General features: G+C 36.9%; 2 protein-coding genes across 2 annotated transcripts in view; both read left to right on the plus strand.

The window, feature by feature from the left end:
* The window catches only part of LOC134825086 (uncharacterized), a 10,497-nt gene extending 6,443 nt beyond the window's left edge, over window positions 1-4,054 (plus strand). Inside the window, exon 7 of the mRNA XM_063837216.1 lies at window positions 3,174-4,054. Coding sequence (XP_063693286.1) covers window positions 3,174-3,864 — 691 coding nt within the window. The 3' untranslated portion in view covers window positions 3,865-4,054. The remainder of the gene's footprint in view (window positions 1-3,173) is intronic.
* Window positions 4,055-14,644: 10,590 nt separating this feature from the next.
* LOC134825171 (uncharacterized) lies at window positions 14,645-56,073 on the plus strand. Its single transcript, XM_063837321.1, has 65 exons — window positions 14,645-14,706; window positions 15,081-15,207; window positions 15,516-15,563; window positions 15,789-15,862; window positions 16,338-16,493; window positions 16,770-16,892; window positions 17,071-17,156; window positions 17,328-17,403; window positions 17,662-17,861; window positions 18,145-18,285; window positions 18,421-18,517; window positions 18,705-18,830; window positions 19,012-19,151; window positions 19,469-19,542; window positions 19,770-19,899; window positions 20,090-20,266; window positions 20,577-20,712; window positions 20,970-21,115; window positions 24,501-24,693; window positions 24,857-24,913; window positions 25,059-25,198; window positions 25,315-25,510; window positions 30,385-30,489; window positions 30,610-30,729; window positions 31,088-31,205; window positions 31,553-31,669; window positions 31,953-32,098; window positions 32,302-32,448; window positions 32,771-32,880; window positions 33,420-33,557; window positions 33,699-33,825; window positions 34,036-34,144; window positions 34,408-34,537; window positions 34,667-34,856; window positions 35,090-35,213; window positions 40,054-40,147; window positions 40,496-40,643; window positions 40,824-40,953; window positions 41,155-41,290; window positions 41,738-41,884; window positions 42,199-42,347; window positions 44,809-44,935; window positions 45,219-45,323; window positions 45,438-45,530; window positions 45,985-46,050; window positions 46,330-46,452; window positions 46,620-46,783; window positions 46,961-47,080; window positions 49,561-49,710; window positions 49,817-49,932; window positions 50,141-50,222; window positions 50,428-50,539; window positions 50,652-50,728; window positions 51,020-51,104; window positions 51,424-51,572; window positions 51,941-52,083; window positions 52,299-52,443; window positions 52,690-52,796; window positions 53,081-53,226; window positions 53,762-53,920; window positions 54,086-54,204; window positions 54,479-54,582; window positions 54,935-55,035; window positions 55,403-55,514; window positions 55,769-56,073. Exons 1-65 carry the CDS (start codon window positions 14,655-14,657, stop codon window positions 55,882-55,884), a joined length of 8,001 nt encoding a protein of 2,666 aa, XP_063693391.1. The 5' UTR covers window positions 14,645-14,654; the 3' UTR covers window positions 55,885-56,073.
* The last annotated feature ends 16,016 nt before the right edge of the window (window positions 56,074-72,089 follow it).

Here is a 72,089-nt window from a genome sequence, read left to right on the forward strand (position 1 = left end):
TTCAGGAGTATATCGGGAAATTAGTTTTCTGGAACCCCTGTTTTACAACAGATTGTCGTGAAGTATATTAATATCATGTATCTCATGTCAGTGGTGGCAAGCACGACCGCCGCCATTATACTCACTATACTATAATTTACCCCCCTATACTTCTATTATCACAGGAGGGGCAAAGTGCAAAGAAACTGCTGCTCACTGCTAATAACTGCTGCTCACTACTGCTCGCTGCTGCTCACTGCTGCTCAGTGAGCAGTGAGCAGCAGTGAGCAGCAGTTAGCACCAGTGAGCAGCAGTGAGCAGCAGTTAGCAGCAGTGAGCAGCAGTTAGCAGCAGTGAGCAGCAGTTAGCAGCAGTTAGCAGCAGTTTCTTTGCACTTTGCCCCTCCTGTGTTATACCCCCTTAACTGTTTTCCAGGCATTATAAGACTCACCGAAAGTAGTTCAGCAGGCATATTTTAAATTCAAAACATTCTAATTCATTGTCAAAGATGACAGGAATAAAAAATAGTTATGTAAAGGTTTTTAAGAAATTTGCGTTAAATACGCGCCAGCACTGTTATACGAAATTCGATTAAAAAACTACAAAATTGACATATTCACACATTTATTCTGGTGCCTTAAAAACGATGTTAAAATTGAGTTAGAGATCTGAAATCTTGCAGGGCATCTAGACGTTGACCAAATCGACTGTAAAAAAAGTTCATATTTCATACATGATTTTTTACATTCCATTGAATAAAGCTTTCGACTTGCGGGTTTTTAGAAATTAGTAGTCAATATTGGAACCAGGTGGGACAAAAGTAGGACAAAAACGCATGTGCCAAAAACAATTGTAAATGATGGCTATAGTTATAAGTTAGGCATAGGAGCCATCGAAAGTCGTACAGAATGACCCAGGCTCATGGAATAAAAGGAAATGAACGAAAATGAATATTCTCCTGAAAGTGCTCAGAATGGTTCAAAACTGTTCGGAAAGAATTTGTGTTGGTCCTAGGACCACTTGAAACAAGTTTGGGAATCACTGCTTGGCTAGAACCGATGTAAGGGTGATGTCTATTGAATCTTTATTGCCGAATACAGCTGCTTTTGGGCAGTTCTTCTTAATCTACCACAATTGTAAATGAATGGTAAAAGCGAGCGACCGATTTCATTCTCGGTATCATTTTGCATTTGTAGACAGTCATTCAAATTAATATCATTTCCTTTTGTTTGGGAAAGAGAAACACTGGCAGCAGTCAACTCTACCTAATTGTGGGCTTTGGTCAAATTTAGTTTATGTAATAAGCGCCATTAGTGGGCACAGAATATTTTCCTCCGGGTTCGATAAATTGTGTACAAAAATTTGTCTAAAAGATAATTCCATCATGAAGCAATATTAGCTAAAAATGCTAAACGGCGCTTGTAGTTGTTCGATGGATGCTTTTTTCGGTCAAATTTTTAGATTTTGGTCTATAACTTCCACAGTTTCAGTTATTTTGAAATGATTGTTATGAGTCGTAATCATTATCAACTAAGCGATCAGACGAAACTTTTGATACTAACATTTTAAGATTTAAAGGACAGTTATTTTCGAAATATGTTATCCTGAACACAAGGCCGGTTTCCCCTCTTGTATATGAATTTTAAACGGCCCTTATAGCGAACAGGGGGATGGCTGTTCGTTTGAGTACTATGGCTATGAGTATGACGCAGTTATACAAGTCAGGCAAAACAATTTGTGACCTGCCTATTGGCCGGGCGCCGCCATGGACTCAACACATGGTCCAAGCAAAGTCCAGTATAAAGGAAGGTAGTATTGATCAAGCTAATTATGATCCTGTAAAAATTGTTTTAAAATATTTGATATTATAGGATTTAAAGGCATTTTAAATTTAAGCAAGAAATTACCCATTTTTCTTTATTTTTACACATTTGTATTTGTAACCTGACCTTATCGTGCTGCACGGTGAATTTGCATTATTCAATATTCATACTTAAAGGCAACTATTGGTATCAAATTTATCAAACTCGGAGACAATAAATTCTGTGCTAGCGATCATGGCGCTTATTACATACTTACTATAGCGTTGAAAGTATTTATACTACTAGTGTAAACCGGCCTTCGGCCGGGATTTCATTGCCGTAGTTAAAAAGGGTAGGAGTAATTACCCGCTGAGTCAAAACCTGCATTAGGTGAGCAATTCTATTCGAAGTGGCCTCACGTATCCAATAGTATCTTAAACAATAATTTCATAATCAGTTCTTTCTCGTGGATAATTAAGTCATTATTAGGCACCACATTCCATGATCATAAGGTCCGAACACCGAATATTACACCTCATCACTCTCGTCTTGAACCGCTTTCCATTTTTATTTAAATCGTTTAGAAATTAACCCTTATTAACTCCGCACCACGCCCGCCTTATATTTGAAAACATGCATTACATTGTCGTATGAAAGTAAACAAACAGACCGCAATTCAACGAGTGGCTCCCTCCGCCCTCCTCCCCCTCCTAATAAAGTAATAAGCTTATAGTATTACACGCATAAAAATTGTTGTATAAAAATATGAACTCTCTCTCTAGTCTCTACAGTTCAAACAGACCGGAAACAGTGCCTCCTATAATTAGCGGAGCTAATCTAATTACCAACGCTAGGTACATAATATATAGTGATGGAATTATGGAAGAGAGCGAGGAGGGAGAAAAAGTGAGCCATTTTATGTCACATTTTTGGTACAAAACCATCAATTAAGCCACTTACCACCGACCAATTTAAAAAACCTTTATAATTTAACTTCGTCAGAGTTTTGTCGGCACTTTACCGAACAAAATCAGCCCCGTAACTCTTACCGTTTTCTTGATTAAGCTGCTTGGAAATTACACACGCACACACAGAAAACACACACACATCTTGAGAATATTATTATTGATTAATAAAATATATCTATGCATATCACGACAATCTGTCGTAAAACAAGGAATCCCGATGCTCCTTAAACTTTAACATGTTTTTGCCATCGATTTTACCGAAGTCTAGACGCCCTGCAAAATTGAGCTAGGGATCTGAAAAACAGTTTAGATTTTAAAGGGGATTGTTCTTAACTAATACGGTCGTCCACAAAAGGGTTTTTTAGGCTTATTAAAGTATGAATTTTTAAAATCAAAGAAATAACATTAACATTATTAATTTCAGATACTCTACTTTCGCTGCAACACGATTTGAATTCACGGCAACTGGCAGAGCGGTCTTTAGTCGTTTGGCCTTCGGGCAATGTAATGCATGGCCAAAAAACATGGAGATGCAATGCCAAAAAGTTCGAACATGGATACAGCACAGAAGCAAAGCGAACTTTACTGCTGTTACTTTGGCAGGAACAAAAAAAATTAATCCGGAAAATGGAAACTTCTCTAGGGGACTTGGAGTTTTTGGCAACAACAAGCACACTTTCTTACCAGACTGTCTTACTGATAAATACTTTAATTTCTTTCAACCACAAATCCATGGCAACAAGTTCCTTCCATTGAAATCAGTTAGAAAGACGTATATATTAACAGACAATAACGGCCAGAACGTATATCGATATGCTGAATCAAAAAACCAAGAGCGTGCATTCTGCTGCTGTACAAACATGAAGACAGGGAGGGTACTCGATGACGATGAAAGAAAGAACTGCATATCGTTAACTGATTGTTTAGCCAATGATTGGACTTGTAGACAAGCATTCGATCCCGAAATTGGGATGGAAATTGAGGAACAATTGCAAAAGGACAAACAAGAAAAACAAGAAGCATACATGCGAGGACTGCAAAATGGAAATGGCATTATCGTGAAGGGTCTTGCTGGGGTAAAAGCTAAAAGGATAAAGAAGTTGGGCTGGAATTAGGGATATACCGGACAATAAGCTCCTCTTTGGATAGGACAATTTCTAATTTCTAATTTCTAATTTTCTTCTACAATGAAACTGTGATTAGAATTATAAACGTAGCACTTTGATTTAAAATAAGTTGGGAGAGGATTTTTTTGTCATGTTTCAATATTTATGATAGTTTAATCAAGCGTACAATTAGATTTTATGAATTGTTTTCATGCATATTAAATCTATCGTAAATTATAGATCCTCTATAAGTCTATAGTAAACTACAGATCCTCGATAAATACAACGGTGAATGCTAAAAAATAGTTAAATGAACACTGAAAATAAAATCAAATTGTACTAATGCAATATTCACTTGATAAGTTGATATGAGTTTAAATTCAACACATTTGACGATAACAATTCTCGAAACTGAAAGATTATTGATAGCCAACTTCAAAAAATACTTTTAACAACCCGAGTTTATTCAAAGAATCTCCCAGCTGACCAATGAGGCAGTTGAAGCACTGAATAGGCAGATTACAGAATTCATAAATGATTTAGCTAAAGAAAGCTCGATATCTCTAAACAGACCCAGAATCCAAAACCCAAGTTCTACTCAAGGTTTGATCGACAGCAAGTGCACGACAGCACGACGCCTTTAAAAAAAAGAGAAGTTGGGCCTGACTGGCCCACGAGAGGATAGCATGAGGATGCTCTGCCTGCCTCTGGAGCATGGCAGCTCTATAAGGGGAAGTTGCCAATGAAATCGAAGTGTATAGTGTAGGATGTTAGTAATTGTTATGAGAGGGTTGAGCCTGACGTGATATCATGGATCACTTAGGTTCCACAGGGACACGTCCAACTTGATTGGAAATTGCTAAAATCACTGAAAACTGCTATTGATAATATTATTTTCACGATTTTATCAACTTTGGTGTCCCGCTACCTATAACGTAAATTTTTTTGTTCGAGACAATTTGAACAAGAATTGCGCCTGTTTTTTCGTTATACTTATAGCGGACGCTAGATTTTCATTCACTATAACTATAAGTATAAGCTCTAATCAGTTCACTTCATAATAATAATATTGATAGATTATGCTTTATATACGGAAAACACTTGAAATTGCCGTAAGACTTAACTTGTATCTGTCCTTCCATCCGCGACAAACAAATCGAGCTGGTCTCCAGCTATCTTGGAATTATTATCTCATTATATAAGCAGCACAGGGACATTTTGGCAAGCGACTGACTCTCTCTACCGTAAAGGACTTGGAGTTTACTTCAGCCTGAGAGGAACTATGGACTGGAGATTCATCGATGCATCCTGCCTTTACAAATTATTTAACACCCTTGTAAAGCAAATTCTACTTTACGCTGTCAAATACGTCCCCGGCTCAGCGGTGCTACCCACCGTCAACAAGATCGTCTCTTGCTTCAACAAACATCATGCAGTTACTCACATGGCAAAACAGCAACTGGAGCGGGTGCACCTACGTCATTCAAATATCTGCTTGGTATAAATAGAAGAGCAATCAATGACGCAGACTGGCTAGGAACTGGCTCATACCCACAACCCAATCATCATTGATTGGGTATGAGCCATATTGACCTTATTATCAGATTTCGTTGTAACTCTCCTCGCGTCCTAAGATGGCGTTTCTATGTCTCGTATGTACTATAGGAGACATTTAATATGTGTGGCACCCCACTGTATTACCTTATGTCGGCACGTGACAGTGATCAGAGTGATCAGAGTGATCATGCACATGGCTACCTGCTACAGTTATTATACCTGTCAGCATGCAAATGCCTCTTAGTATTTCTAAAATGACACGCTGATTATCCAAGTACCGAATATTTACAAAAAATTCCACTCATGAATTAGTTTCAATCGCATGATATGAGGCTGAAAGTGTTGACAACAGTGAAATCTGAATTGTGTCGGGTCTTCTTAAGACCTGTTTTCGACAGGTCATATGGTACATTCCGTATACTCACGATCTACATTAGTGTCTTTTCCCTATTTTTTCATAAAATGAAAATGCTTTGAGATTATTAAAATTAAATAAAAGCTCTAGACAAGGAATAGTTAAAAAATAATGCGCAAGTCTAATCTTTCCCTAAAACAAATTACTAAATGTCAGAACTTCATTGTAGTTTCTGCCAATATGTTTTATCATAAGCTAAAGTACGGAGATAATATTAATACAATTCAAAAATAATAAAATATTTATATATTTTTTGAGATACGGCTTTCAATTTTTTACACGAATTACGTGAGTTATTAGAATGTTGCGTGTGGGTAGTAAATTTTGGCCCACTCTAGTGAAACTGAGTTAGAAATATCCAAAATACATTTCCTGACGTGATAGCGAAAAGCCAATCAAATCCCAAAATCGCTCGAGCGTGCTAAATCACTCTAAGTCTACATGGTCGATCTTCAAGATTGTTCTAAAAGGCCCCCCGATAGTTGTAACCGACTTCAACGGATGTATTTTCGGACGCTGATTCCGAATCACCCGCCATGACATAGGGTTCGCTGTCACGTATCAAACCAAATTTTATTTATCTTTACACTTACTGGGCCGCGCTCAGCCTGTCATTCCGCCTAATCTCTATTTTATCTCTGTTTATAAACATGATAGCCTGAGGTCCCCAGGTAACCTTACACCAGAATCCACATTCATTTTTATCCAGATTATTATCTGAAAAGTTGAATTTTTGCGCGAGTTTTCATACTTTAATCCCTGTAAGATACGAAAACTATACGAATCCACCAAAAACACAGTGAAACAATTATCAGGAGGAAGCGATCTTTCAATCCCTCTGTAAATCAGCGAGGCTATGATCAAAACCGTTTTTGTTCAACAATGGAACAATTAGAGCGAAAACTGAACAGAGAATTGGGATTCTACATCCTCATTAAGGCAAGCTTCGGTTGCGAAACATATCTGTCGATCAACCTACGGCCACAGCAGACTAAGAGACTTGCGGAACTCAGAACAAGCTCGGATCAATACAACATTGAAACAGGAAGACACGGGTCACAGCATGAACCGCCATAAACTAGGGTATGCAAACACTGTTCTACTACAGATGTGGAGGCACTCGACCTTCTTCTAGCTTTCTAGAGCTTCCTTTCCCTGATCTAATCATCGAAGATGAGCTTCATGTATTGCGCACTTGCCCTCTTTATGAAGATTTCCGTCACTGAAGGTTCCAATTACCGAAGCTCATGAACGAAGATTCCCTAAAAAGCTAAAAGCCTAAAGCATCCTCCTAACAATAACAATATTGCCTAATGTAAGACTCAGAATACTTTTAGAAGAGTCCATTTATTTTATAAAATGATAAATCTCATTCTGAAGATTTGCGGGGATTATTTCTTTGTTTATTATAGTGGTTTCAATTTTATTCTCATTCTCTTGTATATATCTATATAATATACTTTTTGACTTTTGGGTAATATAAAGTTACTTTATATAATACATATTGGGTCAGACATTACCATTGTAATTTGACTTTTGAAGTCCTAATGAGTGTTTATTTAATTGTCCGTTCAAATAAAGTGTTCAGATCTCTTCCCAAAAGCATTTCATTACAAACTTATTATTGTCCAGTTTATGAATAATTATGTTGGACAATTTAAATTTCTATTATCTGATTCAATTATATCAACACTAGTGTAACCCGCCTAGTATATTCGAGAACACATATTACGTTGTCGTAATTTGGTGCAAAAGTATGAACTCAGTTAGTCCAAACTGACCGAAATTTAATTCTGAGTGCCCCCCCCCTCCCCCTATAATAACAGGCAATCTTGCGGATTATCCACTGCCAAATAACCTAATATAATTATACAGCAAAACTGTAATGCTGCAATGGGGGAGGGGGCGATGAGGAGCGGGAGAGAGGGAGAAAGCATTATATTTATAATGTCACATTTGTGGTACAAAATCATCAATTAAATCACTTACCACCGATTTAAAAAATGTACGCTGTAAGAGTTGTGTCTGGAATATACCGAAAAAACCGTTTTACTGCTTACTGCTATTTTTACTTATGGTATGTATTAAAAGTCGATTGAAAAATTATATGCTAAAATTTTTTTTTTATTTTATTGAAAATCTTTTCAAAATAGTACATACATCAATGTAATTGCATGAAAATAACACGGTCAAAAAGTGATTTCTATGTACTATAATGACGGGAAACCAGAACGTAGTTCGTGCAAAAATTACACCTACAAAGTATGGTCCCTGACAAAACATTTCATACAATCAACACATATAAATGTAAGATATATAGTAATAGAGATGATTGTGCAATAATAAAATACAGCGTGCATAAAATATCATAATGTTAATAATTTGTTAACTTTTTAATGAAATAGATTATATCATACAATACTTTTAAAAACCCAACCCACAACCCAACCCACCCCTAACCCCTTAAATAGTTTGGATCGGTTATTTTAGATTAGAGAATTGGCATTGGGAGAAATGAGATGCATCTAATCATTATCAGACAGGTAGAATTCAGCGTGACTATCGTTTGGATCTGTGGGTAGCATTTCCGACCATAGGTGATCCTTAAGTTTGGCCTTGAAGATATCAGGACAGCTATGGTCTCTTATTTCGAGAGGAAGTTTATTCTAGAGCAGATGTGTCCGATAAAAGAATGATTTCTTAAGGAGACTGCTATTACACTGTGTTTGAACAAGAGTCGTTACATAACTTAGGCTGTCATGGTGACATGATCTTAAGCGTGTGCTTCCTTTGTATAGTTGTAAGTAATTAGGAAGCTCTTGTGTGCATACACCATTGACTATTTTGTGAAACAAGGTCAGGTCATTCAATTCAAACCTCTTGCTGAGAGGAAGGATTTTCAATTGATGACATTTGTAAGTATAGTTTTCAAAGGACTGATAGCTTGTGAATTCCTCATCAAAAATCCACTTAATACACCTTTTTTGAAAAGCATCCATCTTATCTAGTTGTGTTTTATTAAATGGACGCCAGATTTGGGAACAGTGTTCAAATTGACTTCTAACAAGTGCAAGGTATAAATTTCTTCTTCGTCTCACATCATGGACAAATGAGCAAGTGCGTTTCAGCAGCCCAAATTTTTGGTTAGCTTTGGAAAATATTTTAGTTATGTGTTCTTCAAAACGAAAGCCCTGATTTATAACGACTCCAAGATCTGTTTCCGTACTGGTGTAATCTAAGGGAGTATTACCGAGCAAATATTGAAATCTGATAAATGGAATAGGTAATATCCTACTGCTGAATTTCTTTCCAGGAATAGAGAGGACTTTACACTTTGATGGATGGAATCGCATCTTATTTTCTATGCTCCAAGAATTAAGTTCATTTATGTTATTCTGAAGTGTGCAATAATCGTTGTATGATTTAATAGGACTCCATATTTTCGTGTCATCAGCATAAAGTACCAAATTTGTGCCTGAACTTAATCTCATGGGAAGATCGTTTATGAATAAGACAAATAGAATGGGACCTAGGACGGAGCCTTGAGGAACTCCAGACAAAACAGGTTTGATCTCTGAATGTCTACCATCAACTAAAACACATTGTTCCCGTTCACTAAGATAGTTGGTTAGGAATTTGAGTAGCCTTCCTTCAATATTAAAGACGAGTTTAAGTTTCTTAAGAATAAGATCATGATTTACAGAATCGAAGGCCTTAGCAAAATCAAAGTAAATGATGTCTACACTCATAGTCGAACAGTCATTGAGGGATAGCGTGACACTGTCAATAAAGTTAATCATATTTGTGGTACAAGATCTGTCTCCAAGAAATCCATGCTGTCTATCATCAAGAAGATGCATTGTTTTATTCAAGAGTTCCTGTTTAATAAGGCGTTCAAATGTTTTCATTATAAGACTAGTTAGGGAAATCGGCCGATAATTCTCAATGTCCTCCTTACTACCCTTCTTGTGAACCGGAACTACGTGAGCCAGCTTCCATTCAGTTGGAATAATACCGGAGTTATATGATATCTCAAATAAAATTGAAAGTGGGCAAGCGAGACTACCAGCACAGTTCTTCAGTATCTTACCATGGATACCGTCAGGGCCGCAAGCTTTGTTAGAATTAATGTTCCTTAAGAGATGTTTTATATTCTCTGCACAGAAAGTTAAGTCGAATTCAGTATCACTTCTCCAATCAATATCAATATCATACTTAGATTCGTCAGAAAATTGTTCTGAGAAATACTGATTGAACATATTTGCTTTGTCTAATGGAGATTCTCTGTATGTTTCTCTAAGGTACATCCTATCCGGTATTCTTGAATTCTTTGAAGAGGATTTTACATGCGACCAGGATTTCTTTGAGATCAATGCAGGGTCATCATCGTTATATAGATTATCGTTCATCTTCTGATCAGATAGATTTTTGAACTGTGTTCTTAGTGAGCAAAACTTAAAATAATCCTTTTGTTGGCCGGTTAGTTTCCACTTTTCATGAGCTCTTTTTTTCTTCAAGTATGCCTCATGGGCCTCTGAATCAAACCAGGGATTTCTATATGCTAACTTTAAAGTAATAGTAGGGATATGCTTTGAGATACTTTTCGATATTACAGACTTTAAGGCAAGCCAACAATATTCAGGATCTCCTAGCTTTAAAAACATAGCATTCCAGTCAATAGAATTCAAGTCTTCGTTAATGGCCGTCCAGTTTGCCTTCTTAAAGTTGAGAATCTTTCTTTTAGGACATTTAGAATAAGTGATTTTTGTAGCAACTTTAAAAGCTATTGGATAATGGTCAGATTTGCAAGCACCGTGACCCTTCAATACCGTAAGATCTCTTACTAAATTTTTACAATTACTCAAAAGAAGGTCTAGTATGTTACCCTTAACATGTGTAGGACTACTTATACATTGATCTAGATCAAAGTTATGGAATGTTGTAATGAAGTCCTCTTCAATTAAACTAGAAGGTGTAACAATTCCGTCCTCAGAAAACCAATCTACTCCATTGAGATTAAAATCACCAACGATGAGAAGTTTTTTAGGGCGTTTGCTTGAGTAGAAAGACTTGATTGTACTGGCAATACTTTCATGGTTTACTGTTCCTAAAGTTCCGACTCTGTAAACCACACAAAAAATGTATTTACTTTCACCTATGTTTATTTCAATAGCGGCCATTTCGGACCCCTTACGTACAGACAGTATTTTGATTTCAGCTTGAATATCAGATCTGATTGCTATCAAGACTCCTCCACCATTTTTCCTATATTTTTTCGGATTGTTATTATCAGGTGGATGTGATACTTTTGAGCGATCATTTCTAAATACTTCATAGTTAGAGCTTTGAATGACCTCTCTATCCATTACAGAGTTTTTAAGCCAAGTCTCTGTAAGCAGAATAACGTCAGGATGTGAATCTTCAATATGTGCATTAAGTTCATATATTTTGGATTTATCAAGATGAGGTTGCTTACTGTTAAGTTGAGAAAACGGTATCAAGCCTTGAACATTCTGATAATAGACTGATATGTGATTAGGGCCGGGATTAAGCATACTAGGGTTTGATATTGCAATAAGCAAGAAGTTTAAGGTCAATAGAAGTAAAATCGACATACTCAGAACTTGCCTAGATGTGCTAGTTACTGCACCAAACATTATATTAGCGGCAGTCAGCCTTTCAACTCGGTATCTCCGACTGAGTCTTTGGTACTGAGTAAAGATGAAGTTCTTAATTGCAAAACCAAAGATATACAGGTATGCACAATTAATATGAGACACAAGTGGGAAGGCCTTACTGGTATTAAAGTAGAATCTACTGGGATGAATAAACCTATCAATCTCATTGGACTCTTTCGAGCTTGTTAAAATCATACCAATTAGACAAAACATGATGAACAAGTGCAGAACATAGATACCAATGTTAGATGGTCTAGAATTGAAGATAAGTGCATCTTCAAATATCCTAGTCCTGATATCCGATCCAAACCTAACCCCCCTACCCCAAGCAGAACTATCCACTTGACAGGAATTCTTTGGTGCTCTAGAATTACAAAAGCAGCCGATTCGCATCCTGTAAAGTGTTAGATCGATCATTGTCAAAAATTTAATTCAAATGTAATTTAAAATATGCATACAGCCTACCAGTGTGAACCATTGGGTTGCACCCTGGCAATTAAAAATCATTTGTGTTAATGAAAACATATTTCAAAATTGTTCAACCCTGAATTGACTCCATTACCGCAGCACAGTAGGTATCAAATTTTTAATTGAATTGCGGTTTAGAAACCAAGAGGATTGAACCATTTTGAATGAATAATAAATATGTAGAATCTTGCAAGAACACCCATGCCTTTATTATTTGGGTGAATATCAAAACGCTGTTTCTTAGTGTCAAAATGCGGGAAAAGTCTCGTGTTGATGCAGCCCCTAGCATCCAAGAAAGCAGGAAAGATATCTAAGAAATAATGCCTATACCGGGAGCACATATTGTAAATCAGATTGTTCATTCGAATAACATTTCTCTCAGTAAATTTACAACCATTAGGATTAATTGGAGGAATAGATTGAAACCATACTTTTGCAGTTGGAAGTATCAACTTTATGGAACTCATTAAACTAGATACCGCACTTTTAAGATGTGCTATTCCATTATCACAGTACCGTATATCATTAGTACCAACAGACACAAATAATTTAACAACTTCTAAATTAGGGTTATCTTTCACGAATTTCTCGATATCTCTCTTGACCTTATCAAGTTTACTGCCTCCAACGGCGATGTTCTTAACTACTTGCTTATTCTTTCCTAACAATTTTTCATCTAATCTAGCAGCAAAAGAGTCCCCAGCAACAAGAACAATCTTCTGCTTTTTCGTGACTTGTTCATTGACTTGGGATAAATCCACTTGATCCTCTTCAGGAGGTTTAATCTTACGGAACGAGAGACTAAAACGTACTTGTTCATTTTCACCGACAACATTACCAGAATAAACTGCATGTCTCATTTTAGATTGAGCACCAGGTTTCATAATGTTCATGGTTTTATCAGTGGCTGGTAGCACATGATCAGGACTATCGCTGTTTTTATTACTATCAAGAACGATTGAAAGTTCTCGTGGTGCACCTAGTGAAACAGTACAAATTGAGCTAGTCTGAGATATGAGTGGCTCGTTATCACGATGGAGTCGGAGAGTAGACTTGCTCGATGCATAACGAGTTATCAGGCAGGAGTCCATATCACCAGATGTTGAAGGGTGATTGTTAACCACTTCCATGAGCTTGCAAAAATTGGGGTAATCGTTTATAGGAATTGGTTTGTTCATAACATGACCATAGTTATAAGAATGAGTGGTCGGACTAAGCCACTGAGTAGTGACTGGACGACCCCTCTGTTTTAAGTTAAGAGAGTCAAGCTCTTTTCGGAGGTCATCACAAAGGGTTTTGTCCAAGTTAAGGTCGTTAACATGTTCAACAAGGGATACAATGTCATCAGACGAGGCAGTAGATTCTGCAGCAGATTCAGAAGCAACGTCGAGGGTTAGGGCTTCCAACATTGCACGTTTTTCAGCTAGAGTGGCTGTTTTGAGAAGATCGACGAACACTTTGGGTAATTCTTGCATTGTTTGTCGAAGTAGGACGCCAGGTGATCAAGGGGCAGATCAGGAGTACAGCAGTGTCGGCAGGACAACTATCAGTGATCAGAGACCTTGTTAAGATTTCAGAGATGTCCCAGCCAAGCTGGGACAGAGAATAAAAGACTGCCGTACACCGCTACACTGCCTCACTACCCCCGTCTCAACCCGGGACACCGGCTGACTTTACTCCAGCGACATTCTGTCCACGAGTGGACCCATCGTCTTAGCCATGCCTAATAAATGTAATAGATTTGTAGTGTTGTAATTAGTTTAAAACTAATAAAAAAAAATTGATAATGGTACTACGTAGGCAGGGAAGCATTACATACTTCGCCTACCCATGGGTTTCTACTGTCTACAATCAAAGGCCCTAGCGTTAATTTTAATGTCCATTCCAATAAACTCCGACAAGGTATAGTTAAATTAAATATATTAAACGAATGCCTTTGAGCGTTCATTTCAATGTCCGTTCAAAATTATGTCAGTTCACGAAATATCCGATCAAATAACGTCCGATACTGTACAATTATTGAGGACGTTACACTTACAGAAGGAATTTATTTAATGTTGTCTGCGAGATCCCTAATACTCCTCGCCTCCTAAGATGGTATACTGCAGCCGGGGAGGGCTATGGTTAGTCCATAGTCGAGCACATCACATGCTGTCTGAACATGCCGTTTGAACGTGCCGTCTGAACATGCCGTCTGAACATGCCGTCTGAACATGCCGTCTGAACATGCCGTCTGAACGTGCCGTCTGAACATGCCGTCTGAACGTGCCGTCTGAACATGCCGTCTGAACGTGCCGTCTGAACGTGCCGTCTGAACATGCCGTCTGAACATGCCGTCTGAACGAGAGACGCAGATTATTATTCACATCACACATAATTAACAATGCGTATTATAATAGCTAATAATATATATTATTAATATTATACATTATTCGTATAAGTAATCATTGGAGAACACAGTGACAGGACCATTATAATACCATGCTTCAAACGTCATTAGGGGCTAGGCTAATGTTTACAGTGAGCACAGTATTATTGCTAATGAAAATAAATTCGAAATAGATTCGGATAGAAAACGGACTACAGACTACAATACAAGACATTTCCCGATGATGTCTACGATTTCTTAGATTTTCTATAAATGTCGTGATTTCTTTTCGAGTGCAAGTTCCACTAGTAAAATGAGATTTTTCGTTGCATTTGCTGTTCTTGGGGCCATCGCCCTCGGACAAGGTTAGCTAATTTGTAACCAATTATTATCCAGATTTCTTTTTGTAATTGTATCTTTGGCTTCTGTAATAAACTGTTTACAATTACATATAATCGGTTGTTCAATAAACCGTAGCCTAATATATACAGACTCTGTAATTGGTAATCTTAAAGAACCCAAGCTAACTATACCAGCGTTCTCATAAAATTATACTTTGAAGAAGTATGGTTTATAGATAATCAGTATTTAATTGTTCCACTGTACTATAGTTCACTGACTTTTAAAATGCTCCGCAACGTTTCCAATCTTAAATGATGTTAAGTTTTATATTTCGTCAAAGAAAAGAATTACTACTCGATTCAGTTAATTTATTAAATTTAATTAATTCAAATTTCAGATTGTACTGAAGAGGGAGATGCTAAAAGTGTCAACTACAGAGGCAAAGTAGCCGTCGGCGCAAATGGATACCGATGCCAGAAATGGGCATCTCAGTCACCTAATGCACATACATACACTCCTGAAAAGTAAGTCTGACTATTATATTTAGAATTTCGACATTTCTTGACCATATATATATATATGGTCAAAAAATGTCGGAATTCTAAACGTGGTCTTTGGGCTAGGGTAATATGATGTTGATTAGTGTAATATTTATGAATAGGGTCGGATTCGAGCTAGAATTATCAAGTTGAGGTTGTGATTCAGATTGTAAATGTTTAGTCACGTTTATCAATCTCTAGTCAGTAAACATGGATTAATAGTATTTCTCACCATGTTGAAATTCAAATGTTTTGCGTCCTAGGTCTAAATTTCAACACATGAATATTTTCAGATACCCTGATGCGGGTCTTGATGAAAACTACTGCCGTAACCCTTCTGAGTAAGTGACTATAGCAGATTATTTTTTCACTCCATTTATCATATTTTGGTCTGTGGCCCTTATGTTCACCTTTTATCTCAATGGGGAACCTTGCCCCTTTCGTATTATTTCCGTATTATATATAAAGCTAAGTTAGAAGGATTAACATTTCCACAAAAAAGGACACCTCATTTTCTCTAAAGAGACGTAATAAACTAAAAAGTAACTAACCGATATTTCCCAAAGTCACACTGGTCTATGGTGCTATAATGATGAGGGTACAAGTCCAAGGTGGGTCAACTGTGACGCACCAAAATGTGGTGAGTTAGCTTAATTTTTGCAGCTTCATATTATTTAATTAATTAATTAATTAATATCAACATGAGTGGTCACCACTTACCATAATGGTAGTTGTATTGTCCACATACACAGCTTAACTTCTCATCTTATCTCATTAAACATAAGATTATACATTGTACTTCCATTAACAATCACACGCGGAAGTAACATCGTGAGTAACATAATATAAACATAACATAAACGATATAGTGACTTTTGTACTTTTAGTTGGACTGACGTATTCACAGAACAAATATAATAATATGATAGATTTTTGCAACTATTTGAAGACTGAGAAGAACATGAGACTAACAGTGGTTATACTTTATAGAATGGAGCAAAACATTTCCTTGTGATTGAATAATACAATAATTAATGAATTAATTAATTAATAACAACCAATACATATAACAGACTCACAATATCGCAACTTAAGTTTAAAACTATAAATTTCAGGACAATACCTCGTGAAGGTTATCTGTGATGACATCGCCAACATCTTCATTGATGGTGTAGAGAAAGTTGTCCCCGGAACCGGAGCCTGGAACCAGCTCTCCAAGTTTTACGTGCCAGCAACTACCACTACCATTGGAATCAAATGCCGCAACACAGGTTTCAATTTCGTGAATTCGTGACGCGGTTAAATCTTAAAATTTTATTTTTCGATTTATAGTTTTCCCTGGCATATTTTCAGTTCTAATCGTTTTAATTTTTGTATTGAATTGATGTATATAAATAGCCAAAACGAGTCCGTTTACAGTGTTCTGCTTGGTAATTTTATGTCCAATGTTTAATTCCTGTTTAATTCCTGTTTAATTCCTGTTCAATTCCTGTTTAATTCCTGTTTAATTCCTGTTTAATTCCTATTTAATTTCTATTAAATTCCAGGCGGACCCTACGGTATCATGGCTACAGTACAGAATGAAGTTGGAGAGACGTTTGTTGTGTCGGACAACTCGTGGAGTTGCTCTAATGCTGCTCAGGATGGCTGGGCAGCCGGTAGTTTTACAGGTAAAATGTCATTTAGTTTGTGATTAAATTTGTGATTCGTTATGTCTCCATATTCGGTGCTTATTTTTGGTATGATTGAAGAATTTGGTTGAATAATTTTCTTTTAAAACTTCAGTTTTGATCTGACATATGTTAAATTGTAAAGACCTTTCTAATTTCTAATGTCTAATTTTTTCAGAGGATGATAGCTGGAAGCCTGCTGCTTATTATTATGGGCATCCTCCTTATCTTATTAATAAGGACGCTTGGAGGGGAATGTCTAATGTGAGTTGGATGGTTAGGCGGATAGAATATAACGAGTCCAAATATGATTAGTAAAAAATAACGAGTAAAAATATAACGAGTAAAAATTTAACTAGTAAAAAAATAACGAGTATATATTTAACGAATAAAAACACACATGATTACGATTAAAAATAACAATTTGTGCTTCAGGATAAGAAAGTTATCTGGACGGCTTCTGCTGCTGATACGACAGTTTACTGCCGCAAGGATCTTCCAAAACCAACAGGTAAATCAGTTTTGTTTTGAAAATTCTATAGTTTTGGTACTTTATCTATTTTTTACTGCCACAACATGTAGCATCTTACGGTTTTAATTCTGTTTTGCAATTTCGGTAGTTTTGATACTTTATTTAACAGGGTTGTGTTTTAATAGTTTAATAGTTTAATGATGTGTGCGTAATGGAGGTAATAAGATGTAAGTTTTATTCAACTAATAACTATGCAGTTATGTAACCGTGAAAAATGCATTTAACCAATTAATTCAGACCTCACCCTGGACGTGATCTGTGACGATGTCTCCACCATATTTGTTGACGGAGAACAGCAGGATGTTGCAGGAACTGGGGCCTGGAACCAGCTCGCCAGTGTCCGTATCTCTGGAGATACCAAAGTAGTAGGAGTTCAGTGCAGGAATACTGGCGGTCCTTACGGTATCATGGCTCAGATCCTTGATGGGTCCAAGAAGGTTATAATAATTATTATTAATCGTTATACAATTTAAGCACCTTAGCTAACTCATTAAGTTGTTAAAATATCAATCAACTCTACCCAGTTCGCACCATAGTACGTTGAATTAAACTAATCATTACAATAAACACAAACAACATTCAATATTTCTTCAAATAGCAAATAACTAGCGATCACCATTCACCAAGTGTTTAGCACACCTGTGCCCTGACTCGGAAACACAACAGGATCCTAATACTTCCCATTCTTCGGAGAGAGATTTAATACCGCTCTCACCCCAGGTTGTTGCTGTCTCTGACGACTCCTGGAGTTGCTCCAACGCTGCTGAAGACGGCTGGTCTACAGGTGATTTTGTGGAGGGGGACAACTGGAAACCCGCAGCTTACTACAACGGACACCCACCGTACAAAACAGCTCAACAGGTCACTTTAAAAGCCAAATATAAGCACATAAAACCTTCTCAAGCCTCCACTGATTCATCTATTATTGACATTATTTGTTTGATTGTGCCGTAAAAATAAATGATTGTTTTGTTAAAATAATTGTTTTCTTAACAGGCCTGGCGGAGCATGTCCCTCAATAAAAGGATTATATGGACCGCCTCTGGAGCTGATACAACTGTTTACTGCCGTAAAGTCATGCCTGCAGCTGCTCGTTAGTTTTTATTTTTATGTTTTAGTCGGGGACTTCCTTGATTTTATATTAAGATTTTTATTCTACAGTCCCTAACTAGTATAGTTAGGGACTGTTTTGCATTTTTTAGGTTAGGACTTTCTTGATATGCATTGTTTAAGTTATTTCATCACCAAAACTATATTTTGACCCCTGATTAATATCCCAGCACCAAAGCTAGCCGTATCAGCAGCCTGGAAACTCATCCCTGGAGGCCTTACTAAAATAAGCAAGGGAAAATCTGGTGTATGGGGTGTAAACAGAGTTAATGGTATCTATAGACTCAATGGAGATGGTAAGGAATACATTATTTAACTAAGCAATTAGCTAGTCAGTTAATTATTTAATAATGTTAACATTTTACTAATTAACGTGACAAGGAATACATTATAAATATTTGAGTAATCAATGTAATACATTATTAATATACATATTATATATAATTAATTGATAAACTAATTATTGATACATCACAGGAACTAGCTGGACTAAAATAGCCGGAGGTTTAGTCCAGGTCTCGTCAGGAGCTTCAGTTTGGGGTGTCAATAGAAACGACATGATTTACAGATATAAGGGAGGAAACCAGTGGGAGAATATCGGTGGCCGCCTTACAAATGTTAGTTAATTATCTTATACTTAGCTAATTTATTAGTTAATTACTAATTAGTTTATTGATAAATGTATATAAACTTACCGTTATGATTCTGCTCAGTAAACAAACGTTGGTGAACAAAATTTTAGTTTTAATAACTAAAACGTTCAGCAGATTAAGGTTTTTGTCTGTAGGCTGTGATGTTGTTTTTGTAAAACCAACATAATTAACATAATGATTAATTTACTAATCAATTAATTAACATAAGGATTAGTAAATTAAATAGCATAATTAACATAATGATTGATTAATTATGCAACATAATCACTATAATGTTACAGGTGGATGTGAGTGAAAACGATAACGTCTGGGGAGTTAACCGAGGAGGAAACATCTACAGATGGCTGGGAACCAGGTTTAATTAGTTGACTAACTAGTTAATTATTTAGTTATTCAGTTAATTAGTTAATTATGTATTTAATAAGTTAGTTAATTAGTTAGTTGTTAAAAACTGATTTGGTTGGCAAAAATCGATGGAGCAGATATTAATTAGTTAATTATTTAGTCAATTAGTTAATTAATTAGTTAGTTAATAAGACAGTTTATTGGTTAGTTATTTAGTTAATTAACAACACATATCAGATGGGAGCAGATCGGTGGAGCAGCTATTCAAGTCAGTGTGGGAAATTCTGGAGTATGGGTTGTAAACAGCGCAAACAATATTTACTACAGAGTCGGAACATATGGTGATTCTGGAACTGCTGGAACTGGTGTAAGTTAATTAGCTAATTAGCTAATTAGAACTGGTGTTAATTTATCTATTATTCGCACTGGACATTGAAAACATTAATAAATCTTTTGTATGATTTTATAAAATATAGATACATCCTTGTTCCAGCTGAGAAAATTTAGAATATTCATAATTTGTAACTGGTTCGACTCATGATTTTATCTTCTACCAGTGGACTCACGTACCAGGAAAACTGAAATGGATCTCATCGGGAAATAACATAGTGGTCGGTGTGAATGCTAATAACGATATCTACTACCGATCTGGTATGAGTGCAGATACTCCTACTGGAACTGGATGGAACAAAGTCAATGGAAAGCTAATGAACATCGACCTTCTGGATGATGAGGTACTTTACGCTCCATATATGGGGATCACGCGATGTTTTTATAGCTGACCCCCCCCCCCCCTCTAAATAGTTATAGTCTACCATAAGATACTAATAAGAACATTTTTAAAAAGTTGAATAAAACTGTGCCCGAGTAAAAATTTTCCAAAAATCTGGCTTAATTTTTAGACCAAATTTGCTGCATCCAGATTTTACTCAAATTTAATAATGATAATAACGTTAATTGACGACGTTAACAACGTTGATTGACGACGTTAACAACGGTAATTTAAACTAACGATGTGGATAACATCAAATCTCTTCTTTTCAGGTAGTGGGAACGAACACGGCTATGAACATTTTCAGATGCCCCATGGTGGCCCCACCACCTCCTGTTAAATACTCCCCCTGTGATGAAACTGATAGTTGTGTCAGGGAAGTGGGAATTGGAGCTCTTCTTGCAGCTGGTAATTATTTATTCGGTTATCTAATTAGTTTGGTAATATATTAGTTAATAGTTGGTGCCACCTCCTCTCATATCAAGTACACTCTTTCACTTTGTGATAAGACTGATAGTTGTGTGGCATGTTAAGCATGTTAAGCATCCTTTCCCCTCCGTAAGGCACCCTAAAAGTGTTTCTAACAACAAACAAGGATAATGAAGTAGATCTACAGTGTATCTATATACACTGATAAAAACTAAGCGAGTAATAAAAAACTGCAGGAAGTCAGCTGGTTTCGAAGAACGGTCGAGCTAAGCTAGTTATGCAGGATGACGGTAACCTGGTCCTATACTGTGTGGTCGGAGGAGCAGTGTTGTGGAACAGTGAGTCTAACGGAAAGGGAGTCGACTCCGGACTCAAGCTTCAAGTGAGTTTCATTATGTGATAATCATATCATGTCGTAACACTCCTTATATGGGTATCACGTGATAATGTCATGTTAAAATATCACGTGATACCCAAATAAGAAGTGTTTTATTGTGCGATAATGCCATGTTGGAAGGGTAGTTAATAAAACAAATATTTAATAAAACAAATATTTATTTTTACGGCACAATCAAACAATATCAATAATAAATAAATCAGGGGAGGTTTGAAGAGGTTTCAAGTGCCGAAGGCCACTGCTTATCTTTAGGATTTGAGAGTGACCTGTGCTTAAAACCCCCTCAACCATCCACTACGTCAATATACAGGGTGGGCCAAAAGTCAGTGTGCAAACGTTGGGTCTTATACCTCCGCCGTGTTTTAAATTTGAGAGCTGTTGCTTTGCAAATGACATACTGTACTTACTGGTTCGAGGATTCCGTCGTCAAAATTTGAAAATTCGAATATTTTAGACCACGCCCATTCAATATTAAAACACCTATATTGTTTTCTCAGAACATGCTGAACGCCTAATTTTTTCAGAGACGGTAGATTATCAAATGTTGCATATGATCTGAAAACATGAGGCAAAACGGATTAGAAATGACGAAGTTATCAAGCATTTTGTGTATCTCGTTAACAAAATTGACTGGGTGATTATGTGACACCGTGACACGACACCTTAATTGGGCACCCTTAACAATTCCCATAATGTTTAACGGGGTAGTTAACGGGGTCACCTTATCACGTGATTAGGTAAACCAATCACCTGATCACACGTAATGAATAAACTCGTTATGCTTCATATCTCGGTCATCTGAGAAGCTACAGTTCTAATTCTTTCAGGACAAACGTAATTCGAATGGCCAAACACAATTCAATAATATTTAGCTTGATCCGACTATCCAAACTATCAAATAAATGTGAAAATGAACCTCCATTTGAAAAAAATGAACGCGAATATTTTTCGAGTTGACAAATTCCTCGAACCAGTGGTGGTACTAAGTCATACCAGAAGGAAGTATTTCAATTGGGCAATCAGTGACTGAGCTATTAAGGCCAACGTTTGCACACTGACTTTTGGCCCACCCTGTACTTATTATACAAATATAGAAAAATATAATTATTTAAGCTAAAATTGCTTATTGGTCTAGTTTGGTGACATAGGAGAGCCCAGTTGAGTTTTAGTTTAGGTTTATGTTTTAAATCATAGTTTGAAAGGTTAGCCATGTTTCATGGCAGAGAGAGATATCATGTGTGCAGAGCCGTACCGGATGTAGAATTTGAGATATAATATAGATTAGTTACCATATATTAGGGTCACCTCGATTTTGGAGGGATAGCAAGTGCTTTTTAAGGTTAGATTTAATAATACCTGACGAGGCTGATAAGTCTGAATTTTTGGAAGAACCCGGGATTATTATCCCATCTTCATTAGCATCACATATTTCGAATACATAGGGGATGAGATCATTCCAAATTTTGGCAGTATCGAGATAGCCCGACCACGGTCCGCGGACCACGGTCCGCGGACCAGTGGTCCGCGGACCACTGTCTGCGGACCGTGGTCCGCGGACCACTGTCTACCAGATCATATTACTGTATAATAACAGTATCCCCTGAATCAAGCAACAGGTGTTTGTGAATAGTTGATTGGTTACCAGATCATATGAATGGTATGTATGGTATCTTGGATGCAATTAGTTACGACTAGCATAATTAATTGTAGCGTAGTAAATTACTGGATCAAACTATTGATTACGATTCAAATGTGGTCTCTCGGATATAATTAGTTACGAATAATATTGATTGCTCAATGAAATAAATGATTACGATTAAAATGTGGTATATAAGTCGTTCGGTGGACATTGATAACAACGCAGTTGTTACATTTGGAGCGGACACGAGGAGCATGAGCAGAGGAGTTAGCAAGACCTCCGGCATCAGAAGATGCTACAGGGTCATGAGCAGCGCATGATATACCAGCATGCCTCTTGTTGCAGAAAACGCAGAAGCTTGGGTTGGCTCTGGAGACGATGAGGGTTTTACCAGCTTGAGTCCACTTGTCGAGAGGTGAGATAGGTTTGCAGATAGGGTCGCAGGGTAGGGCTGAGTTCATCCGTTTCGTTTTCTCTGAGACCATAGTTGTAGTTGTTCAAGAAGGAGTTGATGATAGAAATGATTGATGCAGTCTGATAATAGTTATTCTTTATATATTGCATGATGTGAACTGATCTCGTAAGGTTGCTTAATCGTTTAATAAGCCTTGACACCACCGCTGATTGGAATTCGCGTGCGATAATGTGAACCCTGCTTGACTCAGGGGATGATGTGAACCCTGCTTGACTCAGGAGATGCAGATGATGTGAACCCTGCTTGATTCAGAGGATACTGTTATTATACAGTAATATGACAGTGGTCCGCGGACCACGGTCCGCAGACAGTGGTCCGCGGACCACTGGTCCGCGGACCGTGGTCCGCGGACCGTGGTCGGGCTATCTCGATACTGCCCAAATTTTCGTAGAGGTGTACAAAAAGTTCTGTTGGGAGATATCTAACCTCAGTAATGGGACAATCAGACGAAGTTTTTCATTTCTAGGACAGAACTTGAAAAGATCTTTAATCGACTGGGGGACATCAAATTTAAGAATTTTGAACAGTTCCATAAATGTATGGTACATGTGCAGATTCTCCAGGTTGATAATTTTCTGCTCAGTGAATAGCGGTTTAGTGTGTTCAAGACAGTAGTTCTTGCTAGCCATATGTTCGTTATAAGTTCTTGAACGTGCACAGGTTAAGTAGTATTCTTTATGATCAAAATTGGGAATGTTACCAAATAGCAGTCTTATACATCGTTTTTGAATTGCAAAGATTTTATTCAGCATATGTTTAGGGATCCCACCCCAGCAAATTATACAATAGCTAAGATGTGACATAAAAAGAGCATTGTATAGTTTCAAATATTCAGATTTGGGAATGAATTTGCAAATTCTCTTAATCGATACAATACTGGAGTTCAGCTTTAAAGATAAATGATTAAGATGTGGTTCCCAACATAGCTGTTCGTCTATTATCACCCCAAGAAACTTTGTACATTGAACTTTTTCTAGCTTTTTGCCATCTAGTTGCAATTTATTGTGTTAAATGGTGGACATGTTGGTGCATTTAGATTGCTACTTTGAGATCTGTTGAGTGTTGCTCAACCAAAAGAAATATAGTGAAGTATGACATACCTTATCGGACGTTAAATTACCGGATATTGCGTGAACAGCTTATGAACAGATATTAGAATGAACGTTAGGTCCTCTATACTAGCGTCCAATTAATGTCCGTTCAAATGAAGTCCGATAACGTAAACTTGTACGCCCCAATCTAAACACCTCCCTCAGGATGATGGCAACATGGTCCTCTACGCTGGAGACGCTGCCATCTGGGACAGTAAAACTAATGGAAACACCGACGCTGTGGAGCTTGTTGTCCAGAACGATCACAATGTTGTTTTGTACAGCTATGAAGATAGAAGTGTCTTGTGGAAGACTGATACTAACGGAAACAACTGTCCTGATGCCCAATTCGTTGAGAGTAAGCAGATTAATGATTTGTTATAATATAATCTGCTTCTTTTTATATCTTTTCTGTTTAATTGATTGATATTTGTAGGCTTTTTAGTTTGATGTCAAAGTGATGATATCATTGAAGACTAAAAGGTTTGTCCCACAAAAGCTTAGACAACATCCTCTTTCAGACTGTGCTGCAGATAAATGTATCCGGGAATCTCAGGTCGCTTCAATTCTTTCTCTTGGTAAGAATTTAAATGATCTGGCGATTGTTTATAAGGCGCAAATATTACATGTATTAGGATGCAGTGAAACTATATAAAATGTTGAATGTTGATAATTTCTTCTCGCAGCTTGACATTTGAACAAATTAACACGACGATTTAATAGGTAAGAAGATCGTCTCAAAGAACGGAAAAGCTGTGTTCACAATGCAAGCTGACGGTAACCTAGTCCTGACTTGTTCTATTAACAAGAATGTTCTGTGGAAGTCAGACACCAGTGGAGTTGCTGGAGGACTCAAATTCCAGGTACAATAATTATAAAATCATTCCAAATTGTTACCCAATCAATTAGATAACTTAACGAAGTTACCAATTTAATCCAGATTAATTAATTCATCGATTAATTAGTCAATTTAATCCAGAGTGACGGTAACCTTGTCCTCTACGACGCAGACAGAAAGGACCTCTGGGCATCAGACTCTAACGGTAACTATGACAACGCCGAACTAGTAGTACAGGACGACATGAACGTGGTTCTTTACTACTCTGCTGATAGAAAGGCTCTGTGGGCTACCGATACTGATGGGGCTGAGTGTGCTGATCCTCCTAGCACTGTTGGTAAGTGACACTCCTTATTTGGGCATCACGTGACACTCCTTATTTGGGCATCATATTAATACTGTCTTAATAATCTATGAAAAATGAGGGGGCGATAGTGGCAGGTCGAATCCGGGCACTTCATAGTATAGTTATTAGACTTGGGGGGGGGGGGGGGGGGGGGGGTTATTTCATTTTTAAACGCTACAGTCTAACCTTCCTGCTGCTTCATGTCTGCTTATTTAGGCATCATATTAATACTGTCTTAACACTGTCACTGTCAGTGCTGTAGAAGTGTTATAGCGAGCAGACAATAGCTGTAATCTGATTTATCTTCCAAAGAATCAATAAGATCCCTTTTTACCGCGAACCCCGATTTCCCCCAAGCTCCACGGTAGTTGAGGGTTTTACTGTACCTTCATGTACATTGTACAGTGTATACAGCTTAAGGAACTTATTTTACCATTACACGTGTCCAGCACCCAGTTTCATGAGAGGCAAGGTGCCCACGAGAGGATAGCCTGCCTCTTGGGTGTGGCAACCCTCCTAGAATATGATGCCCGGGGGGATGGGGGCCTGCACCAAGCGTCTTATTGTGTCGGAATCACTGGATCAGACCGAGGTGAGCCTTCTTCATTCGGCTCTTCGGGGGTACTTCATCTTTAAACACTACAGTCTAACCTTCCTGCTGCTTCATGTCTAGTTATTTCTAGCTGATTGTCTGACTGTCTACACTCATGCAAGTGTTTAGTCTGCACCGCCGTCCCACTGTAGTCAACATGGAAATTAATTCATGTAATGCGAGCGGGCCATTTCTCTGAGGAAGACTAACAGTAACGGTGGAAAAACACATAATCATGCTTACCAAGTACTAATTCACTGGATTTATATGCTTAAAGATAATGACTATAACATGGAACATACTTTGTCACTAGTAGCAGCTGGTGAATCAGCACGGTTTGATGTGTGCTGCACGTGCTGTAATATGTATGCACGTGGTGTCATGACGGTAGGGCATACGTAAACATAACACTAGTGCGAAACATTCTGCGTAAAGCTCATAGCATTAGAAGTATGCGTAAACTTGTGTAATTCACAGCGATAATTATATATCGTGTTATTCGGTTTTGCACCTCAGGGTATAACTCAAGGGTCGACCTCGGCCTCGGTTTTATCAAAGCAAAATTTCCTCGGCCTCGGCCGCAAATCCTGCCCTCGGTCGACCCTTGGTATAACTGTTTAATATGTTGTTGTCCTCCGGAAGGTGCCAGTAGTTCTAATGACCAATTTAAATACAAATTTATATTCAAATAATATTATAATTAAAGAACTGCACCCCAATTTTAGTAGTCTGAAAACGTGATAAATCGAAAGTTCGCTGATTACAATCGTACATGTCAAAATCAATTTTTTATCTCAAATACTTGATACTTCCAGTCTTGCATGGAAAATGAAATGTTATTACTCAATGTTAAAAACACTCCTTATATGGGAATCACGTGATACTTTAATAGCGTCATCAAGGTAGACGCGAAGAGGAGGGAGTCTGTCATTGTTAACCATTATATGAACCATTATATGGCTGTTAACTTGATAGCTGCAGATTCCATTCTTTAGTCCAAACGTCACGAGCCGGCTATTATAAATGCTCCCGGCTACTAGGTGGCCTATAAGTGGCACATCAAACACAGTCACTAACCGGTCACTAGCCGGTCACTAGCCAGCTAGTGGCCGGCTAGTGACCGAATAGTAGCCAGTATGCGGTCAATAGCCGGCTAGTAGCCGGCTACTGCTAGTGACCAGTTGTGACATGATAATGACATGATAATGAATAAATGGTTATGACATAGACCGGTAGCTCAGTTGGTAGAGCAACTAGCATGTAACTCAGAGGTTAATGGCGGATCAAACCCGCCCGGCACTATGCAGTATGCCGGCCCATGATTTTCCGAATTATTTACCAGTAAAAATCAAATAATCCATTCAAATATCTGCTTGCACACATTGTTGATGCAAACATAGCCCACTCACAACTAAGTTATGACAAGGTTATGACATGGTTAATGGTTATGGCATGGTTATGCCACCGGGATTCTTATCTACACCTTATTGGACCTTATTTAACCTGACATGTTAAATGAACGGACATTAAAATGAACGGACATTAAAATGAACACTCAAAGTCAAAGACATTCAAAACCATCAAAAATCCAAATTTTTTATATTTTTTTGGCGTTTTTTTAGTTTTAGCATATTTCATACAATAAGCAAAAAATGCAGTCGTTAAGCAATAAAAACGTTCAAATGTCTGTCATATATTAGTGTCTATGATAATGAAAGTTGTGTAAAAACAACAAATACTTAATATTCGACCAGATTTGATGAACATATCACAGGTCATCTTCGTCAGATGGGTAATCGTGCATTACATATTTCACCTCCATCATATCAGTAATACCCGCTTTTTGAAAGTCATTTTTTATTAGACCACTTCGGTCCTGCATTTTATAAGATGTGGAGGCAGATAGTATCTTCGAAGAAGTGAACAAGGAAGCCGAAGATCAAGAAAGTGATCATGTCATAATGAGATACTTGGAATATTTAAATTTGATAATAACTTGTTTTTCATTGATCCAATGATATAGTTTATTCCGATGAACATAATTAAAATTTACTGAAATTAAAAAGCTAAAGTGATCATATCCTAGACATGAGTTAGCAGTGGAATAATTTTAGGAAAAAATTCAACGGACTTTAACTTGGACAGACCTTAAACAGTCCGGTAGGAGGTGCATTGAAGTTTCTTTTTTTCTTCGGTTTTTAATGTAGTGTTAAGGTTTTTGATGACGGCTGCATGCTTGGAGCCCTATGTCATTTTGGGTATGACATCAGGTGTTATACATAACTTGGTTTTCCTAAATACTATCACATTCAAATAGGGATATAGTAGGAAGGTTCGCTATATCAAAAGATTGTCAAGTTATTGCTACCTCCGGCTTATATATATTATATCTGTTGTTCATTATGTTCATCACGAGTATGGTGTTTGGTAACCGTAATGTCCATGATTAAATAGGTTTCACGTGATCCTCATTGTCTCCCCTTTGAAGAACGTCCCGCCGTAATAATATTAATTTGGTCGACTGCAGTTTGAACTTTGAGTTAACGGGTGATACTCGTAAAATATTTGTTCTAAACTCGGCGCGCTTCTTGGTAGGTTATAAATCTACAAATTGCAGTGGCCTGACCGAGTTTGTCCTTATAGGAGTATTGGGACTCAAACCCCTGCCGCCTGTATGGAAGATGTTTGTGCTAACCACTAGACCACACAGCCAAGTAGCTTCCGTGATTTTTTCATCCATCGCGTAATGCTCACAGTCGAATACCACTACCACTATCACGTCCACCAACGCCGTAGTGGCCTGTTCCTATAAGCCTGAATTATTAATTAATAATTTCTGGATTTTCCGCTTGCTAAAGATTTGTTCTTTTGCTAACGACAATTTGTATATCACATTTTCCTATGCGGGCAGTCAAATTCGTACTCCATTATAATAGCATTATCACAAGCCTGAAGCCTTTTACACATTTTTAATGAGGCATTGATCCAATATAAGAATATAAAACGACTGAGCCTATCTGTGTCATTACTTAGATTTTCCGATTGAACTGATTAAAGGCTTCAATATGAAGTTTATTGTTGCTGCTTTTGTCTTAGGTCTGACATGTGTTGATTCTTCTGTGCCCGATGGTAAGTTAATGTCCTTTTATTGCCCTGCACCATGCCTATTGTCTAGTTACAGTTGCCTAATTACAGTTGCCTAGTTATCAATCTTAACCATGCCTCTGAATCCCTATTCAACTTTCTGATGGAGATTCTTTCTTTTGTTGATAAAATGAGCGAGTGAAAGATCTTTTTATCGGTTTCAAAGCTTTCTTCAAAACATCAAGCCAGTATAAACAAGGACACTGTTAAATTTCCCTCCCATTTCACTCCCGTTTCCCAGCACAATGCACCAGACAAAGTCTTGGTTGCTGGACTGATGCTGCAGCTAGAGCCATCTCCGGGGGCATCAGGTTCAACTCTGTAAACGTTGATGACTGCCAGAAGTATGCTACTGACCGAGGATATGCTGTGTTTGCTGTCCAGTACAACTCAGAGTGCTTCACTGCTGAGGATGCTGAGGCTACCTATAATAAGTACGGGGTGTCAGCTGCGTGTGCTGCTACTGGCCGAGGGGGTGGTTGGGCTAACAATGTGTATAAAGTTTCTTGTGTAGGAACAGGTAATGGAGTATCACTCATGTCATGTCATGTCACTTTTTACACCATCCTCCACCATTAACTTTGATTTCACCAGCAACCTTCCCCATATTTGCCACACCCTAGGGTAGGCAGAGCATCTCTCGTATCCTCTCGTAGGCTAACTTGGCCAAGCCTCTCATTAAAAAAGAGAAATAAAAAAGAGGGTAATGGCATACACTGCTTGGATAATATGGATAACCAATACCCAACCCGAAGAAGGCACAAATTAAATTAATTGGAGACATGTCAATGAGGAGACATCTGACATGCATCTCATCTAAATAATTAGTAACTATTAGACCAATCTTAGGAAGCGTATAAAGTGTACTGACCAGAAAGCCACTTTACGTAATGAAGTAATGAATGGTCCACCTTCAGTACTGTAAAAGCTGAGAATTAATATAATTCTTCAAAGTGTTTATTGTCTAGAATAAAGTTGTTGCATATTAATTTTACCTCAACACAAAGTTAAGTTTTTACTTGGATAAGGTGACAATAAAATAGTTCGCATTGATTTTGCGATTATTACTCTTAACCGCTGGTATAAGTAAGAAAGTGTTCCTTATTAACGACTGCATTATAACTTCCAGGAACTTGGAGCAAGAACGCTGGTAAATATCTGAGCGGCTACAGCGCAGGAAATGCCAAGTATGACAGTCTTCTGAGGTCCCAGAGCGAATGTATCAAACGATCCGGTCAGTTCACACTTGCAGTTAATTAGATAATATATTAGACAATTAATTGGTTATATTGAAATTAAATACAACAAATACAAAATCTCTGGTAGATAAATAAATACCACTTTCTTCCACTAGACTGTGGAGGTATCACATACGAGACCAATTCTAAAAAGTTCACTCTGCGAAGAGGAGTTGACCTCAAGGACAGTCCCTCCAACGAAATTTCCTGGTTGGCTATCTCAAGCGACGATGAAGGTAATTAGTCATATAATTAGTCATAATTAGTCATAATTCGTCATGTAATTAGTCATAATTAGTCATATAATTAGTCATAAATAGTCACAAATAGTCATAATTAGTCATAACTATTGTTATGGAGTTTACTCTATGTTAGATCATGGTCATTCTCCAGCAAGATTTTCAGAAGCCTATTCCTGGCTGGCAATCGTTTTTATTATTCTGTTGCGAGATTTTAGCACTTTGATGTTTGAATATTATAACTACTGACTTCACCAGTTGTGTATTCATTTCAATTGTATCAGAAAAATATTGCATTAGTTCTCACTGCTCACTGGTCGCTTTTACTCACTAGTCACATGATTGTTTGATTCAGGTGGTCACATTTTCGGCGCTAAAGTCTCAACAGAATACGAACTCCACAAAGCTCTGGAAGTTGGAGATGTTATTTCTGCATTCGGACTGTACAAGGATCACACCACTAGCAAATTCAAGTAATTATACGTTTTGTAATGAGTTATAGCATAGATTTAGGAGTTCATATGTAGATTTAGGAGTTTATAGATTTATGAGTTTATAGATTTAGGAGTTTATAGATTTATGAGTTTATAGATTTAGGAGTTTATAGATTTATGAGTTTATAGATTTAGGAGTTTATAGATTTATGAGTTTATAGATTTAGGAGTTTATAGATTTAGGAGTTAATAGATTTATGAGTTTATAGATTTAGGAGTTTATAGATTTAGGAGTTTATTGATTTAGGAGTTCATAGATTTAGAAGATCTAAGACTTGATAGATTTAGAAGTTTTTATTTCTCCAATTCTTAACCATCAATTTCAGCTTGAACATCAAAGGAGCTAACAACTTGTTCCTGCTTCATGTCGACTTCAGACCAACGGGCGACCAGCTTGTTCTCAACTCTAACCAACCTGGTGTAGGCTGGCAGGCGGAAGTCAGGTATATACAATAAATGTGTTTTGATTAGTTATGTAATATAAATACATTATTTATGAGTCGCATTATTGTGATGTCTCTGATGAACATTCATGATAATTCCGCATATGCGACAAAGGGAAAATGCTCTTTTCAGGTCAATTGGTTATACTTAACAAACACAAGCATCTATTTTTTGTGGGAGACAAAGTCGCTAATATATGCTGAATTCCACTATATAACAATAACAATCCTAACTAAATAATTTAATTGATTAACTAATTAACTAAATAATAATCACCCTCAGGCCAGCATTCCCTAAGGCTAAGCTAGTCGGAGGAAAGATATTCAAAGTGTCAGTAGAGGTATTAGAGGGAGAATACAGGATCTTGTTTAACGACGAGGAAGTCGGCAAGTTCCCCCAGAGACAGAGCATCAGTCTTGCATCTCACAGTAAGTCGGATATCGCGGGGATCTAGGAAACTGGTGACCTTTGCGTTCATAATAATTTTTGATTCCTGTTAGATTCCTGTTAGATTCCTGTTAGATTCCTGTTAGATTCCTGTTAGATTCCTGTTAGATTCCTGTTTGATTCCTGTTTGATTTCCGTTTGGGCCAAACGGTTTGGCTCCTGTTTAATTCCCGTTTCCCACTAGTCATACTGTACGGAGGAAGTAACGGTTTCGAATGGAAAGCAGCCCAACTGCCACCAGGCGTTGCTGGACCCGGCCTCTCTAAACCATGTGGTACCGGTGATAAGCTCCACTTTGACAAGACTAATGAAGTTGGAGATATTATTACAGGTATGGGAGTGATTAATTAGTTTATTAATGGAGTAATAGTTAATGCTGCTTAAACTTATCTGTTAACATTCGGTACAAATCAATACTGCTTGATAAATTGAATGAAATACGTAATTTTTACAGGCTATATTGACCGGGTTTTGTTTCTTAAAATTAGTTATTTTAATACATTATGCAAACATGCTAATTATGCAAACATGCTAATTATGCAAACATGCTAATTATGCAAACATGCTAATTATGCAAACATGCTAATTATGCAAACATACTAATTATGCAAACATGCTAATTATGCAAACATGCTAACTCGTGTTAATTTCAGTTTGGGGTATCTTTGCTGATAAGACCTCAGCATTCAGTGTGAATCTGATCAAGGACGATAGCAACTTCATGCTGCACATCTCATTCAGACCCCCACCAAGTGAAAACAAGGTAGACAGCTTTATTTATTTGTTATTATTTTTGATACTGGTAAAATAGTAAACTGGATTACTGAAAAACTTGTGAACTGTAACCAACTTAATTTTTGAGACGGATGAATTTATGATTAACATTTTCTTAGTTATTCTTTAAGTACTTGAATGTTATATTTAAGCAACTCTTTCTTTTCCCGGAAATCCGGAACAATCATACAATCCGTCCAGCAACGTAATTCCATCAAGTCATTATCAAGCAATTTGTAAAGTAAACGTTGGTTTTTAATGAAATATCTCCAAATCGGTGGTTTGCAGTGATACCAAGGCATATATCTGGAGATCCAACTATACAATTTTCTTGAAACTTTCCAGATATTAAGATAGCTTTAAGACGAATAATCTGTGCATGCTTGGATGAATTTCTATGTGCCAAATTTGAGATATCACTGCAAACACAAGAAAAATATGCTGTCGAACAGGAGTCGTGTTACCAATATTCACAAATGCTCTACAATCTACATCGTTACACAAAACTGTACAAATACTTCTCTTCAGATTGTACTGAACTCTAAACTGAACGGTGCTTGGCAAACTGAAATCAGAGCTGCTATGCCAGCATTCGTGAACGGTGGACCATTCAAGGTTCAGATCGAGCTGCTCCTCAATGAGTTTAAGATTTACGTTAACGGAAACGTAAGTGAAACAGTCAATAATAAACGAATATTCATATTGCATAAGTATTTATTTCGATGGATATTATTAACATCGATATATATCTCTTCCTCACCTTGATATCATCTTCATTCTTCAAATTTATAACAACTGTTCCCTCAGGACATTGGAGTCTCGTTCCCATACAGAGAGGGATTCTCCCTTGGTGATATCCAATTCCTGTACAATGTTGGAGGAAGTAACGGTATGACCTTCACTGATATGTCACCTCCTGATGATAAGAACGTCGGTAAGTCATAATTAGTCGTGTAATTAGTCGTATAATTAGTCGCATAATTAGTCGTGTAATTAGTCGTATAATTAGTCATATAATTAGTCGTATCATTAGTCATATAATTGGTCGTATATTTAGTCATATAATTAGTCCTATAATTAGTCGTATAATAAGTCATAAACAGTCATAAATTTTTTCAACAAGCTTTAACAACAATTCCCCCAGGAGCAAACCTGATGTCAACTGGTCTGTCTGTCAGCCAGAACAGTGTGGGGTGGGGAGGAGTACCTGCACGTGCCATTGACGGTAACAGGAATGGAATATGGGCAGCCGCGTAAGACACATTTATTTAAAATTTGTAATTCTAGTAAATGTAATTAAAAATATATACATATATGTATATTGAGTTGTGTTATTCTAACTTTAGATTTCATAAACGATATTAGCTGAGAAATATTTTCACTTATTGGAAGTTTATCCGTTTGTTTTTGCAATCTAAAAATATGCAGAATTTACATCATGATCCAATATAATGAATAATTAACAATTATTAATTATTTTCGAATAAATTAATACTGAATAACCAACTTTCTTCAGAACATGTACTCACTCTGCTGGCAACTCCGGTAACTGGTGGAAAGTGGAGCTCGGACAAATGTCTGCTATCAACAGAGTCGTTGTCTACAACAGATTGGATTGCTGTTCCGACAGAATTAACGGTGCTAAGGTCCGTTTTCAAGCAAATTTTAATACTTGATCAGTTGTTAAATTTTAATAAGGCATTGTATGAAAAAGTTGTTATCCTCGATATTGCTGTTTGATAAAATTAACTATTTCTAAACATTACTTAATGTAGGTATACGCGGGTGCCAACCTTTGTGGGGAAGTGAAATACGAGGCTGGAAAGGCTGCTTTCACAGTTGAATGTGGTGGTGCTGTTGGTGATTCTCTGACGATCTCGCAACCTTACAACTATCTGACCCTCTGTGAGGTTGAGATCTACGGAAAACCATCTGATCTGAAGGCGCTTGCTAATGTCGCTCCTGGTATGTTATACTGTTAAGTGAATTATATTCGAAGTTAGTTTTTTTAATTTAATTAAGAATTAATTAACAACCTTTAATTGGTCCACTATTTCTTTTTAATTAACCACCCAATAACTTATAAAACTAATAGTCTAACCAACTAATTAATTAATCAATTAACCAATGGAAAAATTAACCAATTAACTAATTAACTAGTTAACCAATTAACTAATTAACCAACTAACCTGCACCAGGTAAGCCAACATGGCAGAGCAGCGTAGGATGGGGAGGTGTCCCCCAACGTGCCACTGACGGAAGAATCAGCGGACGGTGGCCAGCTGGAACTTGCACTCACTCAGCTAACGCTGGGAGCAACAAGTTAGTAGAGCAACTTGTTAATAGAACAACTTGTTAGTAGAGCAACTTGTTAGTAGAACAACTTGTTAGTAGAGCAACTTGTTAGTAGAGCAACAAGTTAGTAGAGCAACAAGTTAGTAGAGCAACAAGTTAGTAGAGCAACAAGTTAGTAGAGCAATTTGTTAGTAGAGCAACTTGTTTGTAGAGCAACTTGTTAGTAGAGCAACAAGTTAGTAGAGCAACTTGTTAGTAGAGCAACTTGTTAGTAGAGCAACAAGTTAGTAGAGCAATTTGTTAGTAGAGCAACTTGTTAGTAGAGCAACTTGTTAGTAGAGCAACAAGTTAGTAGAGCAACTTGTTAGTAGAGCAACAATTGTTAGTAGAGCAACAAGTTAGTAGAACAACCTGTTAGTAGAGCAACAAGTTAGTAGAACAACCTGTTAGTAGAGCAATTTGTTAGTAGAACAACCTGTTAGTAGAGCAACTTGTTAGTAGAGCAACAAGTTAGTAGAGCAATTTGTTAGTAGAGCAACAAGTTAGTAGAGCAACAAGTTAGTAGAGCAACTTGTTAGTAGAGCAATTTGTTAGTAGAACAACCTGTTAGTAGAGCAATTTGTTAGTAGAGCAACAAGTTAGTAGAGCAACTTGTTAGTAGAGCAACTTGTTAGTAGAGCAATTTGTTAGTAGAACAACCTGTTAGTAGAGCAATTTGTTAGTAGTGCAACAAGTTAGTAGAGCAACTTGTTAGTAGAGCAATTTGTTAATAGAACAACCTGTTAGTAGAGCAACAAGTTAGTAGAGCAACTTGTTAGTAGAGCAACTTGTTAGTAGAGCAACAAGTTAGTAGAACAACCTGTTAGTAGAGCAACTTGTTAGTAGAGCAACAAGTTAGTAGAGCAACTTGTTAGTAGAACAACAAGTTAGTAGAGCAACAAGTTAGTAGAGCAATTTGTTAGTAGAACAACCTGTTAGTAGAGCAACTTGTTAGTAGAGCAACAAGTTAGTAGAGCAATTTGTTAGTAGAGCAACAATTGTTAGTAGAGCAACAAGTTAGTAGAGCAACTTGTTAGTAGAGCAATTTGTTAGTAGAACAACCTGTTAGTAGAGCAATTTGTTAGTAGAGCAACAAGTTAGTAGAGCAACTTGTTAGTAGAGCAACTTGTTAGTAGAACAACCTGTTAGTAGAACAACCTGTTAGTAGAGCAATTTGTTAGTAGTGCAACAAGTTAGTAGAGCAACTTGTTAGTAGAGCAATTTGTTAATAGAACAACCTGTTAGTAGAGCAACAAGTTAGTAGAGCAACTTGTTAGTAGAGCAACTTGTTAGTAGAGCAACAAGTTAGTAGAGCAACTTGTTAGTAGAGCAACAAGTTAGTAGAGCAATTTGTTAGTAGAGCAACTTGTTAGTAGAGCAACTTGTTAGTAGAGCAACAAGTTAGTAGAGCAACTTGTTAGTAGAGCAACAATTGTTAGTAGAGCAACAAGTTAGTAGAACAACCTGTTAGTAGAGCAACAAGTTAGTAGAACAACCTGTTAGTAGAGCAACAAGTTAGTAGAACAACCTGTTAGTAGAGCAATTTGTTAGTAGAACAACCTGTTAGTAGAGCAACTTGTTAGTAGAGCAACAAGTTAGTAGAGCAATTTGTTAGTAGAGCAACAAGTTAGTAGAGCAACAAGTTAGTAGAGCAACTTGTTAGTAGAGCAATTTGTTAGTAGAACAACCTGTTAGTAAAGCAATTTGTTAGTAGAGCAACAAGTTAGTAGAGCAACTTGTTAGTAGAGCAACTTGTTAGTAGAGCAATTTGTTAGTAGAACAACCTGTTAGTAGAGCAATTTGTTAGTAGTGCAACAAGTTAGTAGAGCAACTTGTTAGTAGAGCAATTTGTTAATAGAACAACCTGTTAGTAGAGCAACAAGTTAGTAGAGCAACTTGTTAGTAGAGCAACTTGTTAGTAGAGCAACAAGTTAGTAGAACAACCTGTTAGTAGAGCAACTTGTTAGTAGAGCAACAAGTTAGTAGAGCAACTTGTTAGTAGAACAACAAGTTAGTAGAGCAACAAGTTAGTAGAGCAATTTGTTAGTAGAACAACCTGTTAGTAGAGCAACTTGTTAGTAGAGCAACAAGTTAGTAGAGCAATTTGTTAGTAGAGCAACAATTGTTAGTAGAGCAACAAGTTAGTAGAGCAACTTGTTAGTAGAGCAATTTGTTAGTAGAACAACCTGTTAGTAGAGCAATTTGTTAGTAGAGCAACAAGTTAGTAGAGCAACTTGTTAGTAGAGCAACTTGTTAGTAGAACAACCTGTTAGTAGAACAACCTGTTAGTAGAGCAATTTGTTAGTAGTGCAACAAGTTAGTAGAGCAACTTGTTAGTAGAGCAATTTGTTAATAGAACAACCTGTTAGTAGAGCAACAAGTTAGTAGAGCAACTTGTTAGTAGAGCAACTTGTTAGTAGAGCAACAAGTTAGTAGAGCAACTTGTTAGTAGAGCAACAATTGTTAGTAGAGCAACAAGTTAGTAGAACAACCTGTTAGTAGAGCAACAAGTTAGTAGAACAACCTGTTAGTAGAGCAACAAGTTAGTAGAACAACCTGTTAGTAGAGCAATTTGTTAGTAGAACAACCTGTTAGTAGAGCAACTTGTTAGTAGAGCAACAAGTTAGTAGAGCAATTTGTTAGTAGAGCAACAAGTTAGTAGAGCAACAAGTTAGTAGAGCAACTTGTTAGTAGAGCAATTTGTTAGTAGAACAACCTGTTAGTAGAGCAATTTGTTAGTAGAGCAACAAGTTAGTAGAGCAACTTGTTAGTAGAGCAACTTGTTAGTAGAGCAATTTGTTAGTAGAACAACCTGTTAGTAGAGCAATTTGTTAGTAGTGCAACAAGTTAGTAGAGCAACTTGTTAGTAGAGCAATTTGTTAATAGAACAACCTGTTAGTAGAGCAACAAGTTAGTAGAGCAACTTGTTAGTAGAGCAACTTGTTAGTAGAGCAACAAGTTAGTAGAACAACCTGTTAGTAGAGCAACTTGTTAGTAGAGCAACAAGTTAGTAGAGCAACTTGTTAGTAGAACAACAAGTTAGTAGAGCAACAAGTTAGTAGAGCAATTTGTTAGTAGAACAACCTGTTAGTAGAGCAACTTGTTAGTAGAGCAACAAGTTAGTAGAGCAATTTGTTAGTAGAGCAACAATTGTTAGTAGAGCAACAAGTTAGTAGAGCAACTTGTTAGTAGAGCAATTTGTTAGTAGAACAACCTGTTAGTAGAGCAATTTGTTAGTAGAGCAACAAGTTAGTAGAGCAACTTGTTAGTAGAGCAACTTGTTAGTAGAACAACCTGTTAGTAGAACAACCTGTTAGTAGAGCAATTTGTTAGTAGTGCAACAAGTTAGTAGAGCAACTTGTTAGTAGAGCAATTTGTTAATAGAACAACCTGTTAGTAGAGCAACAAGTTAGTAGAGCAACTTGTTAGTAGAGCAACTTGTTAGTAGAGCAACAAGTTAGTAGAGCAACTTGTTAGTAGAGCAACCTGTTAGTAGAGCAACTTGTTAGTAGAGCAACAAGTTAGTAGAGCAACTTGTTAGTAGAGCAACTTGTTAGTAGAGCAACTTGTTAGTAGAGCAACTTGTTAGTAGAGCAACTTGTTTGTAGAGCAACTTGTTAGTAGAGCAACAAGTTAGTAGAGCAACTTGTTAGTAGAGCAATTTGTTAGTAGAGCAACAAGTTAGTAGAGCAATTTGTTAGTAGAACAACCTGTTAGTAGAGCAACTTGTTAGTAGAGCAACAAGTTAGTAGAGCAATTTGTTAGTAGAGCAACAATTGTTAGTAGAGCAACAAGTTAGTAGAGCAACTTGTTAGTAGAGCAATTTGTTAGTAGAACAACCTGTTAGTAGAGCAATTTGTTAGTAGAGCAACAAGTTAGTAGAGCAACTTGTTAGTAGAGCAACTTGTTAGTAGAACAACCTGTTAGTAGAACAACCTGTTAGTAGAGCAATTTGTTAGTAGTGCAACAAGTTAGTAGAGCAACTTGTTAGTAGAGCAATTTGTTAATAGAATAACCTGTTAGTAGAGCAACAAGTTAGTAGAGCAACTTGTTAGTAGAGCAACAAGTTAGTAGAACAACCTGTTAGTAGAGCAACTTGTTAGTAGAGCAACAAGTTAGTAGAACAACCTGTTAGTAGAGCAACAAGTTAGTAGAGCAACAAGTTAGTAGATCAACTTGTTAGTAGAGCAACTTGTTAGTAGAGCAACTTGTTAGTAGAGCAACAAGTTAGTAGAGCAACTTGTTAGTAGAGCAACAATTGTTAGTAGAGCAACAAGTTAGTAGAGCAACTTGTTAATAGAACAACCTGTTAGTAGAGCAACAAGTTAGTAGAGCAACTTGTTAGTAGAGCAACTTGTTAGTAGAGCAACCTGTTAGTAGAGCAACTTGTTAGTAGAGCAACAAGTTAGTAGAGCAACTTGTTAGTAGAGCAACTTGTTAGTAGAGCAACTTGTTAGTAGAGCAACTTGTTAGTAGAGCAACTTGTTTGTAGAGCAACTTGTTAGTAGAGCAACAAATTAGTAGAGCAACTTGTTAGTAGAGCAATTTGTTAGTAGAGCAAACATTAACTTATGAATAAACATTAAACAAAGTAGATATTAAGCTGTAAACGATAAAATACAAGCGATGATACTCAGTCAAACAAGAAATTCAGTCAGACAAGAATTTATTTGTATTTACAGTCTAAGCAAAACCAGGATAAAAAATTTAATCAGACATTAAAAGGAAATCTAATACGTATATCATGGTTGTCACTCCTTACCTCTAGTTTACAGTTTACTTCATGTGAAGTGTACCCTTACAAGATAACACTCCTACATTAATTTAGGTGGAAGGTTGACCTTCTGGATATGTTCACCGTGGACTCAGTTGTTATCTACAACAGACTGGATTGCTGTTCTGAGAGGATTAACGGTGCTAAGGTTAGACATATCTTTATATTATAGATTCGTCCGGGTGTTTGAATTTGAGTGAGAATAGCCTGGAACAACCTTAAAAGTGTTTTGCTGTTTTCTTTATTGGGTTCTTGTAAGCTGTGGTTCTTTAAATCACATTATTTTAAATAACCAGCTAAAGTGGTCTAATCTGCAGGTATATGTCGGTGCTGAGCTATGTGGTTCTTTAAATCACATTACTTTTAATAACCAGCTAGTGTTACCAGTATTACCAGTATTACCAGTAGTATTACCAGTATTACCAGTAGTATCACCAGTTTTACCAGTAGTATCACCAGTTTTACCAGTAGTAATAACAAGTCGTCTAATCTGCAGGTATATGTCGGTGCTGAGCTCTGTGGAGCTGTCGAGTATGTTGCTGGACAGTCCGTGTACAAGATTGATTGCGGAGGTAAAGTGGGATCAGTTATTCAGATCACCCAGGATGGACAGTACCTGACACTTTGTGAAGTCCAAGTTCTTGGTAAGTCTTTGAAAACTTTTCGATGGAAATTATCTTTGATAGAAGTATGATTTAAAGTTATTCTGAGTAAGCATACGGTTTTCAGTCTGTAAAAATTCAGTTTATCTTTTTTTTAGCCAAATTAGAATTTGTCTCGGCTCTTAATTCCTAACATTATTTGTATCAACCCCTCCATCTCAGCCACGCCAAGTGACGATCTAGGAACTTTCCTTAACGTAGCTGCTGACGGAGTAGCAAGCCAGTCCAACACTGGATGGAACGGAGTTGCTGACCGAGCTATCGATGGCAACATTGCTGGAGACTATTTCGAGTAAGTTAATGTGATCAAACCACACTGGGAGCTATCATTTTGAAAAAGATTTATGTTCAATGGGAAAACTTAATATGATATGTAAATAGAATTTAGACTGATTAAAAGCAGGTATATGCAATATTTTTACAAATGTGCTCAATAAATGCACTTATTTTTCATTAATAACTTATGTTTAATTACCATGTAACTTATCTCCAGTGGTGCTAGTTGCTCTCACACTGGAAACACAGTTGACGGATACTGGAAACTCGACTTTGATGATGCTGTAGCTGTGAAACAAGTCGTCATCTACAACAGAGAGGATTGTTGTGCTGACCGAATCAACGGAGTCAGCGTAAGTTAATTATTTGTTAAATAATTGTATATTATTTGTTGAATAATTGCATAATATTGATTAATTTTACCAACATAATTTGAAAGGAATGACGGCAGGTTTTGCCATACTCTGATCAATTCCAGTTTATTCCGGTTTATCTTCGACCATTCTAAGCTTGCTATTTAAATAAATTTTCTGACTACAAGTCAGGTCTCCTCTGTAAGCTCTTTCAGCTCCATCGCAAAGTTATTTAATCTGGTGGATTCGTGTAGTGTTATCGAGTCTCATGATTTGATAGTTCTTTCATTCAAATTTCTGATTATTTCTGAATAGACTCAGTGAAGACATATTCTAATGGAAATAAATAGCTGAATAACGTATCGAAATTTTTACGTCATACTCATATTCTGAAATAGTATTAATTCAAAGTTATTTAATTCAACACAACATTCCCCACTTCCCCAGGTATTCGCTGGAGACACACTTTGTGGTAAGATTGCCTATGTGGAGGGACAGAAAGCTTACAAAGTTGGTTGTAATAGTGATACAGTGAAAATGTTTGAAAGTGTTACTATTAAAGCAGCACCCAACCAATACTTGACTCTCTGCGAGGTAAGTCATAATTAGCAAGTCATAATTAGCAAGACATAATTAGTCATAATTAGTCATAATTAGTGTTACCATCAAGGCAGCACGTACCTAACCAATACGTCTTGCTTACTTAACTCTTTGTGAGGTAAAAATGTATGCTTTTATAACTATAACTATGCGTATACCTTATCACCATTTATAATAGTTATATCTTTTTAACTAAAAAGTAATGTTTTGATCAATTTTTTCAGACGGTTTATAAATGTTTGTTCATAAGTCTTTATACTTTTATAAATGTAAGTATTTTAACTGTAATATTAACCATTAAATTATAGGTGAAAGTACTGGCAGATCCCCGAGTAGAATCCGGAGATGAACATCTCGCTAACCTTGCCTTCGGTAAACCAACTTCACAGACTTCAACTGGATGGGGAGGTGTCTCTAGCCGTGCTGTTGATGGCAAAGAGGCTGGTAAATGGACTGCGTAAGTAGAGATTAATTGAAATATTGAGTTGCTTAGGTGTATGTAACAAAGTAATGCGAATGATCGATCACATTGATTTTAGTCTCTTCGTTTAGGATTGAAAGGTCAAAGAACATATTATATATAATTTGTATATATATAAGGACACGTTCATTGAAGTTTGAGGATATTGGTAAATTTCTAAAATAGCGTTTTTGACGATAGTGGCTTAATTTTAGCATCTATTAATCTAGCGTGTTCATAAGTTCTGAACATTAGCCACGTGACCCATACTCCCATATGCACTGCTCAGAAATAAAATGTATTGCTTTTAGGCACTATAATGTAAAAAATGTCACATTTTTGTGACATTGTTTACCATAGCTGCCCAATTATCATTCCTTGGTCTGAAATATAGTAGATTAGGTCAATCTAACAATTATGATACAACATTGGTTAAAGGGCACGGATCGAACGGCTTTAAGGCAATATTTCGTAAACTTTGTCACACTCAGAATACGAGACCTCTTTTCTACTGTGAGGTGTCCTCAAAACCCTTTCAACTCATTATTTGATGGTTCTTCTGCCAATCATAGCCCTAGAATATGTTGTTTTGAAAAGTTAGCTAATACATGCACTTGGTTATTCGGAAATGATGTAAATTCTGTCACATTATATGGAATTTGAAATTCTGGGTGAATTTCCGAAATCATTTATATCTGATTTTGGTTTGGAAGGCGGGAAAACTCTATATAAGGACGATACACGGATACAGTTGATTCAAGTATAGGGCACTTGATGTAAAAATCGTCACAAAATGATACGACAACGTAAATAAGTTACATTTTGCGGGAAAACTCTATATAAGGACGATACACGGATACAGTTGATTCAAGTATAGGGCAGTTGATGTAAACATCGTCACAAAATGATAAGACATCATAAATAGGTTAAATTTGGAAACAATGCAATGATTATAGAATGGAATAGTCTGTGATTAACATATTACATACATTATAAAATGTTCTTCCAGAAATTATTGGTTGGTTATTGTTTAGCAAAATAAAACTCAAGTTTAACAATGCTGAGTTTAATTTTACCAAGTTACTGAAATGTGACGAAATTTACTTTTCCTGCCCCAACAGTATAATTTCAATGTGATGAAAAATTGGCATGGGTTTCTATATTTCCTGTATAAATCCATTCTAACTATAATAAGGACTATTGATATGAAAGAAAATCTATCTAAATTTTAAAATGACGTATGTGACGAAATTTACATTTCTTGCCCCTATTTTGAAGAACCATTTACCATACCTCGGTTAAAATTCAATTTTCCTCCAGGAATTATTGGTTGGTTATTGTTCTGCAAATTAGAACTCAAGTTTAACAATGCTGAGTTTAATTTTACTAAGTTACTGAAATGTGACAAAATTCACTTTTCCTGCCCCAACAGTATAGTTTCAATGTGATGAAAAATTGGCATGGGTTTCTACATTTCTTGTATAAATCCATTCTTGCTATAATAAGGGCAGTTGATATGAAAGAAAATCTATCTAACTAATGCTATGGCTAATGTGACGAAATTTACATTTCTTGCCCCTATTTTGAAGAATCATACCTCAATTAGTATATAATGTTACTTTATCACCATCACTATGTCGATAAATTAGTTATTTTGCCAACACGGAGCAAATAAAGTTATAATATTTTTTTTGTGACGAAATTTACAAATTTTTACCCTGTTCAGGTGTTGAAATTTTGCCAATGTTAACATATCACTGCCATATAATAATTTATATGACCGGCGTATGGTTGAAATATTGTTAATTGATCCATAGTACGTAATATAGGGTGTTTAAGTTGGTATACTAATATTTACTCAATTTCACACATGTTGAGATATCATACAAATTTATGTGACTAAATTTACCTATTTCTGCCTTCTGTATTTGTATTTGCCTATAACAATGAAATATGTGAACAATTCCAAACACATTCAGCTCACAAAATAATGCTAGACTATTCGGCATTTCTTGTCAGGATGTCATAAATATCCCTCATATAAATTTCTTAAATGTGTGACGGAGTTTACATGGTGCTACCATTTAACGAAAAAAGTCGCTAAATATGTAGATAATAGTCATATGCAACCATCCTATAAATTTGAAATTCGAAAATTTGGTCAAACACGGCAACAAGGGGTCCATATAAACTCTGTCACATTTTTATAGTGTGACAAAGTTTACAACTCACTGCCGGCCGCATTTAAGCGATATCTTATCGTCTGATAAAGATATCGTTATGCGACAAAGTTTATCTAGAGGATGAAACGATTATCCTAACCATTGAGGGTTTATATAGTTTTATAGTGTGACACATTTTACACCATCGTGCCATTTAGTAGGGTCACTAATATTTACCAATATCCTCAAACTTCAATGAACGTGTCCATAAAGTAATATAAATATTTCCTTCCCAGTGGAAGTTGCACTCACACTAACGGTGCAGGCTCGTGGCAAGTTAATCTTCAGGACAACTACGTGATCAAGAGTGTGTGGATCAAGAACCGAGTAGATTGCTGCAGTAACCGTATTAATGGGGTTCAGGTATGGAATTGTACCGTGATTACACATATCATTATCAGTGCAGTGGCTGTTATTTAATTAAATGAGACTTGTATAATGTATTGCAATAAAAGTGAAACAATTTTGTCATCGATTCATTAAAACTGTATGCGATCAGGCACCAACCTTCCAGTTTTGGCACACGAGAGCTTTTCTTTGAAGAGATTCTCTACCAATCAATAACTTCCCCTAGTTAATTATTAAAATGTTTTTTTCATGTATTTTTTTATAAAATAAAATTATTTAAATTTAACACAACCCTCAGGTATTCGTAGGAGACGCTCTGTGCGGTACTATCGAGTACAACCCAATAAAGTACAGCTACTCAGTTAACTGTGGAGAGAACGGAATTGTTGGATCTTCAGTAAAGGTTATAAACTTATAAAACTTATAAAACTTATAAAGTATAAACCCAACCACTTATCTAACTATCTAACCCTTGGTTTTTATCAAGCCTCTTTTTATTAACCATATATTTTATCAGGTTGTAAACCCAACTACTCATCTCACCCTGTGCGAGGTCAAGGTCTGGGGACCTGCTGATCCTGTTGTTATCGAAGAGACTACTGATGAAGAGGTATGTAGTTTTACAGTGCCTCACTTTACAGGGTGCTACAAGACTCGTGTCCAAATTTTACAAGACTCGAGTCCAAATTTTGAATGGCTCTCAAACTCTAACAAATGAGACGAACAGGTCGATTTTTGTTTTAAATTGTAGATAAGTTATTACATTTTCATGAAATACAAGATTATAATTTCAAATTTGGACCCGGGTCTTGGAACAGCCTATAAGTATTTAAAAGTATATAGTTGTATGTTCAGTATTACATGATTATAAGAAAACACAAATCTTAAGAAAGCAATATATATAAGCATATATAAACGTTAAATACATTCTGTTTTAATTTAACCCTGATCTAAGTGTAGTTCCAAATTCCAATCTTAAAGCAAATTACTTGAAACTTTTTGATAATTGTAACTTCTTGATATTAACCCAACAACTTCTTGATATGAACCCAATTTTACAACAGGTTGTTGGAGACAAGAGTGCAGCTGTAGATGATGCCGTTTCACAGGCCAAGTGCCCGAGTGGAAAGGTGGGAATTTAAATTTAAATTATTTAATTAATTAATTATTTAAAAAATTAATAAATTAAGATATAAATACTCTCCAAATTAATAAATCCATCCCTGATATTTTCCAACCTACACACTCTCCAATTAATTTATCAAAACCAGAATAATATCAAACCTTTGTCATAAGGTTATACTTTTATTAACTTTTATTAACCTTTTTCCCAATTCTTTGACATTTTAACGTTTGGTTTCTATCGAGTCCTTGTTTTAACATTTTTAATAACTCATTATTTTCACCAGGTTGTGTCCTTCTGTGAGGTTGCTACTGGAAATACTGCTGTTAACGCTGACGGTGCTCTTGTAAAGGGTGATGGCGGTGAGATCTGTGTAGCTCACAACGGATGGGGTGGTCAGGGAGTTATTGTAAGTATTTACACTGTTAAATTCATAATTGAATAATTACATATTTGCATAATTACATAATTTAATTATCACACAATAAGTATTGATTCGCTTTTCCGACCAATTATATGCATTGACCCTGAGGCCTGATTTGCAGCATTATAATTCACTAACAAATCTAAAAACAGGCCCGAGCCATCTGCTCAGAACAAGTACAAATAGCAAGCCCTTGCAACGGCCCCAAACTGAACCTGTACAAGAAACTGTACGCTAGAGGTACCGACCCTAGCTTGAAGTGTCCTGCTGGTTATGAAGCTATCATTTGTAATGCTCACTCCTTCTGGTGGAACATGTGAGTGGGCTGTGAATGGTTTTAATTGATCTTTTTGAAAGTTTATAGCTGATAGCAATTGAGCGATTTTGTTAGTAAATAACCTAGCTTTAGTAATTATGTAGTAAATTGAGTAGTGTGATTTTGATAAAACAAACTTCCACTCCTATATGATAACCTAAATTCCACCCTAACCAGGCTGGTAAACAAAGTTGATGCTAAGGGTATCATCTCTAACGACAAGGACTGTGTTGTACCAAGCTGCAACGCCAACAACTGGTGTGATATTACCCTCGTGTGCAAACTCATGGAGGATATGTGAGTTATTCTGCATATTATGTTGTTGTTTATGCGGAACTACAGCTTTAATGTTTGCAAACTCATGGAGGATATGTGAGTTCTTCTGCATATTATGTTGTTGTTTATGTAGAACTACAGCTTTAATCTTTGCAAACTCATGGAGGATATGTGAGTTATTCTGCATATTATGTTGTTGTTTATGCAGAACTACAGCTTTAATGTTTGCAAACTCATGGAAGATATGTGAGTTATTCTGCATATTATGTTGTTGTTTATGCGGAACTACAGCTTTAATGTTTGCAAACTCATGGAGGATATGTGAGTTCTTCTGCATATTATGTTGTTGTTTATGTAGGAATACAGCTTTAATGTTTGCAAACTCGTGGAGAATATGTGAGTTCTTCTGCATATTATAAATCAAGAGGCTTGCATATAATGAACATATTGACATGGGTGCAGAGTTGAGTCTGTACGGAACCTAGTAGTTTCAGTTCCTTGTTTAACTTGCCGTACAGCAAGGACATCCACTACTTTAGCCCGGCGAGGCACATAACTCACTCTACAACTCCATGTCAAATGTTTCATATATACTAGCCAAGTTCACAAGATATATCCTTGTGTTTGAGAAGCGCTCGTTAGAACTGCTTCCTTTCCCTTCAGTATCCCACAGTCTCTCGAGTTTCGTAACTGCCAGAGAACTCTCTTAAACAATTACTAGACCCGGTGATTATAAATCAAGAGGCTTGCATATAATGAACATATTATGTTGTTGCTTATGTAGAACTACTAATGTTTGGAGATTTTTCACCTTGTCTGTAAGACATAGGTGTCGATTGCACTATTTAATCAAATCAAATAACGCTACACAACTTGGTACGTGTAACGTGAGTAGGCCTCAAACTAACTGCTAAACGTTTGAAGGGGAAGTTCTATAATGCCCGTCTTTATGTATTCACCAGCTGCTTTCATTTTCAAGCACAGGTCGCTCTCAAAATTACGATAAGTAGTATCCTTTAACGCTTGAAACCTCCTCAAGCCTCCACTGATTTATTTATCGTTGATATTGTTAGATCGTTCCGTAAAAAAATAAATAATACCCCACTATTGCCACTATTGCCACTATTACCACCACTATTACCGTCGGTTGCCTCGTTTGGCTTGAAGCCGCTCACATTCTCTTTTGTTCAGAGTCGTTGATCTACGGTATTCAACTTTTATTAAAGCTAATAAAACTTACTCTCCCACATCTCGTCTCGACTCTCGTTGAATAATTCAATTTGTTAATGAAATATGTTGCTAAATTCATAAATTCAACATTTTCACAGTTCTTTTCACTCCGCATACTTTTCCCTTCGCATACAATCCTGAATCCACATAGTCACTCGTTTCTCGTGCTCTATGCGGTGTGAACCCTCATTTAGAAGAGGCATTTTCAAGATCCTTCTCTCAGCAAAATATTGCATTTAAATATATAAAATACTATATATTACATTTATGCGTACAAATATGACTAATGAAATATGTTGCTAAATTCATAAATTCAACATTTCCACAGTTCTTTTCACTCCGCATACTTTTCCCTCCGCATACAATCCACATAGTCACTCGTTTCTCGTGCTCTATGCGGTGTGAGCACCCCACATTATATGTGACCAAACCTAATGAGCTGTATAAAACCTGTTGAACCGGTTAAACCTAGATGTGGGGGCAAAGAGAGCACTATATTCAGTGATCGACCGAGTCCTCGGCCTCAGTTTTACCGAGGAATGACGATTTTTCCTCGGCCTCGGTCAGAAGAATGATTCCTCGGTTTGCCTCGGCCTCGGTAAAAAGTCGAGTTGCCATTCCTCGGCCTCGGCAAAATTTGAAGATTTAACCGAGGATTTAACCGAGGACTTTGTACAAATTTTACCATGAAAAAAAATAGCTATAGGCACTTTAAAAATTCGTAATTTTGGAAAATTGGTACGCAACTTTTGTTGAAAGTAAAATAGATTGTTCAAGGTTGAAAACTGTGAAGATTAAAACAATAACTATGTCAATTTTGTACCAAAATTTGTACCAAAATTCCTTGGCTTCGGTTGAAAAAATTAAACCTCGGTTCTCCTCGGCCTCGGTTAAATTACTAATTTACAATATGCCTTCCTCGGCCTCGTTCGCAAATCCTGCCCTCGGTCTATCACTGACTATATTGATTAGGGGCTCACACACGTCCTGTTACCTTTTTATCTTTCTTGTCTGTATTTTTTTAAAGTTTTTGAAAATAAATTTCTTAATTAAACAACTGTTAATATGTATCTATAAAGACGACATAATTGGTGTCGCTGTGTCTTGGTTTAATTAAGAAATTGAGACGTTTTTCTCACGGAATATAATAACTTATTTAATGTTACACTCATTTGCACTTTAGTCTCATGAGTAGCTCAAATTTCATTAAATAACTTTATTAAATACCTTAATACGTTTCATGTGTAAATAGTCTAACGTATAACCCGCAGGGATGCCTACGCAGAAGCAGTGTGCCCAACCTGTGACGGATACAGCTGCGAGGAAAGTTTCGAGTGCCAAATGATAGATGATGATGGAGATGACAGTGACAAGAAGTTCCCCACTTGTGTTGAGAAGCAGACCGGTTGTGATGTCGATAGGTATGTGTTATACACTAAACTAACTAAATACCGACTATAAATCCCAAATAAATTCCCATTTATTAATTAATTAATTAATTAATTAATTAATAATGTGTCCCTACAGATGCGGAGATAACGGTGATTGCGAACCTAAAGGAGCAGATGATTATATCTGTATCTGCAGTGACGGATACGAATTTGATGAGATTGCCGGAACTTGCATGCCAGTACACACTAAATGTAAGCTATTAATTAATTAATTAGTTAATTAATTAGTTAATTAATTAATCATTCAATTAATTAGTTAATTAATTTGTTGTATATTGGCGGTTCAGAGACAGTTACAATTTTAGCATCAGTTATGTTTTCAATGTGAGTACCTTTATCACGTGTTACTTTTGTCACGTGTTACCTTTATCACGTTTTGCTGATCTCTGCCAACTTTCAGACCGAACAGTTTACGGAGATGAAGCTATCGGTGATGATGCTCACAGTTTCGCTACCTGCTCAGAAGGAGAACGAGTTTACAGGTTATTATTCAAAATTTCTTTATTTAAGTAATTACAAACAAAATTATTTTTTGGTTTTCATAGATGTGACGTCATAATATATTACTAGCAGCACAATTTTCTAGATTTGTTGTTTTCTTAAATTGCTGATTATGATGCTGAAAAATTAATACTATTAATAACAATAGTCTTAAATCACTAATTAATAGTTATTATAAATTACCAGGTGCCACACCTTTGGAGCGCCAAGTGCAGCTGATGGAGTCACCATTGCCAACACTAACGGACTGGTACGATGTGAAGCTAGAGCTTCTCATAGCAAGAAGTTCCCTGTCAGGGTAAGTTAGTGTTGATTTATTTATTTGTTTTTATTAATTAAGTTACTTTTATTTATTTATTTATTATTATTAATTAAGTTAGTTGTACTTATTGAAACTATTTTATCGCCAGGCTGTTGGATACTGTGGTGAAGATAACATCTTCACTGACCCATGTACCCAGGAAGACATTCACCAGATCGAATACAGGTACTTACTTTACTTTACTTTACTTTAACAGCTATGTTGAACTGAACACAAATCCCTGAATATTAGCGTAACTTTTAAAACTTAATTTTAGTGTTGATATAAGGTATAGGCGTGTCATTATTTAGAGTAGGGAATTATAATTAATATACTGATAATAACTGAAGGTCACTTATAATAAAAATAGTAACTAATGATAGCTAATACTCTAATAATAACTTATGGTAACTAATGGTAACTAATGCAATGGTAACTAATGGTAACTAATGGTAACTAATGGTAACTCCTCAACAGGATTGATGCTGGCCTTTCTCCCTCAATCAGCTGTCCTGATGGATACTTGATGGAAAGCTGTATCTTCCACAGCCCCTGGACACAGGTAATAAATTGACTCATAAAGACGTAATATATAACGTGACCACGTGTTCACCATGTGTTGACCATGTGTTGACCACGTTTCGCACAAATACAATCTAAAGATAAACCTTACATAAACTTACTGATATTAATTAAATAATTAATTACAACACCTCTATAAGTCTATATATCTGTAACTCATGGTAACTAATGGTAACTAATGGTAACTAATGGTAACTAATGGTAACTATAAATGGTAACTAATGGTAACACCTCTCAGGCTATAGATATATTAATATAATTATATAATTAATTAATTAATTAATTACAACACCTCTCAGGCGCTTACTGATGTAAACAGAGCTCGGATCAACAGTATCGGCGCTGTCGGTATCAACGATGACGGTTCATGCTCCATGACTGATTGTTTGAAGAATCCTCACGGTCACCAATGGTGCAAACTTACTGCTGTCTGCAAAAAACTGACCGGGTAAGAAAACTCTCCTATCAATTCTTAAGTTTAATTTAGTTACAAAGCTAACCTCAAAATAACACGACTTATCAAGCTTCAAAGTTGACATTCAGCTGGATAGTTCTCGATTATTGTAAATGTCACTGAATATTAGTGAAGAATGCAGGCGAAGAAGTAATTTCATAATTATATTTTTCTCATAGCAACTCGAAAGAAAACAGGGTGATCAAGACACCATATTATTAAGTTAACTTATATCTACTTGTTTTCAGTTCCATATTATTAAGTTAACTAATATCTACCTGTTTTCAGTTCTGAGTACATGAAGGCAGCATGCCCAACCTGACACCATATTATCAAGTTAACTAATATCTACCTGTTTTCAGTTCTGAGTACATGAAGGCAGCATGCCCAACCTGTGACGATGTCAGATGTCCAGATGGTCAGGAATGCGGAATGGTAGAAGATCTGCCACTCTGTCTCCCGAGAGTACCTGGAGGTTGCGATGCAGACAAGTGTGGAGAGAACGGTATGTTTTTGGTTTTGGTTCCGGTTTTAGATATTCATTAAATGGTTACAATTTAATCCAACTTAGCTAGGGAATATATGTTTTGCTCTCATAGGACCCATTTCGACTCGAAATGGTGTTTCAAAATCCAAATCCACACTCACCCATTAAGTAATAAGTATCCATAATATTCTGCACCCCTTGAATAAAGTTCTGACAAACCCCACGGCTCTCAGGCGAGTGCAAGGAAGACGGAACCGACTACGAATGCCTCTGTAAGACCGGATACAAGTTCGACAGTGTCACGTGTATCGATATCGACGAGTGTGCTGAGGAACCATGTGGTAACGGGGACTGTACCAACACTGCCGGATCTTACACGTAAGGAAATGCGGTTGAGAGCTGTTGATTGCCTGATTTTTAGAGCTGCCAATTTACCAATTTTACTAATTGTACCACCAGGAATGACACAGCTGATTTTCAGCTATATAACGTTCACTGATCTCGCATTTGATTTTATGACATTTTGTTGTTATAGCCTACATTTCTATTCTTAATATCTGCTATTTCGATTACTATAACTAATATAAATCTGAATTCGCTCGTCAATTATAAAATAATTCTCAGTTGTGACTGCAAGAAGGGATACGAAGCTGTAAAGGGAACATGTGAGGATGTTGACGAGTGTGCTGATAGTCCTTGCTCTGAAACTGAGAGGTGTTCCAACATTGAAGGTGTGTAATAAGAGGGTCATTAGAGGGTGATTAGAGGGTAATTACAGGGTAATAAGAGAGTTATTACAGGGTAATTACAGGGTAATTACAGGGTAATTACAGGGTAATTACAGGGTAATTACAGGGTAATTAGTGTAATAAGTGTAAACTACTAACTAAGTTAATAAAAGCGACAGATGACCAGCTATTTTTGTACACTAAGACACCAGTATTAGAAACCAATTAATATAACAGTCATTTTTGATATTTTCAAGCCCACTTGCTCCAACAAATAAAACATTCAGGAAGCTTCATCTGCGATTGTCTGGATACTTTCATCAGAGTAAAGAAATCTAAGGAATGTGTCTGTGCTGACGGGTTCGAGAACCAGGATGGGTCCTGTGCTGATATTGACGAGTGTGCTTTACCTGATAGCTGTGGAGAAAATGAGGTACGGGGTTTTTCAGACATTGGTCTGTTTTAGTTCATAAAAGTTTTTTTGACTTACGTATATTCAGGTCTCATGATGTAGTTTTTCTACGAAAATTTCAACCGGAACCTTGTGTGTTTACTTACTGTGTGCCCAACCAAATAAATTAAAAGGACGGGGTTACTGTTTGTCTTTGGTGGCGTTCATTTTTGCTATTCAATGTGGACGAGCTCAGTTATTATAGGAGATATTTCGAGTGATTAATACATACGTTAAAAATGGTAACATAAAGAATTGTACCAATTTCATAAATACAAGCTGGATACATGAAAATGGGTTATCAATCGTTAATGAATAATTTGCAATCAACCATTTAATTGTCTTACGGAAGATAATAAATATGCAATAGTTTACCAAACTTATATTACATTGTGTTTCTTAATTTGATTTTGTTATAATATATAATAAATATGTAATAGTTTACCAAACTTATATTACATTGTGTTTCTTAATTTGATTTTGTTAACAAAAAGTTAAATTTACATTACTTCTGCAGGTCTGCACAAACTCAGTCGGAAACTACCAATGTGAATGCAAGGAGGGGACAGAGAAGGGATCTGATGGAGTGTGCAAGGAGTTCCTTCCGCTGGAATGTGATGTTAAGGCAAAGAAGCCAATTGTTAAGGGAATCAAGGGAACCAATGTCAATGTCAAGGTAAGAACTGGCAATTTTTATAGAATCATGCCTTAATAGTGGAATGAAGCATACTTAGAATAGGTTTGATACCTGTAGAAACACTTGATATTTGGTTAACTTTGAAGCCAAAACATTACTTATATTGATGTATATGACAGATTTAACTAACAAACACAACTTCAGTTGGCCGGTGAAGTTAAGAAGACCTTCAAGAAATACGCCACAATCAAGTGGGAAAAGAACAACGAACCCTGGGATCCTAAATCCGACGGCAAATCTAAATTCAACGGATTCACCATCAGGTAACATCTTGTTTCGGTACTCCTTATTTATTATTATCTTATAACTTTATTCAAATCAAAGATAGAACAAATCGTTTGTATTTACAAACGGAATTTAACTATTATCTAAATCAAATTTCTCCATTCTACTTTTTTAAATCGTTCGTGTGAAACATTAAAAGTAGGACTGCAAAGATTACCTTAACTAATCTATTATGATTTTTTAATTATCTTGAATAATCATGAATGACCCTACAAGATTTTCATCATCACCATTTAAACTCTCATCACGCAGGAAGTTTGATGCCGAAGATGCGGGTATTTATGTAGCTTCCATCTACATTGAGAAGGATGGAGAAAGCTTCAAATGTGAGGTCGAGGTCAAGCTTGTCCTTCTAGGTAAGATCAGGCTGTTTTCAAACACAAGGATTTATTTCTTGTCGCAGATTTGCGGATATTTGAATACCGAGGCTTCTCGACTATTTTCAGATTTTTTGCTTTTCTTTAATGATCATTAAGCTATTGATATGTCGTTCAACACTATCAATAGCTTAATAGTTCTCGCTAATATTTGCTATTGGTGGTCCAACACTATATAATCCACTAAACTTGCTTTTTCTGATTCTCATATAAAACAACTTGTTCCTAATTCTATAAAGCAACATTCATTACCAAAAATACATTTCCTCTCTGTAATCAAGGACGGAAAAGATTAAAAAACTTACTTTTTAACATACTTTTTCTTTTTCAGAGGGATCTGTGAAACTGAACATTGCCAATGCTAAACAACTGTCTAAAAAGCAGAAGTCTGGACAACCTCTCACTATCAAGTGTGACGTTGATATTGACAACGTAAGTTTACTGTTTAACGATGTAAAATTGTCAAATGTCTCGACTACTTGGTTATGGTAGATTTTGATATCAACAAAGCCCAATGACTCAATGACAAAACTAATTTTGGAGGCCTAGTTTTTGGAGAGCACGAGTAAGTAAAGTAGGTAAATTGTGAGCCGGCGGTGCTTCGCCGATAGTAATGCAACAGTAAGTGTGATTAGGGTGAGACTCCCAGCATCCTCGTATTTTCGTCATTGGTCGAGGACAAGGAATACACGTCGAGAGGCTTCGTGCAGAGTGCAGACCAGCGTTTAGTTGAATCGCGTATTTGAAATTCGGGTAATGATCATTATACCACGAAAGCTAACATTTTATATATTCTCAGCTGAAACTGAAAGACCCTAAGAGTCCAGATAACATTAACTGGTACAGAGTAACTGATGACGGTGATGAACTTCTTGATGATAGTGATACTATCAGTATCGAACGAGGAAAAGGTTATTTTTTTGGATACTTTATCCTTTAATTATATTATCTTGAATAATAACATTTTGTAAAATATTGTAATGTTAGTCTAAAAATCGATTGCCAAAAGTTAATTTTTTATATATACTGTTTTTATTCTGGGTTTATTCTGACATACCACTCATAATTCAATGCAATAAGTAACTGGAATATCAATCTTTACCTAAATAATTAGTACAATTAATGTAATTATTAGTGTATAAATCTTAACCTGTGTTTATTTCAGGAACCTACCAAATGATCCTCAAGAACCCGAGCCCCGAAGACAGCGGCACCTACAGATGTGAGTTTGATCAACAAGGAGTGGACACATCTACAGACGTCACTATTGAGTTCAAGTAGATTACTCGCAAGATTGCAGGGCACATGTATAAGGACATGTACAGGTTTTTTTATTATGGAAATAGATTTTTATGGAAATGGACTGAACTGATTTTTAAATTTTTAGTAAGTTGATATTTGATTTGCGACTTGACTACGATCTGAAGTGATATTTTTGTTGTACAATTTTTATCACACATGCATTCAAAACATATTGTTTTATTTTTTGTTATGTATAAAAAATAAAAACAAGAAATAACTTAAATTAGAGATTCATCCAATTCATCTGGAAAGCAGAAATATTTGGCCGCCCCAAGAAAGAGGGACACTGTTTATACTTCAAAGTGTAAGCCCGGGAAGGAACACTACCAGAAAAGCAGGAAGGAACACTATTCACTATAATAATAGTATATTATCGAGATGTGTTGTATTTGTCCACAAAAATACCATTACTACTACCAAATCAAATGATGGAATAGTTCGCTGTTTATTAGTCTCATGATTGGAATACTGATAGTTGGATAATATCCGGTTGGAAGAGACAAGGACAAATGAAGCAGCCTACATTCCTAACTTCCTGTTTCATTTGTCCTTGTCTCTTCCCACCGGATATTATCCAACTATCAGAACTACCAAATCGTTAAGACTCCGAGCTAGACTTACCTCTCCAGTCGCCGTGTTACCAGGGGACCCCAGGCTTATAGCGTTATTATACCTGTACATGGTTGTAGAATCTTTTGCTTGACAGGATCCTATGGTTGACCTCCAGCTAACCGTTTTTGAAATTACAGATAATTGAGATCTCCAAGGGCTGTAGGATCTTCTGCTTGACAGAATCCCGTTGAAAATATTTGAATTCACTTTAAAATGGCTCTTCCTGATCCAGTTTCAACCATAAATTAGACACAAAGCTCATTTGCAGAAATAAAATGTTATACGACAAAGCATTAAAAAGTGTTGGGTTAGCACTTATCCATGCTAATATTGGAGCCCAATTACTCAATGATAATCTGAACTGTTCTCACCAGTCACCACTGCACAATTGTAATTTTTATTTTGAAACCAATCTAACGCGTTTGTCAATACGTCACATAATAATTTTAAACAACAGTTAAAAGTCGTGCTTTTATTAATGTTCTAGATACTAAAATATCAGCATAATTCAATAATCCAATAAAAGTTCCAATTAATCTAAAATAACATAGCATTTAGGCTATCCATTATCGGTATGAAATCTTTTATCTAGATAAACAGATAAAAATTTAGGTTTTATCTAGATAAAACCGATAAAACCGATAATTTTTCTGCTGAAGGCCAAAGCCAAACTGTCTTTCAAATTTCACAAAAACTAATTGTCGACTTTTATCACTGTTGACCAGTAATCTTGATAAAGTACAACACCAACAGTTACTACTACAACTACCAATACTCAATAGTAGACAAAGGGTTTCCTTCTCCTGAGAACAGTAACGCAATAGTTCTCTTCAAAACAGTAGATCACCGGTTTCCTTCTCCTGAGAACAGTAGTGTACTACCAGTTCTCTTCAAAACAGTACACCAAGGGTTTCCTTCTCCTGAGAACAGTAGTGCACCTGTTCTCTTCAAAACAGTAGACCACCGGTTTCCTTCTCCTGAGAACAGTAACGCACTAGTTCTCTTCAAAACATTAGACCACCGGTTTCCTTCTCCTGAGAACAGTAGTGCACCAGTTCTCTTCAAAATAGTAGACAAAGGGCTTCCTTCTCCTGAGAACAGTAGTGTACTACCAGTTCTCTTCAAAACAGTACACCAAGGGTTTCCTTCTCCTGAGAACAGTAGTTCACTTGTTCTCTTCAAAACAGTAGACCACCGGTTTCCTTCTCCTGAGAACAGTAACGCACTAGTTCTCTTCAAAACATTAGACCACCGGTTTCCTTCTCCTGAGAACAGTAGTGCACCAGTTCTCTTCAAAATAGTAGACAAAGGGCTTCCTTCTCCTGAGAACAGTAACGCACTAGTTCTCTTCAAAACATTAGACCACCGGTTTCCTTCTCCTGAGAACAGTAACGCACTAGTTCTCTCCAAAACATTAGACCACCGGTTTCCTTCTCCTGAGAACAGTAGTGCAACAAATACCAATTCTCCTCGAAACAGTAAAGAATTTAAAGTGATTCAGTGAATCGTTTCCTTATCCTGTGGAAAAAATTGGAGCAAAGGATTCCTTCTCCTGAAGACAATGTTTCACGCCTAGAACACTTACGGAATTTAATTCAGTGCCCTGCCGGTATTTTTGGCTCTAGTTAACAGTAACATGCTCGTTCCTGTCTCCAGAATGGTTGTAAGGTAGAACGCCGTAAGGTAACAATGTCAATAACTTTCTCTAGACTTCTACAGTTCTACAGGTCCATAGGTATACAAATGTAAATAAACCTCTTAAGCTCACATTTAAGTAAACTACCTCTTATATCATACTATAAAACGTTTGGGACTGTTTTTTGGATTACTTGGGAAGGCAAAAACACTAATATTTTTTTAAAATTGTACGGTATTGTGGCAGTTTTTTCGGTAATTTCTAGTGAATTTTTATACCGATAAAAATATGTTTTATCTAGATAAACAGATAACCTTTTTTAACGAATTATCGGAGATAATTATCGGTAACGATTATCGGAGTGGATAGCCTAATAGCATTATAATCAATATTTTGATTCAGATGTATAAATTTTCCGTTATGTAGACAATATGTTTTTATTGTCTTCTTTTTTTTTGTTTTCATTTTTTTGTTGTTTTATATTCATAATATATTATTATATTACATAATAACGATACTAGTGTCTAGTAATATCTTATTCAAAATCAACCTTGCGATCTATGGTCTTCCAATTAGTTATACAACAAAGTTTGTGGAATTTGTATGATAGTATGAATAAGTTATTACGTAAAACCACTCATAATTTAACATTACTATCATCACTTTACTAATTACAGATAAGTTTCTGAAGATAAGTGATAGAAACTATATCATATCAATATCAGCGTATAATGTACTTAGTATACTTAATGTAATTAATGTACTTAGTATACTTAATGTACTTAATGTACTTAATGTAATTAATGTACTTAATGTACTTAATGTAATTAATGTACTTAATGTACTTAATGTACTTAATATAATTAATATACTTAATGTACTTAATGTACTTAATGTACTTAATGTACTTAATGTACTTAATGTACTTAATGTACTTAATGTTATTAATGTACTTAATGTACTTAATGTACTTAATGTACTTAATGTACTTAATGTGCTTAATGTACTTAACGTACTTAATAAGCTTAATGTACTTAATGTGCTTAATGTACTTAATTTACTTAATGTACTTAATGTGCTGAATGTACTTAATGTGCTTAATGTACTTAATGTGCTTAATATACTTAATGTACTTAATGTACTCAATGTACTCAATGTACTCAATGTAATCAATGTAATCAATGTAATCAATGTACTCAATGTACTCAATGTACTCAATGTACGTAATGTACTCAATGTACTCAATGTACGTAATGTACTCAATGTACTCAATGTACTCAATGTACTCAATGTACTCAATGTACTCAATGTACTCAATGTACTCAATGTACTCAATGTACTCAATGTACTCAATGTACTCAATGTACTCAATGTACTTAATGTACTCAATGTACTTAATGTACTCAATGTACTCAATGTACTCTATGTACTCAATGTACTCAATGTACTTAATGTACTCAATGTACTCAATGTACTCAATGTACTCAATGTACTCAATGTACTTAATGTACTTAATGTACTTAATGTACTTAATGTACTCAATGTACTTAATAAACTTAATGTACTTAATGTACTTAATGTACTTAATGTACTTAATGTACTTAATGTACTTAATGTACTTAATGTATTTAATGTACTTAATGTACTTAATGTACTTAATGTACTTAATGTACTTAATGTACTTAATGTACTTAATGTACTTAATGTACTTAATGTACTTAATGTACTTAATGTACTTAATGTACTTAATGTACTTAATGTACTTAATGTACTTAATGTACTTAATGTACTTAATGTACTTAATGTACTTAATGTACTTAATGTACTTTACAAATATTAATTTGTCCTGTTAAACTGACTCCCCTTCATAATTGTATCTCATGTTTTAATTGCCTCTATTTTCATTGCTCATCTACTTTTGCTGCATATTATTTAAGTCGTTCATTTCTGGCGTTATCATCTAACTTGATCGTTTTTATACTGCTTTATCTCTCAAAATGCCGTCATAAGCTCTCTTCTTTGTCTTAGCTAATCATTTCTTTGTTTATCTCGTACTTCAGTCATCTCTGCTGTGCCTGGAACTTCTCCGTCTTGTACTGCCACACAATCCATCTCAATGGTCTCAACTGGTGATGATCGGTAAATTCTTGAACCAGTGATTAGGGTTCCGAGTCTTTGGATAGGTAAGCTTATAAGGTTTGTTACTGTTTTATCATAGATTAGTGGGTTTATGACGGAGTTGATCGGTAAAACAATCATGGAAAACAGGCCATACCAGGGTGTTGCATTTAGAACCTCAAGGGAATGTAGAACACATATCACTATGAAGGGTACCCAGCAAATGAAATCTGTAGTGATAATGATGGCGATTCTTAAGTTCATTTTCCTATTGCGTTGTGAAATCTGTTGGTTCCCCCCTGACTGTGTCAAACTTTTAGAGGATTTGCGAGATATGATGCCAATGATCAAGTATGAGGCTGTAATGAAAAAGAAGCACACAAAGTTCAGGGCAAGAATTGCCCATACCAAGTGCCTCTGTGGATCATTTTCTTTGACAAAATATTTGAAGAGGCAAACACCATCGTTTCCATAGAAATTCACCTTTTGGATGTTTTTCGTGTAGTCTTCATAACCATTATCGTGAGAATACATCTCGGACATCATTTTGTTGATCATACGCCAGCTTAGTGTTGTTTCCTTCATTCTACCAAAGTATCCTTGAAAGACAGCAAATAGTGTCTGCTTGTTCATTGTTCCAATAAATACCTTTATCTCTTCTGCATACTTCATTCCATTGCCAAAGAAATCCTCAAATTTGGAAATAATTGGGATTACAGCAATGACAATGGACGCCAACGTCATCATTAAAACACCTCCTGCAACTTGGAGTGATTTTACCAATGTAACTTCTCCCGGAATTCTCATGGAGTTGTGTATTCCGTAAATTCGGGTGAGGCTCAATGCACACATAGCAAAAAGCGAGACTTGAGATCCTATGGTGCTAAGAACTCCAATAGTTGAACATTGGATGCTGGTAATCCATCCGATCTGTTGGGTACAATAATCTATCTTGAAGATTACACCATCATAAATTGATATGACCAATAAGTAGATACCAACTAAAAGGTCTCCAAACGATATCATCATGATGAGGGACTTATTAAACAGAGCTACGGTAGTTCTACAGTTCTTTAAGGTTCCAGTATTTTTGGATATGATGATAAAATTAGCCAGGACGGCTAGAAATCCTATAATCCATGATGAAAATTTGAGAGCATTCCCTTCTAGAATTTCTCTAGAACACTGATTATTGCATTCGTCTGTCAAATCCAGGCAGTCAAATGATCCGTCACATTTCTTTGTCACCGGTATGTAACTACCGTTACATTTGAAATTGTTTGTGCAGCTGTCCTCATCCGAACCATCCCCGCAATTATCGATGAGATTGCATACTTCGGAATAATCAATGCAAGTGATATTATTGTCACAGACGAAATATCTATTCGTATAAATATTTCCATATGATTTTGTGACAAATGTTAGGAATTCGTTATTGGCTATCGTCCCTATTCTTTTATGATGTTGTCCTGGGCACGCCTCATATCTAGGAATATTTCTCAGTGGACAGGAAGAGTTGACACACTTTTCTGCACAACTAGTGTACAAATATTGTTCTCCAAATATGTGGTCACAATTTTGAGTAACATTTGGCATTATAACCGTTGTATTGGTTCCTCCGTAAACGTTTTCATTTGAAAATATAAACGTGCTAATCGTGAAGCAATGATTTTTGAAGTTTTTAGTGTTTTTTATCCCCTTTATGCAGTATGATAAATGCTTTATTAGGCTTTTGTCAGTTGTTAAAACAGTTGTGGACAGTTTCGGTTGTTTGCGGGACTCAGAGCAGATCTTATTTTCATTTCCACATGTTTCAACTCAATCACATAGTTTACTGAATTCCACATATCCAGGATCTCCCCATGGACAAAGGTACACATTTTCACACGACGTGTCTTTGCTGATAACATATCTTAATGATTTGGTGCTCCCACAAGTAGGCCAACTGTCATCTTCGTCGATTTCACTCAAACAGTCCTTAAACCCATCTCTTAACCAAGCTAGAGGTATTGGGAGTTCCCCTTTCTGGCCGCCACGTCTTTCACACTTTACCAGTGTCATGGTGATGCAGATACGATCAGTTTCATCACTTTTATCATTGCAGTCTGGTTGACCATCACACATTAAGTGCCTGTGAACAGTACACTGGCTAGAGGTTTGTATGCAATGATTCTCAAAGTTATCGTCACATATTGCCTTTTTACCAAAGCAGATCATTAGTTTTGATACAGAGGACAAGTATCCGTTAACAAGACATCTTACCCCTACTTTGGCGGGATCTTTACAGTTTGTTTGAAATGAAGCATAATCACTGCTGCTGCAGTAATCGCCACGAAAGTTAAAATGACCCATTAACTGGTAATTTAACACTGCACATCTTGTAAAGTTGTGTAGTGGTACTGTACGTCCAGTATTCCAATGTTCGCAAGTATACTGTGTTTCATTAGTAACGGTACACTTAGCTTCGTCCTCTCCGTTAACACAGTCTTTATTTCCATCACATATTATGTATGGTGTTATGTACTTTACTATTCCTGGTGTATACTTATCGTCACAATACATACCATATCTATATCCGTTACAGGTAGCCTCGTCCTCACAGTCGTAATTATCACAAACATCATTACAGATTTTGCTGGACACTACCTTTTTCCCACTCGGCATAGTTATTAGTTCGCTGCATCCCTCCTCATCTAATTCTGTATTAACACAGTCATGTTCACCGTTACAAATTATTTCACTATAATGTACTGAGTTCACGATGTCCCACGAAAGGTTACAGATAAATCCTCCACAAAGCATGTTGCCATTTCTTACGTCAATATTATTTACAGTGACACTGGCATCATCACAAGCCTGATAATAGTGCGGATCATCGGAACATAAAGCTGTCCCTTCTTTCCCGTTGTTCGTCGAATAATACTCCTCTGTGTTGTGGCACTTATAGAGTGTGTATTTATCGTTCCTCTGGTTTGTACATACCTGTTTCAAGAATCCTCTGTCTTCTTGAAAACTGCACAATTCTGCAAAGTATTTTCATGAGCAATGTGCAATAAACTAAGCTTTTTATTCATTTACTTAAAACAAAAATAACTATCTTTAAACTGATATAGGTCGATTTTAATTTTTACACGTAATGATATAACTACTCAACTATATATAAGTAATAATTACCTTCGGACCATGACAAAGGATCTGTCATTCTGAATGAGCTTGTGGTAGTATAAATCGATGTCGCTGTATCTGATTTACCAAGTTTCAACAGGATCAGTAATATTGCAAGTTTCATAGCTGCATAGATAATATGTTAATTAAGATGGGATTTAAAGGTGTTTGTAAATTTGTTCAAACACCGTTTATGGCCACAACTGTTTATGGCTACTACCGACTCAAGTACACACAAAGCAACCTTAGACAGATAGAATCACACACTCATCACCCCAACACTTCAACACAACAAACATTTGGCTCCAGACCGCCGCCGCCTAAAAGTAACACGGTGCACATCCCTGCCTCTCACCTTACGACACCCTCACAAACTTTGACATACCAGCTCCCACATTCCATTTACCTCTTCTCATCATCCACCCCAAAGAAAGACACCACAGCTAAGACAGTCATCAACCTCTCCGGACAGACTCTTTCCACAGCAGAAAGCGACGTACTCTCTTTTGGCCTGAAATTCGTCCCGACACCCACATCAGATCCCACCCTTGAACTAACTCCCCTTATTCAAAATGTCATCAAACAGCTTGGTGAAGGGACGGAAGCTCCCGCCACCTATCAGGTTACCTCTGTGTTATAATCCAAATTTTACAAACAACGTGACATGACCCATGACAAATTGACTCCCCAACAACGTACAGCTCTCAAATCATTAAAATTTAATAATTATCTGAATTGAAATTTCTTCCTGCTGATAAGGGAAACCCCATTGAGGTGTTAACCCACTAACAATACATAAAAAAAGTTAACGGTCACTTGACCTCAGGTAGTTATACCCTTTTGAACAAACACCCCACACAATTTGTTACCTCCAAACTGTATAAACTTATAAAGTACTCAAGAAACTCCACAACGACAAGAAGATCACGACAGACCACCTCAAAAAGATGCGGAACCTCCACCCTAGATGGCCGGACAACCTAAGATCCATAAACCTGGCGCACCTATCCGTCCCGTAGTTAGCTTTTTCAAAATTCCCCTGCAAGCGCTTCACAAAGTCCTTGCTACATTCCTCAAACCCCTATGCCTCAAAGACTCCTCAGACTTCAAACACCGTCTCGACTCATTTCTTAATCCCCCTTACTCATATCACACCTCCCTAGATGTCCAATCCCCTTACACCTCCTGTGACATGCGCCTGGCCCTTAAAACAATCATCTAGTCTTACGAACAGAATCCTACTCTCCTTCCCTCTTACCTCACCACCACCACCATAAGTTCCTCATCAACTTTTGCCTCGATGCAACTCCTACCTCCAATTTAATGGCTCCCAATACGAAGGTGGCACCATGGGTTCCCCTTTATCGTTGAAATACGCCTTGCCGAGATAGAGCCCTTAGCCCTCTCCTCGTGTCTTGAGTGTCCTGACCCCCTAATTATATCTTCTCCCACTTCGTTGACGATGGCCTCGGATCCTTCAGAGACAGACAACACGCAGAATCCTTCCTCACCTTCCTCAACTTCTTCACCGAAGACCTCAAATTCAGCCAAGAACACGAAAAAGAAGAATCTCTAGGCTGCCAAGTTTCAACAAAATAATTAATATTGCAAGTCTTTTTTCTTCTATCAGTTGTGACGGAATTGTAATGAAAAAAATCCATATATAACTATTTATGATATGTTTGATTTCTTGTTATTGTATGTCATTCAAATTTGGTAGACGGCCCCAACGTTAATGTGGCTTTTGCTATGTAGTCCGAGACGAAACGGAATCTCGTTAGCTTTTCGTGTTAAAAGCGATTTCTCGACGGTTATCACCTCTCTAGATGATTCTTAAAACATTTAGACTTCATGGCAAGGTTGAAATACATGCAATGAGGGCGTTTTCGGCCACACCCTTTTTCAGGGTTTCGCGGTCACTCGAATTATTGTATTTCAGCCCAGGAAGGTCTTAAAGACTATTCCGATACACCAAAATGTGCCTAATAGCCTCATTTATATACAACTTATGAAGCAACATATACCTTAAAATGCTTTGTTTCGGAAATATGGCCGAAAAACGGTTTTTGGCTTGACGCAGTTCATAATTTCCGTGATTTTTGGCATTTCCGCCTAGGAAGGTCGTAGAGACTATTCTGATACACCAAAATGTGCCTAATAGCCATATTTATATACAACTTATGAAGCAACATATACCCTAGAAGGCTTATTTTCGGAAATGTGGCTGAAAAACGGATTTTTGTCGAGCAAACAATGACAATATTCACAAATGGGCTATTGGACTGTTAATTAGAGCAACATGAGCAACACAGCATTTGTCACAAGATGTAAGATGACTCACTTTGTGTCCAGAAACACCTACAAAAATTGGAGAATGATCTACTTTATTGGGCATCTCTTTTAATGGGCCAGGCCAGCAGCATATTTGTGTCTTACGAAATGGCAATTTTTCAAAATTACGGTTTCTTTAGTAAAGGTCAATGGGTCAGTTGCAAACAGCAAATTGTTCGCAATTGCCGACTTATGCACATCATATACTCAAAAACGCTCACATTAGGAGTCATTAGTAAATAACTAATACATGATTTGTGAAAACTCCAACAATTTTTCCTTGGTACCAATTTAAATAAAATGTGTGACGTGCCAGACCAAAATTCAACTTCAAATTTTTTATTTATTCATGCCATGAAACCATGATATATGTTCCATGAATACCGGACCTAAAATAAATCGGCACTGGATCCGGGCCAGATTGACGCTTGACCACTGACCAGTATAAGTACCCCACTTTATAATCATAATTGACTTCACTGCCTCGACCAATATTGGTCTGTAATCCCTGGATTGAGATCTGTTGGCTGCAGTTTAATTTAGCTCATTTACCATAATAGTAATACCGCAGTGGTTTGGTTCGCATAGATTTTCCCATCGTATGATAATGTGTGTCATTCCCTCGTTTTTTAATCAAGTGGTTACTAGCTATACTAGCTCTTTTTTATTACAGCTGCCTCGAGATCTTATCTAGGGCACTAATACATTAGTACTAGAACATTAGAACTGTAATTCTAGAACTTCAGATTAAGATTACTTGGCCGAATGGCAGGGTTCGAGATTCGACTCTAAAACGCTCAGTTTAGGAGTGATTAGTAGATAACTACTGCATGATATGCGAAAACTCCAACTAGACAAGGATCATGCTTAATCAAAGTGTTCCTCGAATTGAACTTAAGTCTTGTAACCTACTGGAGTTTGGGCCACTGAATTGATCTAGGTAAACCTAAGATGAGAAGTACGAATGAGTCGGACTTTTCAATTTACTCGTGTCGTACGTACTTTTCAATTCTACTGAAAAGTTCTCCTTCTAGAAATCGATGGAAGAGTTCTAAATCGCATGTTACGGACTAATATTGAGCGTTTTCAAAAACTTGTGTTTCTATATTTCAATCGTCGATTAACTTAAACTTAAACTTTAAGAGAAACAAGCAGTTTAAATAAGTAAATTGTCTGGTAATTTTGTAGAATTTTTGTTTCACTTTTAAATGCTTGCCTGGCCTAAGAATTCTGTCTTTAATTTGTTCGCGAACGGTATCAGGTATATTTTCTCTAACATCGGCAATTAACAATTACATTTTACAACGGCCCCGATGATAATAATTCAAAAACAAAAAAATTCTATCTGAATCGTACGTCGTATGAGTCGGACTTTTCAAAAGTGCGTACAAGTACGTACTTTTCCCCCTAAACGAGTCCGTACTTCTCATCTTAGAGGTAAACTATAGGTAAAAATATAATATTAATCATAAGCTAAAATGTACTAATCTTTGTATTCTAAATGGGGAAAAGAAGAAACATTGTCAGTCAGTCGAGAAAATTGTCAGTCAGGCTATATATATATATATGAATACGAACTGATATTAATTTTAGAATGTCGGGAAATTCATTAAGATTTTTATTCTTTGGTTTTTTAATTGTGCTACGAATCCGAGTTTGAGTTGATAACCCCGAATTTCCTGTTTGACTCTCAAAGAAAGGAACCAAGGCTTACGTTCCTCTTTTTGGCTCTGAGATCCAACTTTAAGATCGGACTTCGGAGATCCTCGCGTCGGAGATCATGTAAGTGTAACATCAGTACATGACATCAGACTTTTTTGCTTGATATTGGACCTATAAATCTAATTATATATTCGAAACAGCACGAGATGTAACCAAGGTTAATATAGATAAGATATACCAGCTTTAGGGGTTACAAGACCCCACGAAAGGCAGGCAGAGCATCCTAAATCCTCATGCTATCCTCACGTTGACCATCTAGGTCAAAACTCCAGCCTCTCATTAAAAAACAGCTATTAGGCCCGAGATCCGTCCATTGTCCCGTAGTGTCCCGTAAGTAAGAGATCGTTCAGATTTTGGTCATTTAGACCCCCTCCCCGCTCTAAAATCCACTTTACCCAAAGCTGGAAAAATGTCACATGTGAAACCTAAATAGCTAAATCAGCATCTCGAGACCTTCTATTATAAAACCCCGTGATCCTACTATAAGATTATAACTTATAAGGCATAAAGGCATTGCATGCCGAAATTAAGATTCACTTCAACTGGTGATGTGAACCTGGTATGTTACCTGAATGCCCTCAGTCAAATCTCGAACCCTGCTAATGCTATTCTGCCAAGTAACCTTAATCTGAAGTTCTAGAATTACAGTTCTAATCTTCTAATGTTCTAGTATTTGTGCCCATGCCCCAGATAAGATCTCGAGGCAGCTCACAGCTGTAATAACAGAAGAAATAGCCAGTCACCACTTGATTAAAAAACGAGGGAATGACAGTTGACACACATTATCAAACGATGGGAAAATCTATGCGACTGAAAAAAAGAATATGGGGTCATTCTGAAGTGGGAACCAGACCACTGCGGTATTATAAGAAATTAGCTAAATTAAATTTGACCAAAACCCATAATCATGGGTAGAGTGGACCGCTGCCAGTGTCTCTCTTTCCCAAACAAAAGGAAATGATATTAATTTGATTGACCGTTCTCAAATGAAAAATGATACCGAGAATGAAATCGGTCTCTCGCTTTTCCCATTCATTCACGGCTTACGAATTGTAATAAGTTTCAATTGATTAGGTACATCAATCAGATGCTGTAAAAATCTCTTTGGGTTGCGTTCGGGTCGATACATAGTATTTCGGCGTAAGGGTGGTAGTTATTACTTACTAAATTAGCTGAAGTTTATTGAATCTTTATTGCCGAGTACAGCTGCCTTTGGGTAGTTCTTCTTAATATATTACAATTGTAAATGAATGGGAAAAGCGAGCGACCGATTTCATTCTCGGTATCATTTTTCATTTGAGAACGGTCAATCAAATTAATATCATTTCCTTTTGTTTGGGAAAGAGAGACACTGGCAGCGGTCCACTCTACCCATGATTATGGGTTTTGGTCAAATATCATCTCTTTTTGATTATAAGGATTTCAAAGGATTTCAAGGATTTCAAAATAAAATGATCATTACAATAAACATTGTGTCGGATCTAAATTTTAAAAAATAAAGATAAAATGAAAGTCAAAAACGAAAAAACCGAAACCTGTCCTGAAAAATGCACGGTTGACGGTTATAGTCTAAAGAGTTTAAAAACCGAGCTATTCTAAAAAGGAATGTTCATGACGCGAACAACCAGTCCTTTGTGTCCATGCCTAAGATCCACACATAAATTCCACACTAAATCAAAAGTGTGAAACGCACACGAAAAATAACACACTGTCGGATCCACGTTTCGCATGTTGAGTCCGTGAGTCATGTTGTAGGTCCTTCCTTTTCTTTTCTGTCACTCGGGGGGAACCTCCGCTTGTTCACTTTACTCAAGAATCTGGCAGTTTCTCTGATCAATAGGATATCCTTGAAGAGGTCGGCAAAGGTCTCCGCTCCAGAGGTGATCATGGTTCTCGCCTGCTGACCTATGTTTCGCCTCAGGTCGTCGTAAAGCGAACAATCCGTGAGAACGTGTTTCTCATCTTCAATGATCGGCTCAAACATTGGTAGTTCGGCCAGTATACCGACAGCTTCAAGGTCTGATGAAGAACAGTGCTTACAAATGCGACTGAGCGGACTTTCACGGTTGATGGCGTATCTACCGGTCTCGATGTTGAACTTATGCGCACTCATTCTGAACTGCGCCAGCCGCTTCACCTCTTCTCCACTGAGCTGCAGGTTCAGGTACGCTTCAGCTGTAAATTCACTTTTGATAGTGTTGTAGAAACTGAGCTTCCGGTTGTTTTGCCGCTCATCGTTCCAACAGTTAATAAAAGTACTACGTAGTGCTGTTTTGAATTGGTTGGGGTAGGTCAACCTGCGAGATGATACTGACTGAAGGCTTTGTCGGAGATCTTCTATACCTTTGTACCATGGCAGATTGAGTGTGCGTTGTTCTATGAACGCCTGTCTGGCTAGACTTGTGCAACCAGCTCTGTCCATTTGCTCAAGTCGGTTGAAATACCCAAATACTTGCTTTGATGCCTTTATCACTAGGGGGCAGCGGCCTGTATCACCCCATACACTCGCATTTGAGGTTTTTCTGCCCACTCCTAAGGTCCACTTGAGGAATGAGAGATGAAGCTTTTCGAGAGGATCTCTTGCAGTCTCCTTCAGGAGAGATTTGGTGTTGATATTATCTTGATAGTTTCTGACAAAGAGAGTCTCTGGGAGCCACACCTGACATCCGTATGTCACAATCGGTACCACAAGCGCGTCGAATAGCTTGAATACGATTGTTCGCCTGAAGTGTCTTAAGTCAATACTGCTTTTTAGCGCGAAGTAGCTTCTGAGACCTTTTTGCTTCAGTTTGTTCTGTGCTACTGCTGAAGAACCGTTGAGGGTAAAGGTTATCCCGAGGTAGCAATATTCTCGAACTGATGTGATGTTGGTTTCGCCGAGTTGGAATGTCAGACTCTCTTTAAGGAGCCTCCCGGAACGGTTGAACACCATCACTGCCGTTTTTCCGATGTTAACGGTTAGTCCCCATTCGATACAGTAACTGTGTAAAACGTTTAGAAGTTTCTGTAGTCCAGTATGGTCAAGGGCAAGAAGTATAAGATCATCAGCCCAGAGGAGATGAGTGATATTAACATTATTCAGTTCAGGGACGTTGACTTCCTCAGCGTTATCCAGATCTAGGGAGAGTTGGTGGATGAAACACTTGAACAGCTCAGGAGACATCGGGTGACCTTGCTCAGTCCCACAGTGAATGTCGATTGTCTCTGACAATCTGTTCAACAGTTTGATTTTTGCTGAGGAATGTGAATACATCTGCTCGATACATTGAAAGTATCGACCTCTTACTCCTAGCTCCCAGAGTTTATAGAGCATGGCATCTCGGCACACAGAGTCGAACGCCTTCGCGTAGTCGACGAAGCATCCATATAGCCTCTTTTTCCGTTGCGTTACATATTTTTGGATGCAAGTTGAGAGTGTTAGTATGTGGTCACTCGTCTGTGCTTTTTTACAGAACCCTAGCTGGTTTATGGTGTCTGGACAGTTCAGTGACCGGAATGTGGGTAGGCGCTGTAATAAGATAGTTGAAAACAGCTTCCCAATTTTGCTCGCCACGGCTATCGCCCGGTAGTTGTTCGGATCGTATACACTCCCCTTTTTGTGCAAGGGGGTAACTAGAGAGGTCGTCCATGGATACTCCCCGAGTTTCAAACAGTGGTTGAACAGGTTGAGAACAGCTGACAGCATTGGTTCATCTGACGAAATGAGGAACTCATTCAGGATTTTATCTTCGGCGATGGCTTTCCCTTTCTTAAGGCCTTTGATGGCGGTCCGAAGTTCCTCTATTTCGATATCTTTGTCCAGAACTTCCACGAGTTCATGAACACGAAGTTCAGTCTTTCTGCGTTCCGTGAAGTCAGCAGTTTCTTCATTCGGGATGGAAGGTTTTGAGTACAGCTCTTTGAAGAATTTACAGAAGTTCATCATATCGAAAACGTCCAGCTTTGAGCCATTTGAGGAGAAGCTTTTAAGTTTCTTAAAGCGACTCCAGTTTATGTCGCGCCCCTCGTCAACATCACGACAAAGAGATTCCACGAACTTGGCCTTCTTCTGTCTCACGAGCTTTCGGTATTCGCGGCGTTTGTTGTAGTAGCTGTCTCTCAGTTCTTTATCAAGAGGACTTTTACCGTATGTTTTAGCTAATCGATTTAGTTCACGTTTTTCGATGATGCAGGCAATATCAAACCATGGGGACTTCGGTTTTGCCCTTTTGTATCCCCGAGTTTTCCTATTGAGGGGTTTTTGTTTATGTTTTCTAGGTCTTGTAGGGCCTGATCAGCCATATCAAGATAAATGCCGACGATGTTTTCATTGAGCTTAATGACATCCTCCTTTTTACGCAAACAGCTTCAACCAGTTCCGCGATTCTGCTTGCAAACTGGGGTTCTTTTTGGACATCTAGGAACTGCTGTTTATTCTCTGAAGCATTCTCGTCCCATTTGTGTTTTATTGGGGCTGGCTGGAGTGAGGATAGAATTTCGTCCGGATCAATTATATAATTATGACTCAGTTTCAGTGTGCATAAGCATGGGCGGTGGTCTGAGAATTTCGTAAGATCTAAGACCTTAAGACTTTGCACCGATTCCCTTAGCATGGGGGATG

Source organism: Bolinopsis microptera, chromosome 13 (assembly GCF_026151205.1).
Source record: "Bolinopsis microptera isolate Bmic1 chromosome 13, MBARI_Bmic_1.0, whole genome shotgun sequence".
NCBI classification, from domain to species: domain Eukaryota; kingdom Metazoa; phylum Ctenophora; class Tentaculata; order Lobata; family Bolinopsidae; genus Bolinopsis; species Bolinopsis microptera.

Bases quoted from the DNA above. Each gene is read 5' to 3' on its own strand.
- LOC134825171 (XM_063837321.1), top strand. From the start codon at position 14,655: ATGAGATTTTTCGTTGCATTTGCTGTTCTTGGGGCCATCGCCCTCGGA. The intron at 16,893-17,070 runs GTAAAATGTCAT...TAATTTTTTCAG, and splicing joins GGCAGCCGGTAGTTTTACAG to AGGATGATAGCTGGAAGCCT. The intron at 42,348-44,808 runs GTAAGTAGAGAT...TTTCCTTCCCAG, and splicing joins GAGGCTGGTAAATGGACTGC to TGGAAGTTGCACTCACACTA.